Source organism: Salvia miltiorrhiza, unplaced genomic scaffold (assembly GCF_028751815.1).
Source record: "Salvia miltiorrhiza cultivar Shanhuang (shh) unplaced genomic scaffold, IMPLAD_Smil_shh original_scaffold_190, whole genome shotgun sequence".
NCBI classification, from domain to species: Eukaryota; Viridiplantae; Streptophyta; class Magnoliopsida; order Lamiales; family Lamiaceae; genus Salvia; species Salvia miltiorrhiza.
In genome coordinates, this window is record NW_026651498.1 from 105,750 (window position 1) to 177,838 (window position 72,089).

A 72,089-nucleotide genomic window follows, 5' to 3' on the forward strand; every position below is an offset into this window, starting at 1 on the left:
ATCGGTTTCAGTTTCAATGTGAAAATAGCTTAGTCAGATGTCTTTAAAACTAAGAAGGGTACGTTTTGATTGTGGATACAAAAGTGCATCATTGATAATTAATTATGTACTCATAGGGAGTATCAGAGAACCTCTTGTGGAGCCGACAATAAGGATATTGTCATTTTCAATAAGAGTTTGGAAATATTTTCTATCAGTAAGTATAGTATGTGTTGTGGCACTATCCACTAGACACAATGTACTTTCATTCTCCATGAGTTGCATGTTTGAGTTTGACATTCTAAAAGCAAAGAAGTAGAATGTACATTAAGAAAATAACAAATAAAGATAGCAAATAGTTCACAATAATAATAAAAATTTTAAGTATTGCAAACACACAATAATAAACTAAAGTACTATCAGTTTGCAAATAAAACATATATTCTTCATCCAGGACCGTCGCTGTCACGTATAGAACTACCGGTGCTGGCGGAGCAATCCTCTCCCAGCAACTCTAGGATGGCTTCACCGACCAGATATACGCCCAAGATCTCTTCTAACTTCGACGCACCCCAGAAAACTTCGTCTGTTGTTACTCAACCTAAGGACCAGCATAGGGTTTCGACGAACTCGAAGTCCACACATCTGCCTGCCATTACTGCTGTTACCACTCTGGCCGAAGTTCCGGCCAAAACTGCTAACGTTTCTAACGCAAAAATTGTCACGAAACCAACCTATGCCGCTGTCATGGGTCCTCGGCCTGTATGTAAACCACACATCCCGACCCATCACTTCTCTGTTTGTACGTAAACCACATATCCTCGGCTTGTACGTAAAATCTGAAAAGAAAGGTGACGAGGTTGCGTTCAACATACCATCTTCCATCTATCAGAAACAGGTCACCGAGATTCAACATGCCCTCATTGGCCGTTTGCTCCTACACAAGGGAGATAAGCCCCGTCCCAATCTGGAGTTAAAAACAAGAATTAAATAAACTGTGGCACGTTAGCAATAACTGAAACCTCATCCCGATGGGCAAAGGATACTACACTCTGAAATTCTCTAGTGCCGATGATAAGCTCAAGGTTAGAAAGCATATGATATGGGATCTCTCGACAGGTACCATTCGTATTCGGGATTGGGTCAAGATGTTTGATCCTTACAAGGAGATATCTTCTTTATGCCATATTTGGGTCAGAATATTCTACTTGCCCGTCGAATGTTGGTATCCAGAGATTATTACCGGCATTGGACGACACATTGGCCTCCCCTTAAAGGTCGACTCTGCCTCTGCGCATGGTGAGCATTATGCACACATTTTAATTGAGGTCGATCTTTCTCTTCTGTTGCCAAAATCCCTTCTTGTTAACTGTGATGAAGGATCCTTTTATGTGGAATTTGGTTATGAACAGCTTCTTCAGTACTGCTCTAAATGCAAAATCACCGGGCATTCGCTCGCCAACTGTCGGAGAGGGGAGGCTGACTACAAACAAAAAGATAAACCAACTTAGGACAAATATGAAAAAGAGCCTGCTAAGGCAGGGAATAACCGAGGTAAGGCACAAATTGTAGACCTGCAATAGAAGCCTAAGGAAACAGAGGTTCATTATCATAACCTTAATAAATTTGCTTGCCTGTCGGGTAATGAGAAGCACAATGAGCAAGATAATCACTGCAGTCCTGATTTACTTGAGAAGATTTTGGTTAATAAATGCAATGAGGAAGAGCAGGATACTATGACGGTTGAGGAAACTACCAATCAGGAGGACACGTTTGTGGTTGTTGATACTTCCGATGAGGAGAGCTCCGAGGATGAGGTGATCTTCGATGAGCAGGAGCAAGAAAAGAGACAAGTGACAACTGGTGTTTAACGTAACCAACACCTAAATCTATAAAGGGAAAACATAAAATTCTACCTAGTCGAGAAGGCTGGAAAGAGTAAAAATAGCTGATCGGAAACCTTGCACGAGAAAGAAAACAACTATTGTATTCGAAAATATGAGAGAGCGTAAGTAACAGTACACGAGCTCGGGCCCTATTTATAGATTTACAAGCGGAGGGGTAAAATAGTAAAAACATCTGCGGTGCATGTGTCTTGCGTGGTGGAAGGGTACGTTGGTTATTTCGATAATACGCGGGAGACCTTCCCGCGCATTTAACAACTCCTCTGGTAAAAAATGTCTCCTCTGGCAAAAGCGTCTTCTCTGTCGATGTAATCTCTGGTGGAGATGACTCTTCTGACAAACACGTCGTCTCTGGCAAAGGCGTCTCCTCTGGCCATGGTGTCTTCTCTGGCTCGGATGATTCTTCTGACGAAGGTGGTTCCCCTGGTGAGGGTGACTTCTCTGAAGAACGCGATTCCTCTGGCAAGAGCCATTCCTCTGATGGATGAAATCCTTCTGGTAAGAATGATTCTTCTGACCCATATGGCTTCTCTGACGAAAGTGATTCCTCTGATTTGTACTCTCTCCCTACTCTGCACATATTACTCCTCATCAACAACTAAGATATCTGAGATATCGACTGAGAATATGGATGATCCTTCTTCTCTTTCGGCAGCTTTCATTCCTGACAATAGATAGGACGAGACCTTGCGTAATAACACAACGTGCAATATCACTGGAGATTAGGGAGACAAGCGGGATTCAGCGAAAATTCTGGAACACTATATGAAAGTGGATCGAGTTGTTGATATGATTACGTCAGGGAACACTAAGGGGAAAGAGACGCAAGTCAAGAAAAGAGGAAGGCCCCCAAAATCGAACCAATCTGCTCGAAAACCGGTACAAGATGACAACAATATAAAAGGCAGGTTGAAAAATCATACATTCCTGTTGGCTGCAACTCACGTCATGGTCCTTCTGCCCAAGAAGGAGATCGTGTCCTCTGCTGCGGATCTCCGCCCTATCGTGCTTTCTAATTTCTTTTTCAAAATTATCTCCAAAATTTTAGCTTCGAGGCTTTGTATTGTTGTTGCGATTTATGTCAGCCGAATCAATTTGGTTTCATAAGTGGGTGATCCATTCATGATTATATTGTGTTGGGTTCTGAGGGCATTAGTTGCATGAAGCGTTCTAGTGGGGGGCTCAACATGGCGTGCTAGATTGATATCAAGAAGGCTTTTGATACTCTTAGATGGGATTTTCTCCTTGCGGTCCTCAAAGTTCGAGGTTATGATGAGAAATTTATTAATTGGATAAAAGTTATCTTGGATTCGGCACGCCTCTCCATTCTTTATAATGGACGTTTGCATGGGTATTTTGCTTGCTCTCGCGGTGTCAGACAGGTCGACCCTCTCTCCCCTCTCCTTTCTGGAATTGCAGAAGACGTTCTTAGTGCGCTTTTCCAAATTTGTGTTGTTGCCGGAAACCTCAACCCTATGAACTTTTGCAGAGCTCAGATGTTCCCCACGCACCTTCTTTATGCCGATGACATCTTGGTTTTCTGTAAGGCTTCTCAGCAGAACGCTACGACTATTCGTAATATTCTCAACTTTTATGGCTCTATTTATGGTCAGTGGTACAGCCCTAATAAATCTCATCTTTACTTTTCGGATAAAGTGCCGACTGCCTTGAAGCGCGCTATTAAGCGTGTTATTGATTTCTCGCCAGGCTCCCTGCCATTCACTTACCTTGGGGTCCCCCTGTTTGTTGGTAGAGTTCAGGCGTCTTTTCTCTGTGCCATCCATGACTGTATTTTGCAGAAATTCTCTAGATGGCGCGGCAAACACTTATCTATGGCAGGCAGAGTATGTCTGGTTAAGTCTGTAATCCAGAGCTCCCTCACGCATTCTATGATGGTCTACCGTTGGCCTCGTTCTTTGCTGAAAACTCTTGATGCTAAGTGTCGTAAATTCATTTGGACTGGGAATACTGAAAAACGTGCAGCTTGCACTGTAGCCTGGGCTCGGGTTTGCGCTATCAAAGAGGAAGAAGGTCTTGGTATTCGTTCCTTCTCGCAAATGAATAGAAGTTTCCTCATGAAACGTGCTTGGAGTATCATTCGTGGAACTAACTTTGGTTTGGATATTATGAGGCATGGATATTTGAATGTTTTCGGCCAGGTGAAGTCCACCACCGCTTCATCTTCTGTTTGGCTCGGTCTTAGAGCTGAAGTTGCTCCTCTGATTAATGATTCTTATTGCTGCATTGGCAATGGTGAGTTCACTAATTCTTGGAACGACGATTGGATTGGTTACTTTATTGCTCGAAAGTGTGGGGTCTCACACTATATCCAGGAGTTTCTTCATTATTCTGTTGCAGAGTTTTTCTTTGACGGAATTTGGCACTTCACACAGGATTTTGTGGATGCCTTCCTTGTGACATTCTTTTACTTTCTATTGGTGAAAACACGGGACATCCGTTTCTGGAAGCCTTCCCTGCATGGTGATGGCACTGCTTCACTGGCGTTTGCTCATCACTGTCATCGTTTCCCTGCGGTCCGTTGGGGCAAGTGGATTTGGGAGAAGTATATCCCCACTCGCCGTTCTATGCTTTGTTGGAGACTTCTACACCGGCGCTTTCCCACCTTTGATACGCTCATTCATCAGGGCCTCATTATGCCCAACTACTGCCCCTTCTGCTTCAAGGATAATGAGATTATTAAACATCTTTTTTGGAGCTGTAGTAGTGTTCGTCCCATATGGCTGGATTTTATGACCTGGTTTAACAAAACTCATGAAATCAATAATTCCGACATCATGTCATGTTGGTGGCTGCTTGGGGTTATGATTTCAGCTCTCAACGGATGTGTTACTGGAAAGCTGGCATTATTACCATTATTTGGAGTTTATGGATGCAACAAAATAAGTGTATCTTTGAGGATGGAACTTTTGATGCTAAAATGATGATTCACTCAATCAAAGTGACTTTCCAAGAGTTGGAACAAAACTTTAGTCTCGGAGCGATGGCGAATACTTGGGAAGATATCTCGATTCTTACAAAGATTGGGATCAAGGGTAGAGCTACTCCTCCACCCAATTTCATAAACGTGTATTAGTGCCCCCTTTCACTAATTGGATTAAAGTCAATACACATGTATCTGCCATGGGAGCACGGGGAAGGATTGCTGCCGAGGGTGTTTTTAGAGATAATTTTAGTGTGGTGCACGGATGTTTTCACAAAAAATGAGGGGTTGGCTATGCTTTTGAGGGCGAACTCCTTGGGTTATCATGGCCATTCAGATAGCGCATGAAAAATAGTGGTATCATCTTTGGGTGGAATCTGATTCCACATATGTTGTCCGTTTGCTTCAAGAGCGCTCATTGACTGTTCTTTGGCGTTTCATGGCCTTGTGGAAAAGAATTATCACTCTTCTTAATAATTTCCATCTCCACATTCCACATATCTTCAGAGAAGGTAATAAAGTGGTCGATATCTTGGCTGCCGACAATATGGAGGAGGGATGGTGGTCTTTTGACATCTCTTCTCATATTTATGTTCGAATGGTGCGATAATCTCCCTTGTTGGGGTCGGTGGTTCACTCTCTTACGTTTGTGGGAGTCTCTCTTTCTTCTGCTAGTTTTTCTGGTTTTCTTCTCCTAGGCGGTTTTTTTATGTTTGTTCAGCTGGTACTTTCATCAAACACTTCATGGGTGTTCGGTTTTTGCAGCGTGTTGGACGATGTTTTGGGCACCCTTTCGGCTCTTTATCAGTTCCTGGGTGTGCTCAGAGTTGGGGTAGGAAGAAATGTGCTCTTGTGGTAGCTCAGCGATTAATTGCTTTATTTATCGGCCTCGAGTTTTTGGAACCGACAAGTTTTCGTCATTGATATGCCGCGTTCCGCTCCATATGCAACCTTTTTTTGCTTACTCGTCCTTTTTTCGAATGGTGGATAATTTGTGGGTTTTTAATTTGTTCGGCCGGGACTTTCGTCGAACACCTGATGAGGGTTCGGTTTATGCAGCTGTTTGGAGGGTTTGTTGGGCACCTTTTCGACTCTTTTACAGTTCCTGAGTGTGCTCGGAGCTGGGGTTGGAAGATATGTGCTCTTGTGGTTGCTCGGCGATTAAGTGTTTTATTTTTTGGCACCGAGTTTTTGGAACCGGCATGTTTTGGTCTTTGATATGTCGCATTCCGCTCTGTATGGAGCCTATTTGGAACTTCTTGCTCCATGGGTTTCGGAATGCTTGTGGTTTTTCAATGCATTATTTGTCCTTCTGCGTGTTCGTTTATTGACTAGCTGGTGAGCGAGGTACAATGTTGGATCGTAAGAGCTTTGGTCTAGGGACTTCCAGTTTCTGCTGGGCCAGCCTCGGGTTGGCTCAAAATCAGCGAGGTAGAGGCATGGTTGATGCTAGCTTCGTCGGTCGGTGGATGCAGTTCGAGATTTTGGTTGTGGATGTCTGGGATCAGTCTTTCTCTTTATGGCTTTCTTTTAGTTTCATGCACATCAATTTTTCTCTCTTTTTGATTTTATTTTTCATCATTAGTAAGTCGGGATTATTTAGGGGCGATGGTTCGGCCGGAGCTTTGGAAATAATCTCAACTAAGCTTACTAACTGATGAGAGGTAAAAGTATGTGAGCTCTCAGGATCAGGACACGTGGCTTGATTTGGCATATTAGAGTAACACTGAGGAGCAGACTGCATTGAGCCAGAATAGATTGCCCCAGCCACAAGCATCAGAGTCCGAGAAAGCTGCACGGATTGGGCAGAGGAAAAAACCTCGAGTAACTCTCCAGAGCAGACCAGCCGAGATGGGTTCGTCTGAAGAGGAGGAGTACCCGCAGACATTCAGAGACGAGAAGCAGAGGAAGGACTTACCGGCCAACTCTGTACCTCGAGACAAGGAGCCGACAGGGCACACCTCAATGATAGGCCTCGTTAGTTAGGTAGTTAGCGCACGAAATGAGTGACTCTATAAAATTGCTATTTTGCCCCCAATTGTAATGCCTATAAATACTCGTGACCTTGAAATGAAAAGGACACGCTCTCTCTCTCTCTCTCTCTTTCCAATACAACTATCTCTTTAGCTTTTTGAGAATCTGATAATCATGAGAACATAGGTAGATCATAAGAGAAATTCCACCGTAGGTCCGATAGGTTTAATTATAGTATAACCACTAACGTTTTAGCTCCGTAGACGAGTACTCTTTTTTCTCTTGAAGGCTTTTCCCTCGCGGGTTTTCCTTAATGAGGTTTTAATGAGGCTCGGCCCTTAGTCTGCTTTTTTGTGCTTTCAAGGGTTCTTTAGGTTTTCTTTTTTCTAATAAAATCTATTTTAATAAGTTTGCAAATAAAACATGAAACCATAAATAAAATCCTAAAATGTCTGAATAGTCCAACAAATCAAATTACTGTTGATCTCCATAATCTTCAAGATCAAGTGGCATTAAATCATCATCAGCAGCATTAAACTCCAAATCATTTTTTAATTATTTTAATTTTAATTTTAATTTCATTAATTTCAATTAATGAAATTTTATTTTCAATTTTGTAATGTATTATGTACTCAACAATTGTATACACTTTGGTATACTTCCCAGTGGATCACCCATCTTGATAGTGCTCTAGTACAAGCACGATTAACTTTAAAGTTTCTTTCGAGTAAATACCAGTTTAGAATAGGCAAACAATTGTAATAATAGTACTTATCAATTCATTTAAATTCACTTTCAATATACAATTTCATTTATCCATAACATTAAAATATGATATGTATAACTAAAATTTGTTAAGTTTTTTAATAATGATCGATTTCAAAATAACTATAAATTTTAAATTAATATTATTAAATTAAAATTATATTTTTAAATTAAAAAAACAAAAAATAAGAAAGAAATAAAAATAAATTATTTTAAAATTAAATAGAAAATAAAAAGTATTTTCAAAATAAAATTTATAAAAAATAATCTATTAATTAACAACGGATTGACGACGGAAATAATAAAAATATATATTATTTAAACTTAAAATAAACTTAAAAATAATTATATAATTAAAAATTTATAGAAAAATTATTAGCGTCAAGAATAATAAAAATAAATTAATTTTAAATTAGGAGTGTTAAGAGAAAATAAAAATACAAGTGATCAAATTAGTATTGTTTTCTTTCCTATCACTTACACACACGTGCACAACTCCTCACAAACAAAAGCACAAAAGATAAACAAAAGAAGAAGATTTCAAAGCAACTTTTAAAATGCAAGTAAGCTCAAAAGATAAAGAAGAACGTCCGAGCAATGGTCGTGAACAATTCTGGAGAGGACGTGGCCAAGGACAAGATCGAGGTAGAGGCTGAGGCCGTGGACATGGTCGAGGACGAGGTGGTTTCGTCAACAACACTGAAAGAAATGGGTATACAAGTGTCGGGGGAGGAGCAACCCGCAGTTGAGGTACGATAAATCTTCAGTAAATGTTACAATTGTCATAAGTTTGGGCACTATGCTTTTGAGTGCAGAGATGCGAAATCAAAAGTTGATGAGAAAGCTAATTATGCCGAGAATACTAGCGAAGCAAATGGCAGTGTGCTTCTGGCGTATAAAGAAGAAGCTGACACGTGGTACCTCGACACTAGTACAAGCAACTACATGTGCGGGAAAAGAAGCATGTTCGTGCAGCTCAATGAGTTGGTAAGTGGAAACGTCTCTTTTGGTGACGAATCTAAAATTCCGGTCAAATGGAAGGCAAGATTTTAATTCAACTAAAGAATGGAGATAACGAGTTTATTTCCAACGTTTATTATGTGGCCAATATGAAAAATAATATATTGAGTTTGGGACAACTCTTAGAAAAATATTATGATATTCACAAGAGAAATTATAACTTTTCAATAAGAGATGGCCAAAATAATCTTATTTCCAAGGTGTCAATGTCTAAAAATAGAATGTTCTTATTGAATATTCGAAATGATGTGAAAAAAATGCTTGAAAGTGTGTTACCAAGATACGTCTTGGTTATGGCACCTTCGGTTCGGGCACATGAATTTTGGTGGTTTGGAGTTGTTGTCAAAGAAAGAGATGGTGAGAGGTCTGCCATCCATCAAGCATCATGATCAACTCTACGAAGGTTGTCTACTCGGGAATCAGTTCAGAAAGCCATTTCCAAAGGTGTCAAGCTCAAGAGCCCCAAAACCCCTGGAGTTGATTCATGCTGATGTGTGTGGGCCAATAAATTCAAGCTCCCTCGGTAAAAATAATTATTTTTTGCTCTTCATTGATGAATTTTCTAGAAAAACGTGGGTATATTTCTTGAAGCAAAAGTCAGAAGTATTCGAAGCATTCAAGAAATTCAAAGCTGCAGTCGAGAATGAGAGCAGACGATAAATTAAAGCCATGAGGTCCGATCGAGGTGGAGAATTCACATCTAAGGAGTTTCTAGAATTTTGTGAAGCATGGAATTCGGCAGCCTCTAACAGTTCCGAGACCCCCCCCCCAACAAAATGGAGTGGCAGAAAGAAAAAATAGGACAATCATGGAGATGGCAAGGAGCATGCTAAATACGAAAAATCTACCTAATGAGTTATGGGCAGAAGTAGTGGCCTGCGCAGTGTACCTGCCCAATCGATCTCCAACAAGAAGTGTTTGGGGAAAGATTCCACAAGAAGCCTGGAGCGGGAGAAAGCCAAGAATTTCCCACCTAAAGGTATTTGGAGTAAAGCCTATGTGCATGTACCAGACGAGAGAAGGAAGAAGGTCGATGACAAAAGTGAAGCTTTCATCTTTATTGGGTACGACTCTAACTCTAAAGGCTACAAGTTATATAGTCCAAATACCAAGAAAACAGTGATAAGCCGAGATGTGGAGTTCGACGAAGAAGGAGTATGGGATATCAGTCCCAGTGGTGACTTCACCTTTATCCCACAATTCGATGATGAAAGGACAGTCGGGCAAGGCGGAGAAGTCCAACAAGAACCAGTAACTCCACCAGCTTCACCTGTACCAGCTACTGAAGACTCGCCACCATCCTTCTTAAATGAAAGAGCCACACCACAATTAAGGAGTTTGGGTGAGATATATGAGGATGCTGAAAGGTTGGAAGATCTTACCTTATTCTGTCTATTTGCTGATTGTGAACCTGTTAGCTTTGAAAAAGCAACAAATAGTGAAAATTGGTGAGTCGCGATGGATGAAAAATCAAAGCTATAAGGAAGAATGATACGTGGGATCTCGTGACACTGCCGAAAGGGCCCGGAGCCATTAGAGTCAAGTGGGTGTATAATGTTGGGAACTTAATGAAATATCTTGATCCTAGTTTTGATGATAAAAAAATCCTTAGATTTTATTTGTAATAGACTAGAACTGTTCGAACTCAACTGTTGGAGTTCTTTATCTAGTTTAGATGATGTTCTGATGACTGAAGACTGATGACTGAAGACATCGACTGCTGTAGCTTACAAAGGCAGAAGTCAAATACTGATATTTGACTTATCAGCCCAAGAATAAGTTACGATTGATTATGCAATGCGAGCCACGTGGAGTCAGCAAACTGATATTAAAGTTAAGTATCAGTTATCTTCTTTCCTAAGACTGAACTTCCAGAGATCAAAGGAAGCCACACACTTCCAAGTACAGCCGCATTAAATGCAGATTTAAAGGATTGTCCTTTGTCTGAATAGCCCTTCCTTTTTGGTGATTAACCTTTTCAGAGATGTCCAATCTCCTGCTCTAAAGTAGCCGTTTCTCACCAAATAAGGAACCTCGAAGATTGATGCCTCAGCATTATTCAAATTTATCTTCAACGGACGAATTCTTGAAGACCATCTCCGCCAACGGATCTATTCAAGACCTCTCCTGTAAATAGAGCTCGAGGAACACTTCAATCTTCGCCGATTCAACTACACAAGCTGAAACGCTACCAAAATTAAAGCTCTGCTAATCAACATCTCCCAAAGTTTGAATCAAAGAAGAGAATTACAATGCCAAAAACCAGTCACTGCTGATTACATACATTCTCTTAGAACTTAGGCAAATATTGTATATCCAAAGCCTAGGTATAACTGATTACAAAGAACTTGTTCTTTGTAATCTAGTTGACAAGTTTTCGAACCTCCTTTCAACTGACCGAATTGAGAGTTTGTGCCGAGAAGGAGTTCAGACCAGTGTTCTGTCTCCGTGAGATCTTAGTGCCCAGTGTGCGCTAGGAGTGAGAAATCCAACCCAGTGTGTTGGTACTGAAGATAGGCTCTTCGGTTGTTTCGGTTTGCTGTGCACCCGTAAGCACATGCCCAGTGAAGTTGTCAGTGTGATCAACTGACCGTGGATGTAGGAAGTGTTTTTCGAACCACGTAAAAATCTCTTTGTTGTTTATCGCTTTCAGTATTTACCTTCTATCTGTGCTCAATCTTTCTCAAACTGAAACTGACTAACTGCAAAGTGAAACATAAGCGTTGACAACTTGCTCAATCACTAAGGCTATTTCGAAAGAAAAGTTTTCCGCTGCCAAGTGTTGTTAGACTAACTGATAAATCTTCGGATAGTCAGTAAGCTCTAGAACACTTCTCTATTTTACAAACTCGACTGAAGCCTTACGTGTATCAGTCAAAGTCTCTGACTTAACTGATAACTTCTTACTGAAGAGTATTCAGTATCAGTCGACAACCTGAGTTTTTGTTTAAACACTCTTAACTGAAAAGGTTGTATTTGCTTGTTATTTCGTTTTTCGAAAAATAGTCTATAGGTGTATTCTCCCCCCCCATACACCTATTCTAGACCTTCCAGGACCCAACAAGGCGGCGGCGCGTGTGGCGGCTAGGCCGCTGATCGTAGGCGCAGGGCCGTCGGGGCTGGTCGCGGCGGCGTGCGTGAAGGAAATCGACGAAGTTGAATCAACAACAGCAGCAACTATTATGCTGGAGATTGGCAACGAGGTTGAAGCGCAGCTAGTCGTGGAGGAGGATCAGATTGGCAGTGGTCCGACGGAAAGATTAACGGACATGGAAGACCTTCATTGTTGACTATAGCGAGAGGAGAGAGAGAGAGAGAGAGAGAGAGAGAGAGTATCGATCTGGAGAGAGGATAGAGAGAAAAAAAGAGAAGAGAGAGAAAGAGGGGAGAGAGAAGAGAATGGCACTAGAGAGAGAGAGCGAGAATTGCCTATATTTAAGGAGGGGCATTTTAGTCTTTTCGTGCAAAAAGTGGGTAAAATTTTATATTTTTATTCTAGTGGGTAAAGTTTATTTTTGTTATATGAAAGTGGGTATTTTTATATATTGACACTATAAACATATGTCTTGTTATGCGTTATATATGTTTAGCTTCATACAAACAAACAGACGGCCAAATTACGCGGTTATGGAAGCTAACAGTCGACCATTTCTAGTTAACTAACTAACTATAATAAAAAAAAAAAATGCGATAAAAGACGGCAAATTTGCATTTTTTTTCCCCTGCAAATAAATAAATTCAAGTTTGGTGTTTTTTTGGACAAAATAACAATGAAAACAACGTAACTGGTTTTCTTGATACTGCCACCACTGATATTTTATGACTTTTTCCTTAATAAATACTACGCAAAATCAGAATTAACCATGCATGTCCTTAATTTGAATCGTAATTTAAATGAATATATTACTTTCCTAGCTAATAAGTGAAACAAACAATTAAAGAAGAAAATCAAATGTTGAAATAGCTAGCTAGCCAGAATTGGTGAAGCTTAAATTCTAGGTTGTTATAAATTTAGCTGGATTGATTTAATTCCAGCTCAAATCAGTGACGAGTCTAGGATTTTCACAAATAAAATTATGCACAATATTTGACACAGTTATTAAAGAAAAAATTAATGAGGATAAAAGTGATAGGAATTGACGAAACCCATAATATTTTTGTGAGAATGTGGTCTTTTTTTTTTTTTTGAAATAGGTCATTATCAATGAGATAGACGAGTCATGAGTCATTATTAATTGGACAAAAGAAATTATTATATATCGATTTCTCTTACATCATTATTTTATTACGTTAAGTATATCAATTTCTTTAAATGCAATTAAAAAAAAAAAATCTGAGAAAATGAGTAAGAAGGCTCTACGTATATATTTCAAGTTGAAAGTTTTGGAGGCTTCAACTTCAAATATATACATATAATCAATTAAATAATTCATTGGGTTCTTGTATGAGATCATAAATGGAAAACCAACGGGATAATATATGATAGATATAATGAAGGAAATTTATAATGAGCGATGTGTGTTTGTGCAGATTAATTTATTTATATACGATATAGTAATTAATTTTGATATTAAGATATCGTATATTTCTACGAGAATTTATTTTTGTTTGTTTGTGTGTAATTCCTCTAGCCAGCTATAGCATGTCAAGAACATTTACTATTTTCGTTTCATTTTTAGCCGATTAAACAATTCTTCCATTAATATAGCTAATAATAATAATGACAACGAATTGCAACTTAGTTGACAAGACATTTTTCTCCAAGTAATAAGATAAGAGTTATATGCTTAGAGAAAATGTAAAATTATTATTGATTCACCTAAAAAAATTAAGAATTATTTTAATTTATAACCAACGAAATTTATTTTGTTACAAGGATCCAGCTCATGTCATAACAAGCGCTTTATTTTGATGCAATGAATATGGCTTTACCTAAATAATCGACCCATTTGGAGGTCACATGATATTTTTTTCTCATTTTATCACTGCTTCATTGGAAATGACATCATTTTATTTATTGAACAGGTATATATATATAATTAATGTGGTGGCTTCTAACTGGAGGCATTCATGTCTTAATTTATTTTAAACTATCCATTCTTTTCTACTTCTTTTTGAGATACAGCTATCCATTCATATTAGTCAAATGATAACTTTGAGAGTGGAACTCAATTTTCTTTTAGCTATCATGCAATAGCTATTTATAAATTCATTTTGGATCCCTCCAAAATGAGTTCAATTTGGATCGGTTGACATGGAATTGATTGCAAATTAATCATATTTATCATATTAATTTAATTATAGGCATTCAAATTGAATCAAAGTGGTAAATCCGGTGATAGAATCTTGTCTTATGATAATGCTTTCTTTATATAATTATGTATCGAGTTCTTCCCTTTAGCTTACCCTCCTTTGCTACATTCTACTCTCTCGGTGCACAAAAATTAGTCTCTTTTCATTTTCAAAAACTATCTCATATGGTGAGTCGTATTTCTCAACTCACAATACAATTAATTATCATTATTAACACTATCTTTTAAGTGAGACCGTTTCTCTACTCAAAATTAATTAAATTATTTACATTAAAATTAACTAAATTATTTTTATTAAAATACGTGTTATTTTCTTGTAGGACTATTTTTTATGGATGAAGGGAGTAATTTTTATGCAAACCACACACATTCGTGAATGGTGATAGATTTCGGTTGTGGGTAAAATTGTGCATGCGAATAAAGTACACCCAAATTCCTCTCTTAGCCCAAGGAGTATTTGGGCTGAGCGATGGCAGGTGGCCCATTAAGAATTTATACGTGACAATTATCCCGTCAAACAAGAAGAGAAGATAAATGACAATATTTTAATTTCTTTTGAACTAGCTAATGGCAATATTATATATAAAAAAAATTCATTAAATACTTTAAACAAGTATTAATCAATAAGAACAACTGATTCCTTATCTCATGTTTAGGAGATCTATTACATGGTAAGTGACTTGATTAAACTATAAGGGCTAATGGTAATAATTTTAATTTTTGTCATGAAAGAATGAAAGAAAGTTAATTAGAAAAAACATTGCGAACTTTGACGCCTTTAGAAATTTCATTAAAACTTTTAAATTTTGTGATTTCTTTTTATATATGAGTTACTTTAATTTAATCGATTGATTTTGGTTTTCTTCGATAAAAGTCAAACTAAACTGAAATGAAATTTTATTAAATTTAACTTGAATATCACATCAATTTTCTCAAGCCTTAGACGAGGTGAATCTCAGAACTTAGTTATGGTCTTTCAAACTTCAAACAAGATGATTCTCACGAATCAGTTTTATTCTTTCAAACTCCAAACGAAATGATGCTTGAAACTCAGTTATGATATTTTAAGCTCTAAATAAGATGATGCACAAATGGTGATTTTTTAAGCTCTATACAAGATGATGTTTAGAAGTTAGTTATAATATCACAAGCTTCAGATTATATAATCTCACAAGTCAGCCTTGGTCTTTCAAACTCATAATAAAAATGATGTTTAGAAGTGAATTATGATATTTAAAGCATCAGATAGTGATGTTCAAACGATTGACGCATTAAGTCAGGCATAGTATTTAAGGGTTTAGATGAGATAATGCTCAAAAGTCAGATATCGACTTTCGAGTTCTTGATGATCATGAGATGAGATGATGCTTAGATGAAAAATGAGATCTTAAATTAATTCTTATCCATCATTATATTAAAAATGTACAAAAATTATATAAACGAGTATTTTTACTATTCTAACAAAAAGTTAACATTAATTGACGAATATAATAAGATTAGTACAATGTAAATTCTATTACATCAAACTAAATTAATTAAAAAATTAATTATATTATACAAAAATAATATAAATAATTTAAATTATAAATTAAAATCTCGTCGAATTTCGACGGGTTACTCACTAGCATTTTTTCATAATATATAAGATATTGATACCTTATATATTGTGAACGGCCCTCATATCATACTCACTCAGTCCCATTATAAATGTCTCATAATGAGATATTTGTAATGAAACATCTCATTATGAAAAATGAGACATTGGACGGATAAAGTATTATTTATATTGTTCTAATATTTGCCATAGGCAATGCTCACGTGAGCTGCATTTTTCAAACAATTTATATTAAAATGAATGTTCGTACTAAAATCAAATATTACAAATAATATAAAGACTAAGTATCTAATAAATTAGGAAGCTAGTTGAACCATATACATGTCCATGTATAAAGTAACCATCATCAAATATGAAATGACCTGAGTGTAGTGGCTAAAATTGATTTAACATTTAGGTTTTATGTGAATAGAGAGATTTAGGGTTCACACACACCGCTCGTCTTCTCAAAATTTAAAAAATAAAAAATAAAAAAATCAATGTATTATGCATGACTATTGTGTAGTCATTATATGCGCATATACTTAGAAAACCACTAGATATACATGTAATTACTCCCTTCATTTATAAACAAGTGGCTCCATTAATCAAAAAACGTATAGAAGAAATTAAATTTACATTTGTAACCTTATTCATTGTTCTATTCATATATTACAAAAGTTTTGAAGAGGAATATGTCTTCAATGAAAATTTTGGATTGGCCAAAAATTATTTGAATCTAAATAATTATGTCTCAATTCGATCCAAAATATACATTTAGACCTGATCGAATCAAAATTTTATTGAATCTAAATTAATGCTCAACTATAATAAATGAACATGGATACCCTTATATGCATCGATCGCTTGTAATTGAAATACAAGTACCCACCCTTATCCTCCACTTCATCTAACCTATTACTATACATTGATAATCTAGCTAATCATTCATAATAACGTAATTAATTAATAGGCTTCGTGTTCAGTGTAGATTCTACACCCTTAGAGCATCTCCAGCGAGGCTCGCGAAGCGGGTGCTCGCCCAGCTAGCACGGGCCAACGCCATTGCTGCGCCCTACCGATGTAAGGCAAACTCACAATTGTGTGCATGGTGCACTAGAGAAATAGAGAAAGTGCGTGTGATATATGCATCAATAATAAAAAATTATTATTTTCACAATCAGGGGCATACACATGATTCTTTTAAAGGTGCCTTACTATTGTAGGACAGGGCGATGCTTGCATGAATGAGAGAGAAAAGTGAAGTAAGAAGAATGTATACCATATGAATTAGTACCATAATGCTATTACCATTTTTTTTTAAATCTATATTACCATTAAAATTTTATATCATATTAGTTTTAACATTTTGAGGAATAATATTTTTAAAGATTTAATAATTGGTATAAAACCGTTGTTTATGTTTATCTAAAGACAAACATTTTAGGGTGTGTTCTCTTTGATGGAAAATGGTGGAATACATATATTTTTCTCATTTTTTCACTCTTTTCACATGTTCTCTATGTTGGAAAATTTTCATCGGGCAGAAGGAAAAAAATTTCTAGGCATCCCCTTTTCCCATCTTTTCGCTCCAATTCATGATAATATTATCACAAGTTATATGTGTGATAATATTTTTCCATATGGTATATTTTTATGATCTTTCAATTTTACCATCAAAATTTAACTCATTTTTCTATATTTCTCCTTCTCTCTTCATTTTCTCTCTCCCAACTTTATCTTTGACGAGCCCAACTTTTATGCTTTTTTTTTCTTGTGGTGTCTAGGTCTAGATATAGTCCTTGCATGTTTTTTGTGTGTTTTGTGTCTGGGAGGACACTTTTCAAGTTAGGGACTCGTGGAGGGCCGAATTGGGCTGTCACACCCCAATTCTTGAAGGAATAAATACAATCGAGGTGCAACCAAATCATAGAAATAACACAAGGGAAAATTCTTGTCGAAACCCGAATAATGAGATAACAAGTCGGGCTAGGCCCCTTTGGATCACAAGTTTTGTTTCATGCTTCTGATAACCAGTATTCATTAGCATAAAACTAAAGAGTTAAGTGTTTAAGCTAGATTAGAGATGTCATTCTAAAACTAACATGAAAGTCTTAAGTTGAGGAAACAAAAGACACATAAGAGTTATTGCTACAGCGGAAGACTAAATGATTAGTGCCCGATGTCATTCTAAAACACATCCGGACGAGAACCCTTATACGCCTCATACATGATTAGTACCCGATGGAGATCAACCTACCGAAACAAGTAACAAATGTACACAATTCTCAAATAACGTGTTAGGCCTTAAGAGAACCTCGATCGATCCATGAATTGCTAGCCTTAAATGGAGCAGAGTGCACAAAATATTTTATTGGATAAACAGTTTGCATTTCATTAAATAAACAATTTGCATTTTATTGAAACATTTAGAGCTTAATAACTCAATCATACTTTATACATTTGGCAAGTAAGCCCACCTGATTAGGCAAAGCCTGAAGATCATAAACATAGAAACCTGTCTTGGGAAAGCAGCGCTAAACCCCTTGGTCCACAAAGCCTACAAGAAATCTATTATCTTAATAGGTCTCCTAAATCTAATCTTAAGTCATGATGAAGTGCTTAACATTCTATGATTCATCACGCCAGATTTTCAAAATTTAATGATGAAGATTGAAAACAAATTCTTGAGCTAAGGACACCAACAATATCCTTACTTTTATTTTCTTTGGTAATTGAGTTTAGTGAAAGATCAATTTAAATCACAAATGCTTTTATTCCAAAATACAAATGCAAATTTCATTTCATGCTTAACTTATATAATAAGTAATTACACTTAATATGCACATAATAATAATATTAACATTATTATGCATCACCTTTAAAATAATTAATCAAATTAATATATAGTCTAATTAATTAAAAATTATCCACTACCCAAAGTAATTAAATCAATGCATTTTGCAGCCCATAATACAAGGAGAGGGCAGGCCCAAACTTAAATAAATGACAGCCCAAGTTAATAAATCAATAACAGCCCAATTTGAATAAGTTAAGGGCCCAAATAAAAAAAGTGCAGCCCAAACCAAATTCCTCTCCCTTTTCTTCTTCTCCTACAGCCGCTCCCCTCCCCCCTTAGTCTCGTCTCTCTCTGTTCTCACAATACACACACACAGCACGCAGGCGCCGGCGACACCGCCGTCGCCCCTCCGGCCTCGTCTCTTCCTCCACCGCCTGACACCCCCACATCTCCCTCGACCTTTCTTTCTATTCTCCTCTCGCAAATCGGCTTCCTCTCTCTCTTGGTTGTCACAACCGACGGCGCCCCTTGCGCCGTCCCTTCCTTGGAAACGGCGATTGTCGCCGGTCACTAATCATCTGGTCTCCCTCATCGCACAACACAAAGCTCGACTCTCACACAACGCACAAGACTCAACACACATAAAAGCAGCTCTCTCTTCCTCTCTAGGCTCTGCTGCGACAAGGCCCCCGCCTCGCCGCTCGCAACAAGCGACAACGCCGCCCCTAATTTCCCAAGCCCTAGATTTCCATCCAAAGTGTAGTATGCGTTTCAGACATTTTCACACTACCATCTTACGCTCGTCGCGAATTAATGCAACGCCGCCGCGCCGGAATACTAGCCACTTTTTCGAACCACCGCCCAGCAGGGAACCGGTGAGGCCCAGAAGCAACAGATTTACGGACTCCGACATAGTGAAATACAACGTCGCTATCACAAACTACTTGCGCAATGGCCAATGCGACGCCGCCTTGCGCCTCTTCAACTCCATGCCTCGCAAATCCACGGTCTCCTACAACACTATGATATCCGGTTACTTGTCTAATGGCGAATTCAAACTTGCCCAACACCTGTTCGATGAAATGCCAGTTAAGGATTTGATCACTCGGAATATAATGATAAGTGGGAATGTTAAGAACAAGAATCTCGGAGCTGCACGCCGACTGTTCGACGAAATGCCTGTGAGGGATGTTGTTTCGTGGAACGCCATGTTGTCCGGGTATGCGCAGAACGGGTTCTTGGATGAGGCCAGGAGGCTCTTTGACGCGATGCCAGAGAGGAATGAGATATCATGGAATGCAATTCTTGCGGCGTATGTTCAAAATGGGAAGATTGAGGAGGCGAGGAGGTTGTTTGACAGTAAAGAGCGTTGGGCGCTGGTTTCTTGGAACTGTTTGATGGGAGGCTACTTGAAGAAAAAGAGGTTGGTTGAAGCGAGGCAGGTTTTCAAACATATGCCTGTTAGAGACGAGGTTTCGTGGAATACAATGGTTACATGTTATGCACAGAATGGGGATATGAAAGAAGCAAGGAAATTGTTTCAAGAATGTCCGAGCCGTGGTGTGTTCACATGGACGGCAATGGTGTCCGGTTACATACAAAATGGGCAATTGGATGAAGCTAGGAGGGTTTTTGATGAGATGCCGGAGAAGGGTGTCGTGTCGTGGAATGCAATGACTGCAGGGTATGTGCAAAGCAAGAATATGGATTTGGCGGGAAAGCTGTTTGAAGCAATGCCATGTAAGAATATTAGTTCTTGGAACACTATGATAACTGGTTATGCTCAAAACAATGCTATTGCCAAAGCTAGGGATTTATTTGATAGGATGCCATATAGGGATTGTATCTCGTGGTCGGCAATCATAGCTGCGTACGTTCACAATGGTGATAGTGAGGAGGCATTGCGGATTTTCATTGACGCGATGAGGGATGGAGAAAGGTTGAACCGGTCTGCATTTGTTGGTGCTTTAACTACTTGTGCGGATATTGCTGCTTTTGAGCTTGGTAAGCAAATACACGGGCGTGTTGCTAAAGCAGGATTTGACTTTGGCTGTTATGTTGGAAATGCTCTTCTCTCCATGTACTGTAGGTGTGGAAGCATCAATGAGGCGTATGAAGTTTTTGAGAGAATTGAGGATAAGGATGTGATCTCTTGGAATACAATCATTACTGGTTATGCAAGACATGGCTTTGGCCAAGAAGCTCTCCAGCATTTCAAATCAATGAAACAAGCCTCTATCCAACCTGATGAAGTTACAATGGTAAATTTTAATAGTTTTTTTTTTCTTTATTTTTTTCTCGTTTTTAAAACACAAAGGTTACGTGATATCTACTTGTCTTTTTGATTGCTAATATTATACAGAGCTATATGAAATCCTTAAGGGAGCATTTACTTTTGCGGATTAAACTTGATAGAAAAAATAGTAAGGGCAAATGGCTAATCTCTTGTTTACTTAGATAGATTGAAACTTTGGGATATCCCTAGACCCTCTGGGCCCGTTTGGTTTTCAGTATTGGATTAATCAGGATATAACCTATCCTGATAATTTAGTGTGGATTAGTCATGATTTCTAATCTCATATGGGTGTTTGATATAATTGGTAATTAATCCCAAAAAGTGTTTGGTATCCATTGGAATAGGTTGGATTAACATATCAAATACCTAAATTATCCTCACATATTTTACCAAAAGACATTCGTGTCCTCAAATCTGAAAATAAGATGGAGGCATTGGTATCCTCACAGCATTGTTTGGCGTGAAAAGGGTATCAATTTTCGATTTTAACATCTCGGTATTAAATTTATCCCATGGGGAGGGTGGTATAATTAGTGTGGGTTAATCACACAAAATAAGCTAGGGTCTTGGGATAAACGTGGAGTTGACCATATTAGTAGCACATAATACCAAACACTGCATAAATCCATATTAATTTAACTTATCCTGCTTTTAAACCCATATCAAAGGGCCCTCTGTAGATACTTAGTGTCAGTGGTCATTGATGGAATGTTGTTAATGTGAGAAATTCTTCTCCATCTATTGATCAATTGTTTTGATTTAGGTTGGTGTTCTGTCGGCTTGTAGTCATACCGGCTTGGTAGACAAGGGAAAACATTATTTCTATTCCATGAACAAAGATCACGGCATAGTGCCAAATCCAAAGCACTATACCTGCCTGATTGATCTCCTAGGTCGAGCTGGGCGCCTTGATGAAGCTCAAAAGGTAATGAAAAATATGCCTTTTGAGGCGGATGGAGCAACGTGGGGAGCTCTCCTAGGTGCTAGCAGGATTCATGGAAATACAGAATTGGGAGAAAAGGCTGCCGAAATGATCTTTGCTTTGGAACCGTGGAACTCTGGGATGTATGTTCTTCTCTCAAACTTATATGCAGCTTCGGGCAGATGGGAAGATGTTAATAAGATACGATTAAGAATGATGAATACGAATGTCAGAAAAACTCCGGGATATAGCTGGGTTGAAGTTCTAAACAAGATTCACACGTTTTCTGTTGGAGACTGGACCCATCCTGATAGCGGAAGCATCCATGCATTCTTGGAAGAGTTGGATTTGCGGATGAAAGAGGAGGGATATGTTTCGGCCACGAGACTAGTGCTGCATGATGTGGAGGAAGAAGAAAAGCAACTTATGCTCAAGTATCACAGTGAAAGATTAGCTGTTGCTTATGGGATTATGAAAACACCGAGTGGGAGACCTGTTTGCGTTTACAAGAACTTGCGCGTTTGTGAGGACTGCCACACCGCGATTAAGCTCATAGCCAAGATCGTCGGGAGATTGATCATCTTACGTGATTCTAATCGTTTTCATCACTTCAAGGGAGGATCATGTAACTGTGGTGACTATTGGTGAATAACTTACAAGTTTCTTCACTTCTTCAGCTGTTGGTAAATGTAGAAAATAGATTATTCAAAAACATTGCAATTATAAGATCAAATTTTTGCAATTACAATATTTCTAATCCTTTTAGCAAGTGTTTGTTGAATGTATACCTTGAAATGATTTTTTTTTTTAATTTAATCGCAAAATCTTAAAATCATATGAAAATACAAATTTGAATGAATGTTATGTTATTTCTAGATATTGACAATAATAATAAATAAGAGAAATATTAACAACCTCTCTCGCCTATTTGGTTGATGTCACTGAGTTTTTTTTTTTATTGTATGAAGGCTTTAGTGTTTGAGATATAGTCAACATCTCCAGACTCCAAATTACAGTTTTAATCCAGAATTAATTAGTTCATTATTTACTATTTATGTTAGTGTTTTTTTTATATGATTATTTATGTTAGTGTTGGAGTCGTGTCTTACTATTGCTTTAAGAAAAATTATTGAAAATTTGGTCCAAGACGTAAATCGACAAGATCAAATTTAAAATTTTAATTTACTTTTAAGGAAACATGTTAAGTTAGTAAAGATTACTTCCAAGTTATGCTCAACATTAAAATAAGTTGACATTTTTATGTCGTAACTATTAGGGACAAGGCACCCCAGAAATTAATTTCACCCCTTTGAGTTTTTGGATTTTATATACTTTTTTTTTATAAGAAAAAAGGAATTTATAAAAAAAACCATGGGTACCAGCAGTACCAAGATCACATTACAGAGTCACAAGAGATGAAGCATCTGCTAACCATCCCTCTAAGTTCGAATCTAAATCAAGAAAATCGAAAATCTTACCCCAACTCCACATCCTCACCTTAATCTCCGAAACCACTTTGTGTATGTCCCATCCTTTGTTTTCGAATCTGCTCACATTTCTACATCTCCAGACGACCCAGTTAACACAGCACCACAGCGCAAGTAAGAATTTTCTACTCCTTTTCCGATTTCCCAGATTAGTAAACGAAAGGAAGTGTGACACCACGTTAGGTGGTCTCACAAAACACATACCAAGCCAGCGAAGAATATCGTCCCAAACTTTTTCCGTCTTCGGGCAATGTAAAAGAAAATGGTTAATCGTCTCCTCGTTATGAAAGCATGCACAGCCGAGATCCACTTCGTCCACCAGAATATTTCTTCTTCTAAGATTGTCACACGTGGGAAGTCTATCTCTTAGCGTCCGCCATGCTGTGACCCTAACTTTATGCGGAACTGGGCTTTTCCAGACCTTCGAGAGGATGTCGTTGATCGCTTCCGATGCTGGCCTCTCCTGTCTTGTCTTGTAAATGACTTCGTATGCCGATCTAGTGGAATAGAAACCATCCTTAGCAGCAGTCCAAGACCAATCATCAGCATCACCTGCAACAAGCTTAGCACCAGAGACGAAAGAAAACAGAGCTTCAACCCCCCTCAAATCTCTTTCAAAAAGCTCTCGTCTCCAGCTCAGTTCCCACTTCCAGACCCCATTCTCTTTTGGATTTTATATACTAATTAGAACTTAATTTTATTTTAGGATGATAAAAAGGTTGGTTAGAGCGCTATGTCTGATACTTGAATGACAAGTCACAGTACTTGAAATTACTTTATATTCAAATTGAAATTTTATTTTCTGTTACCTTTATCAAAATGTACCGTGTAAATTATTTATGAATTATTATACATCTTACTGTATTTAAATCAAATGGGTGATTCAACTTTAAACCGTTTTCTATATTGCAAAATAATGTATTGCAAAAATATTGATTATAACAATAAATTTTCTAATTCTATATTGTTTTTCTACCTATAATTTCTACAATTCTTCAATCAATTTCACCAGCACTTCACATTGTCTATGCTCACTCATTCGGACATTTGCAATTAAAAGAGTATTTTCAATATTGTATATGTTGTATTTTCTTCATTCAGACTTTCCAACCAACCAATGAAGTATATATTTTCCTTTATTTTCGACTTTTCAATATGTATTTTCACTCTATTGGATTTACATTTATCGTTGAAGAAATATATTATGAATGTTTTTTATTAACCTTGTGCTTTCATGTATAGTTAGATATTGTTGGTACGTAGTAGTAATAAGAAGTTGTGTTACTTGTGTATGTCAGTATATATACTGGATGATGTACTATAATAATTCATATTCAATAAAAAAATTAATTAGAATATAATACACCAAGTAACTACTGGGAAACTAATTAAAATAATAGACTAAGTAACTACTTAGAATTACATTAAGAAACTGGAATATTATAGGGATAAGGAAACAAATTACTATTAGAAAACTAATTAAAATATAAATTAAGTAACTAATTTAAAAAAAAATTATCTATATATTAAATTTTTTAATTATACAAAATAAGATATATTTTTTGAAACCAAAGTGAATACACTACTACATCCATCCTCAATTCTAGGTGGCATCTTCTCCATTGTCCATCCTTAGCTATTTTAAAACCTTTATCCCACATCGAAAACATATTAAACTTTAACAATTCATAACCTAAATAAAATGACATTCATCATTCCTATATTAGGCATTTGTTATTCCCGTATATATTGATCATCTATTAAACTTTATCATGGATTTTTTTTATTATTATAAAATATAAATTTTTGTATCCACCAAATGACTTAAAATTGTATGTTTGTTGCTTAACTATAACTTTCATTATTTGTTCGAAAAAAAAAAACTCTATAACTTTCCTTATTAGTACATCAATTCTATGAGCAAATAAATTAAATTACTACAAAATACAAATTTAATAACTAAAGATGATACATTTATAATTTATATAATAAAAAAGGCTATTGCAAAAAATAGTAATCGCTATATTACGTTACAATGAATTTCATAGTTTATTTATTTTTATTCATAAAAAACTTTCACTCCCACATCAAACTTTTCATAGACTTAATCATTTAAATAACTTAACAAAGTAACGATGAGATCCAACTTCAATTTCACAATAGAATATATTTGTTTAAAATACTCCCTCCGTTCCATCTAGCTTGATCAATTTCTTTTTTGCACGAAATTTAAAAAGTTAGTGTTTAGTGTTTAAAGTATATTTGGTGATAAAGTGAATAGAGTGAATGAAGTGGAAAAAGTCATTCCATATAAGAAAAATGATCAAGTTAGTTGGGACAACACAAAAAGGAATACTGATCAAGTTAAATGGGACGGAGGGAGTACTTTGTACTAGAAATTGCAATTTTTATAAATCAATATAAAAAATCAAATAATTTTTTTAAAAGGTAACGAACAATAAAAATTTCTATTTTAAAACTTATTAGTATATGCATTCAAGAATTTATAGTATCATGTTAGTTGAGTATTTCTATTTGAATGTTTTATTATTTTAATTCTTTGTTATTTATACATTAATAATTAATATCTATTTTGTATTGTTTGGATTTCGGTTGAGACGTATAATCAACTAATTTAACAAAGTATATTTGATTATTTAGCTATTTTATAAAATTAAATAATTTCAAGTAATAATGGGTACTATAAATTGATATGAAATTAATTAAAATGTATAGTAAAATACTTTTTTTATTAATTCTCAAATTATTACGGGTATGAATTTGAAATTCTAAATGAGTTTCATTAATTGTATAATATCCAAATATATACTTTGAATTTGATTGTTTATATTTTCTTATTTATATTATGGGTTAAGTACTAAATTCCCCCCTATCGATGACGTCCTTATCGCGTACAGGACCCTATAGTCAGGATAAGCGCTGTTTGCTAGCTTAATGTGGCAAAATCGAACCAATTTGATCATGATGATGATGTAATTACGTTATTATTATTATTATGATGATGATGATGATGATGATGATGATGTAATTACGTTCACCTACTTGGGTCAAGTACAAAGGGTGAAAAATATAAATAAGAGCAAAGAATCAGCCGTGACAACATAGCCTAGGCAGACCACCGTTGGTAGTTCACCCGTGGAAACGCCACCTGTAACAGCTATGTCAACCTACACCCGTGGCAGCCATGTCAACGTCACCCGTGGCGATTCCAGCTATGCTAACCTCCATTTGTGGCAGTCATGTCAACGCCACCTTTGGCGTCTCCAACTATGTCAATGCCACCCTTGGGACCTCCTGCCATGTCAACAATTTAGGCCTAATTGCACTGTTTAATGGGCTCTAGGGCTAGGTAGGACTCTTATGTATAGAATTAGGAGCTGATTCATTATAATTATTCAACTCTATAATTGTATAACTCCACAAATAGTCAATTTTCTCGGATTTCTCTCCGTGGACGTAGATCTTAACGATAAAACCACGTTAAATACTTGTGTTATTTTTATATTTTTATATTATTTATGTTGAGATTAATTCCACACTCATCAATAATAATAATAATAATAATAATAATAATAATTATTATTATTATTATTATTATTATTATTATTGCACCCATATTTGTAATAGTATAATTAAAAAATAAATTATTTGCTTAATTAAAGGTTATGTGTTTTTTTTCAATATAACACAATAATTTTTATTTATTATTTTAACACAATACAATATTAATTAATATATAATTAATTAACATTATTAAAAAAGACTACAACAATTTACCCCGTGCATATGCACGGGTGGAATACTAGTTCTCTTAAAAACAGTTACTTATCATAATTCCTAAGATGGGTCAAAATGTGGATTGAAATTCATATGGAGTATTTAATAACATATATATTTTTAATTTTATTAATGTTTTCTTTTTGTTTGAGTTCAAATCTTAAACCAACTTAAAAATTTTAACACATGATATATTCTAATTACACAAGACTCAATAGACAACATTTAAATACAAACTAATTTAAGGTTAAATAGAAATATTTATAAATTTGCGATTGAATATAAATTTTGATTCGAAACTTAACCCGCATCACCGCGATAAGTCCCGCTCAAATTTTTATGCCAAACATCTCATTATATTATTTATATGCATATGGATACATGACTCTCAGATATTTTTTTGAATTCGTCAAAAAATGAATAATTAGTTAGAATGCACGAATTCAATTCAATTATAATCGGTACAGTAGGTACAATACCAACCCTAGGGCTGAGCATTCGGGCGGTTCGGGTTGAAACCAAACCGAAATGGAGAAACCCGAACCCAAGCCGCCCTAAAAATTTCAAACCAAATCAAACCGTTTCACCTGCCAAAATCGAACCAAACCGAACCGTAAATTCTCGGTTCGGTTTGGCCTAAACCATTTTTTTTTTTTTTTTTAAATTCTAAAACCTGGTAGCTTATGTTTGGCAGCCCAAAAAATGCATAAATTTACCAAAATTCATACTTAAAAGTCCATAAATGCATACCTAAAAGATTTAATGTTCACCACAAATATAATCCACATACATGTACAACTACAAGTCCACAACAAAATAAAAGGCAAAATGTATCAAATGACAATTACAAAACAAATATAGCAAAATAACTCCATAAGCGAGATAACAAGAATAGAAGACTAGAAGTTAGGTTTGAAATTTGAAATAAAACTAATAATGTTTATAATAGTTTAATTAATATTATTATTTATAAAATACATAATATATTATAATAATTCGGGCGGGTGGGTTCGGTTTATAAATTGAACCATTTTTTCCAAACCGAACCCGAATCAAAAATTGGCGGTTTGCAAATTTCAAACCAAACCGCACCGTTTACTCTACAAAAACCGAACCAAACCGTCCAGTTTGGTTTGATTCGATTCGGTTTCGAAAAAACGTTTCAATTTTGCTCAGTCCTAACCAACCCCAATGACCGAAAACTCTCTCACACTCTCTCTCTCTCTCTCTAAGTTGCATGAGCTTGGTCGTGCGAAACCTGAAATATTTTGGATAAGCCACACGCCTACGCGACCTTAATAATTAGCTTTAAAATACTTTTTTATTTGCTTCCTTTTTTTCCACTGAAATCATCTCTTTCTCATGATGTAATTGATATATAATAGTTTTGGATTTAATATCGGGGATCACACAATATTTGTAGAAAGTATAATAGAAAGAGCCGTATAATTATCAGCAAAATAGGTGTTAGTTTAGTCCAAACCTGTTAATCAAATATTTTATTTGGGACAAAGATAGGATCTCATAAATAGTTAGTGACAGATCAACATACATTTCATTGATCTATTATTTTGATGACTCAATAATTTAGAGGGGAAACGTTAAATGATTAATGAGCTGAGTCAATATGCAATTTGTATCAGGTAGATATATTGTATTTAGATGAAACTTAAGTGAATGCATGGACATGGTTGATCTTTTATTATAGGGTTAATATAGTTTATGGCATATTTTTAGCTCGAAAAGTAAAACATAGTTTGATCTTTAAAATATTACTCCATAAAAATATTCACATCTTTCGGATGAGCGTGGGTTGCAAATATAACGTGGAAGACCCAAATTCGATACAAATATATTCTGATTTACTCTGTAGATTATATGAAAAATATATTTTTCACTTGACCATCTTAATGACGTCATTTTGATGCCTGAAAATATATTTATTGAAATTCATTCCTCCTAGGCATGCAAAACCTTTTGATATTTCTTTTCTTAATACTTTTTGCGATATGTACGTAGGTTTAAGCTCAGGTGAGTATATAATGGTCTTTTTAAATGAGAACTAAGAACATTACAAAAAAAAAAAAAAAAAATCTTACTTCCTATTTAAACGTGATTTCATCATGCAATTGGTAGTATATACTTAAATTTTTAAAATTAATGTTAAACACAAAAAAGGCACCCGGCTAAATACAAACATGCATATGTAAATTCAAAAAAAATACAATTTTCTGTAACTTATCTCTTCCTATTTTAGCAAGATTAATTTTATCATGCGGTCAAAGTATATCCGTATTCTTTATGCTTAATGTTAAACACAAAACAAAAATGAACAAAATAAGTTCACGAAGTATGTACTTTTATGATAATACCCCGTCAAATTTACAAAGAAAAAAAAATTGAAAAGTGACATTCGCATGAAATATCACTTGGTTCGTCCAAATTTTCACTATCAATGATCAAGTTTGAGTATTAAGTACTATGTAAACCCAATCATATATCGATATACATTCGTTTATGAGCTATAAATCTTAATTAAATGAATGTAAATAATTAATTCTCATATACAATATGATATTTTGTATTGTTATGATAATATATAATAATACTAAAATTCATATACGCTTTGATATAATAAGTGATCAAGCAATTCAGATCAGGTCATCATATAAAAGACTTCCTTTAGTTCAAAATTTAATATGTGGACGTTTGCACAGTGCGCACTCACACAAAAATTTTAATAGAAGAGCTCACGTACAAAGTCTTCGATATGGAGATTCGCACACACGTTAATAGGACACTCACGAGTATCCTACTAGATTTTGTGTGCTTATCTACATCATGTGGACGTCTGGATAAAATCATCCACAACGTCCTACTCGATCTCCCCTATTCGAAGGACGAGATCGAGTAGGGCGATGCAGCCCCCTACTCGAGTGCTACCCGATAAAACGGGTAAGCACGATACGCCTTAAAATCAGGCGCGTGTTTTTACACGCGCCTGCAAAAAAAAATAATAATAATAAATAAATAAGTCAAAAAATTGAGGCCAAATGGCTCTTTTAGCCGTTACTTTTTTCTTTCTTTCTTTTAATTGACAACGGCAATTTAGCCGTTTAAATTTTTTTTTTTTTTTTAAATCTATCTATAAATACCCCTAAACTCCTTCTTCATTCACACAACAACAATTCTTCTCCTTCAATCTTCCAATATTTTCTTCTTTTTCTTCAAAAAATGGCGGAACCGTTGCACGATTCTTTGTCTGATTCATCCGACGGTGTAGCTCAAGCGATCATGGACGAAATAGAGTTGCACAAACAATTGATGTCTCAAATCTACTCCCAATTGGCGCCGGCGCCGGAACGTGTTAGACGTCCCCGGTCTTACGTCCACCGTGATCGCGAGGATGCTCATTTACGTCTTATGCAAGACTACTTCAACGGCTATCCGGCGTACGGGCCTACATTTTTCCGATGTCGTTTTCGAATGCAGAAGGAGTTGTTCTTGCACATCGTGGAAGCTGTTCAAGGTGTCGGTAGTTACTTCCAGATGAGCAGTGATGCAATAGGTCGGGACTCTCTCACGCCTTTGCAGAAATGCACGGCGGCTATCCGCCAATTAGCCACCAGCGTCAGTGCGGATACTTTTGACGAGTATCTCAAGGTCGCCGACACGACGGGGCGTCTATGCCTCAAAAGATTCTGCAAGGCTGTCCTCCGCGCTTACAGAGACAAGTATCTTCGATGTCCAATGCCGGAGTATGTCCAACGCCTTCTTCAGATGCACGAGGCGCGACACTGATTCCCCGGGATGCTCGGGAGTCTTGATTGTATGCATTGGGCGTGGAAGAATTGCCCAAAGGTGTGGCGCGGCGCATATACACACGGTGATCAAGGAGAGTCCACCTTGATCTTGGAGGCCGTTGCATCCCACGATCTGTAGATTTGGCACGCCTTCTTCAGTGTCGTTGAACAACGACATCAACATTCTAAACCAATCATCTCTCTTCTCCGACATATTGGATGGAACGGCGGCGTTGATGATCTTTGAGGTCAATCGGCTCTTACTTGTACGACGGCATATATCCGGAGTGGCGTTACTTCGTCAAGAGTCCACCGATGGCGACCAATCCAAAGGAGGCAAGGTTCAAGAAGATGCAAGAATCGGCACGAAAGGATGTCGAACGTGCCTTTGGAGTCCCTAAAGCTCAGTGGGGAATCATTCGAAGCCCGTCGTGTAATTGGTACGTGGAGCATCTCAAGGACATCATGATGTGTTGCATCATTCTCCACAACATGATTGTGGAGCACGAAGGTGAAGCGGCTACCAATTGGAGAGATGACGACGCAGGACACAGGGCGTCTAGCAGTGACTCGACGGAGAGTGCTCGAGCAACCCCGGTTTTCTTCGAGGAATACATGTAAAGAGATACACTTCTCCGAGATAGGCAGACACATGCTCAACTCCGAGATACACTTCTCCGAGCACGTTTAGGCACATTTCGGACCTCTAGGGCCGGAATAGTTATTTTAGGAATTGTTTTATTTTATTAAGTTTTATGTAATTTTTAGGATTTTAAAATTAATGTAATTTAAATTTGAATTAAATTGTGTTATTTAAATTTGAGCAATTAAATTTAAATAAAAAGCATAAAAATCAAAAACTAAAAAAATCAAGTAAGCTATCAAGTAACCGCAGTGTGGCATCCTTTACTCAATGCGGTCCCCTACTATTAAGTAGGCTATCAAGTAAGCTCACTGTAGATGCTCTAAAAATCTTCTTTTTTACTCTTTTAGAAAAACACACAATTCGAATAAATAAATTTAATGATCGCACCACGGTGAATTCAAATATAAGATCTTTGACTAGGGACATTAATTATTAATTATTCTACAAAGATATTTGGAACAAAGAAAAGAAGATTGCAGAGATCAAGTCGAGGCTTTGGGAATGAAAGTCGGCTTACAAGATTCCGATATTGTGCTCTGACTTCAGACTTTGGTTTAATGGTGTAAAACTTCTTGACTGAGTTTGGATTCTGTTTTCGGGAATTTAATTATTTCATCTGATACTGCCTCTCATTGTATCTCTCCTTTTTCATCTAGTACCTCTGATGCATAATTTAATGAAATCCCTTTTTCTGATAAAAAATAATAATAATTATTATTATTTTACCGCATAGCAAACACAAACACCTCAAGAAAATCTTTTGTAAAATGTTATTATGTGTCTCAACTGAAATTGATACTATAATACGATATCTAATTTGCTAGTTATTTTTGGGAAAGATCTTTGTTCTGAATCTTTTGTGCTGAACATGCCATTTCTTAATTGAACTTCTAAGAGCACTCCCAGCAGATCACTTAAATGCATCACTAACTCTAAATTTAGGCTAAAATAATTGAAAATGAGATAAAAATGTATCCAGCAGATCCCCTAAATTAGATGGGGCCCACAAAAAAATTTACACCTACCTAAATTCAATCTTAAATTTCCACTCATCCTAAATTTATTTTAAGCTTATAATTAGTATGGCCCACGCATAATTATTGTTTTTATGTAGAAAATAGGAGATCTGGTGTATGCATTTATAAAATTGAAATCTTAAAATTAAATAGGGAAGCTTTAGGGAGGAATATAGGAGCATAATTTTGGGATTTCTGCTGGGAGTGCTCTAAGGCCCTTTAACTTTTGTTTGTTTTTTGCTTCTTCACCACGTCTAATTTTCTTCCTTTTTCTTATTACTTTTTGTGGACATTCAAAATTCTGTGTACTTGCCTCTTTTGGTTATTAATGCCTAAGGTCAAAGGTCTTGGATTCAAGTCCCCTGCAGTACGGCCTTTAAATTTATTTATTTAATACAGTTAAATTATCGAAAAAATTGGAGAGATGCAAATGCAAAACTTTTCCACTGTTATTTTTTTATATATATAATTAATTCTCTTTTTATTATAAATTTATTATAAAAAAAAATAATTTCTTTCATTGATAATGACTCACCTTTCTTTTTTCGTGAGTCACAGTGATAATGATCACCTATTCCAAAAATGAGCTAACTGTTAAAATAGGACTGTAACTTTCAGTGTTTTAAAAAATATGACTATATATTACCGAATTTGAAAATGAGGACTATATATATATTACGAAATTTGAAAATAATGACATATATTAGTGTAAATATAAAAAATGGAAGCTATAGTCCTCATTTTCAAATTCCGTAACATACAGTACTCATTTTCAAATCTCGTAACATATAGTACTATTTTTTTAAAACACAGAAAGTTACGGTCTTGTTTTTAAAATTTAGCTCACCAAAAATAGCATTTAATTTAAAGGGTTAATTGTCTATAAATTCAAAAGGTTTTGAAATTTTTGCGACTTTTCCATGACCTTTTAGACACCGGAATGTTCAGCGTGGCTATGTCGGTTGGTTAGAGAAACGATGTCGTTTTGTTTTAACATATACGACGTCGTTTTGATTTCCAATTACAATAAAAAAAATCAAGGGAATTGGGTGATAAGGCGGAGAAGGCAGGGTTGGGGCGGCGGTGCTTGACCTTGACCTTAGATCTGTGGCGCAGTGGTAGAAAGCCACCCACCGCCGCTCCACGCGGCGTGGCCTCCCTCTTCAACGTCGTCGTGCCCTAGACCCCAAATCGTGGCCTCCCTTGTTTTCCGGCTTCCCTTTGCATATCAGACAACCATCGCCTCTCTCCCTCAAAATCAGACACCACTGACCGTCCCCAGTGACAGCAATAGCCACTGCCTTTCTCATTTTTTCGATTTGGGCGCCGCTTCACGCGGCGTGGCCTCCCTCTTCGCCTCCTCGCCGCCGTCTTGCCTTAGGCCCCAAAACGCAGCCTTCCTCGTTTTCCGGCCTCCCTCCTTCCCTCTGCAAATCAGACAGTCGCCACCAAATCGCACATGGCTTTGGGAGGTGGTGGATCGGGGGGTGGCGTCGGGGGTTTGGGAGGTGGTGGTCGGGGGGTTTCGGGGTGTTTGAGGAAGGGGGCAGGTTTGGGGGTGTTTGGGGAGGGGATATAGGTTTTTTTTAATTTTTTTTTGTAAATTATTATATTTTATTTATAATAAGAGTATAAAAAAAATAAGAAAATGACATGTCATAGCTTATTGCCATGTAATTGACGCGTCATCAGTGTTTGCCAACTAATGTCACCGGATTTTCTAATTTTGGGAACACTAAGAAAAAATTTCCGTTTATGTATTCCTATATCAAATTGAAAGGTCGTGAGAAAGTCGCGAAAATTCCGAAACCTTTTGAACTTATAGGCAGTTAACCTTAATTTAAACTATGAACTTGGTTCATACTTATTTTACACTTTAAACAATTCTCCCTTAATTCTGATGCCTAGATAAAATGAGTCATTATCAATATAACGAAGGGAGTATTAAATAAAAAAAAATTAAAAATTATCATATTTTAATGGTCTCTATCTTTTTTATCTCATGCTTGTGAAAAATATTATGACATTAATACCTTATTATAATATTATCAAGTGGAAATTAGTCAAAATAAGCTACTCAGATTTTTTTTCCATCACGCAGGGAAAAAATTTATTCTCCCTAAAAATTTATGATGGGATCTATCTGGTCCGAGTTTTAGCAATTTTATCAATTCTATCACAACTTTGAAATTTGTCGATTTTGTCCCAATCTTTTCAAATTACCAATCCATTAATCCAATCTTTCCAACTTGTAGCAATTTTATTAATCATTCTTTAGATATATTTCTAAAAGATATAAATTTAAGTGAAATATTAATATCCTCCCATACAACTTATTTTTTAGAGTAAAATAATATATAGATCACCATCCGGCATATCATGTCACGATTCAATTGTTCAAGTGAACTTGTAATGATAAAATTGATACAACTTGAAAAGGTTGTGACATAATTGATAAGTTTCAAATTTCGAAATATAATTGATGTGATCGCTAAATGTTGAAATATAATTGATAAATTTCAAAGATTAAATAGAATTGATAAAAAATTATTAAAGATAAGCTTTTCTAAAACAACCTTATTAATTAGTTTAGAAAATTTTCAAATACAAATCATTATTTGTAAACTATTTATGATTCCAATACTTTGAATCGTATGTAGAATGAATCAAACACATTATAAGAAGTGATGGGAAAATAAGAAAGTTTCAAAGGAGAAGAGAAGACCATGTCAAGGCAACAATACTTATGGAAAACAAAATTGTCTGAATTGTAATAATTGTGTGCAGTTTTACCAGATCAGACAAGCAGTACAACTGTACAAATATTTGCATTGCCAGGCCTAACTGTCACTCAATTTTTTCTTGCAGGGCTAACTTGTTTTTTTTTTTTTTTTTTTTCCTTTTGGTATAATCTTTTGTCACCTAACTTCAACCACATCCCTTTAAAAAGTTGAAATCAAATTCCAAAAAATAGGGGAAAAAGTGCCTTCGGAAAGAAAACCTTCCTCCAGTATTCTTATCCGAGAACATCAAAATTATTCTCTAAACTAGGCATTAAATTAAAGTGTGAATAGGTAAAAATGTCCATTTTATCAAGCGTAAAATTAAAAATGCTCACTCCTTATAAATAATTGATTTTATGTCTAAATTAAAGTGAAGAGCCGAAATTATTCTTGGATGTTGATAATTTTGCATCAACTTTTGTATAAAATCTTACACTTTTCTGACACAAATACAAATATATAAAAAAAAAATGCAAGAAAAAATAGCTGTTGTCCGAAAGTAGGTTGCCACCCGGACGACAACCTACTTAGTGAGGTTGCCGCATGGGTGGCAAGCTACATTTGAGGCCGACAAGCTACTTTTTTTTATTGAAATTTTCAATTTGCTACAAGATAAAAGTAGGTTGTCGGCCAAAAAAGTAGGTTTTCGCCGCCGTCCAGGCGACAACCTACTTTTCTAACAGCTGACTATTTTTATCTTGCAAGTACATTGATTGAGACATGAAGGGTAACTTAGGAATTTTGGGCATATGATTAAGTTTTTATAATAAGTGAACATTTTTAATTTTTAATGGGCATAAAAAATTTCACTTCTAAATTAAAGGATAATTATAATTTATAATTTTTCTACGCGAGTTGCAAATATGGTCTGAGTGCATTTTTCAGACTGTAAATTTTGAACGTAAAAAATTTGAATGTTATTATGATTCATTTTGTAAATTACGTTGAAATTTATTTTTCACTTGAAACCTAAAAACGACATCATTTTTGTGCTCGAAAAATATGAAAATAGTGTCGAAAGGATGTTTAAGTGGAAAATACATTTCCACAAACTTTACAAAATAAATCAAAATATTCACATCAAATTCGGACATTCCGTGTCATAATTTGCAGCCCAAAAATGTTCGGGCAATATTTGCAAATTGCAACTCACACCAAAAAGCTTTCATGTTTATTGAATTGGATCTCTACACTTTTACTTGTCAAAATTAAATGCTTATGTTAAAATTAGGCCTTATGTAAAATCTAATTAGTGTACTATCTATAATGAATTTTGGTTCGTGTATTATTACCCCCTAAAGACAAAGCTATATCCTTTTTGGCGTTAACAGAGATCTAATTGCTATATATATAATTGAGTTATTATACAAATCAGGTTTATTGTGTAGAATACATCTCAATATAATGAAACATTATAAATTTGTTATGAAACATTAGCAAATTAATGTAAAAAATTACCACTAATTCATTAACCAAAGTGATGAATCCACCACCTTTTATTCTCAATTATATATTGTTTTATAAAATTTGATTGGTCTATTATACCATACTCCTATATATATATTTAAGTTAAGGATAATAGTGTAATATATAATACTATATGTATACTATTTATCTATTTTTTTAGGGTAAAGCAACGGAATATATTAGCTTAAATCCCGATGAATCAAGTCAAAGAGTCACTTCGGAAAATCAGAATTATTAGCTTAATTTAGTAATATATATACTCAATATATTTACTAGGGGTGGGTATTTTTCATAGACATATTATGGGGTGGGTACTTTCCCCTATTAACACTATATATATATTATGTATTTGATCCGGATACTAGGGGTGAGCAAAACCGAACCGGATCCAAATAACCGAACCGAACCATTGGTATTTGGTCGGTTTGGTTCGGTTTTGAATTATTTTGATTTTGGATCGGTTCTAATTTTAGAAAAATCAAATTTTTTTTGGTCGGATCGGTTTTGTGTTTAAAAAATTTGGATGAAACCGAACCGACCGAAGTTTTTTAATTTAATAAGTTATAATATATATATATATATATATATATATGTATGTATGTATATAATTACAATTTTATCATAATTGAAATTGGTCAATGGATAGGTAAATTTTATATTTATGGTTAATATTTGAGTTAAGGTTGGTTTAACTTATTTTGTTACAAAATTCTCATTGACATTTTTTAAAAGTTTAAGTATGGTTTGGATCGGATTGGTTGGAAGGAGAATTTTGGTTCGGATCGGTTGACATTTTTTAAAAATTTGGATGATTTGGTTTTAGGAGTTCGGATCGGTTTTCAACCAAACCGACCGATTGCTCACCCCTGCCAGATACGAATCCTTATATATCTAGAATGCTTTAAAGTTATGATATGATTTATTTCACATATATTTATCATTTAAATTCAATATTTTCAAGTGCGTAGCGCGTAACTTCCTACTAGTATGTATATATATATATATATATATATATATATATAGAGAGAGAGAGAGAGAGAGAGAGTGAGAGAAAGATTAAACAGAGAATGATAAATATGTAGAGAATAGAGAATTAATCTGGAGCATCCAAATCTGTCAATCCAAGGGTTCAAATTTTATGCTGATTTTATTCCATAATTATAGCGAAAATGATATATTTGTAATTGGATAATTATATTAATATTGTGAATTAAGATGAGCATATCCTAAATTATCTCTTTAATTTTTGGTAACATCATGTACTGCCATATCTTCTTATTTTTCTTTTAATTTTGTCTATATATGATATTTTCAATATATCATTCACGCTAATCTCTGCAAATTATATTAAACTTTCACATTTCTTTCTCTCTCCAATCTATTCAGCCCCCTCCCCCATTCGAACATTTAATTAATGTGTTTGTAATTGTTTTCGGCCTGTTCATAAAGTTCAAATGTTAAATATTTTATATCAGTAAAAAAAATTCGAATATTTTTGTTTAGATGTTCGTAATTTTATTAAGCTTGTCCGAAATGCTTTATTTTAAATATTTTATGTTAGTAAGAGAAATTCAAATAGTTTATTTAGGTGTTCGTAATTGTTTAAAGCGTGCTCAAAATGTTTTATGTTAAAAAAATAAAAAATAAAAATCAGATTTCACAGTAGAAACAAAAATAAAAGTTTCGTCGAAAACATAAATGAACATAACACAATATATAAATTAACAGAATACAATTTATAATTGAACAAAACAGAATTTCTAAATGAACAGATATATTCAGATATAATGATCATTCAATTTGTCGAAAAGAAAATAATAGTGCTGATGCCACCAAATATGGAAGGGGATGGCGGCGCAGCGATGGCCTGCGACCGCAACACCTTATATCAGCCGCTCACACCGTCGTGCTATTCTCCGATCTCACGCCACGTGAGTTTCGATTTTGGAAACAGATTCTGGCGACCGAAGACGATCCAGTTGCAGGGTGTTGTTGGCAGAGTATGCAAACGGTGCATAGGGACGTGGTGGATCGGGGTCAACAGCATCAGCCATTCATCTGCCTCAAGGGGAGATCTCGCAATAACATGTCTATCAAATAATAATTTCACAAAAAAAAAATTTGAACAATATGTATAATAAATTGAACAATCAAAGAAATATTTCGAACATGTGGCAGAAAAATAAATAAGATGTTTATCAAATAATAATTTCGCAATCATGAACCAAGATTTGAGAGAATTTTGGAAAAAAAAAAATCGCTGAATATTCGAAATAATTGAGAAAAAGAATGTACCCTCACTAGAATGCACTCTGCCGCAGCACCCGGCCTGCCGCCGTCTGAGGGCAGTTTCCCATCTCGCACAGTCCCACTACGGTAGCGCTGCCACTGTAAACTTCAAGATCTCGCCGCCGTCTGTGAACAACCGCCCCCACCTCTCCCGGATCGTGGTGGCGAACGCCACCGACACCACGCCCATCTCCGCCGCGCAGAGCAGTGCCGTCGATTGAAGCGATGTGCCCCTTCCTGTGGACAGCCGCCGCGAACAGAGAACAGAAGGTGGGGGATGTAGTGTAGGGTTTCATGAATGATGATAATTGATGTTGGTGGGGGAAGTAGAATCCTTAATTGTTGGAGTAAAAAGCGACACAGTAGTTTATGTAAAATAAGAAATACAATTCTACCCTCAAACCATTTAGAAATCAATACAAGATTAATATTGATAATTTTTTAAAACAAAATCGCCTACTAATCTAACCGTCCGATTTAACTTAATTGATGGTTATGATTTATTCTCTATTCTCTATACATAGGGTTATTCTTTGTTTAACTTGACCATATATATATATATATATATATATATATATATATATATATATATATATATATATATATATATATATATAGGAGCCCAATTAAAAAAGAATAAAAAAAAACTTGAAAGAATAAGACACAAATATTGTTGACTCCATCTTCTTTATAATAGGAATAGGACTTAGCCTACGTGGCATATTTAGAATCTCACCATTTAAAAATTTACCATATATAATCTTTATCATTTATTAATTAATTAACTATTACATTCTATATAAAGATTCGTTAATCATAATAAATATACTCCCTCCGTCCGCCAAGATTATGTCACTTTCATGTACAATTTGTACATGAAAGTGACATAATCTTGGCGGACGGAGGGAGTAACTAATAATAAATGTATATATATAATAATATTAACATTACATATAATCTAAATTAATAAATCTTATTATTTATTTTTTCTAGATAAAAATTAGATTTACATATCTGATAAGAAAAAAATTATAATCTATATACGATAAATGATCTTAATTGAATGTTAGTTATTAGATGTATATTTGTTATTAATTTTATATTTCTCAAAAGCGTACATATTATATGTATATGTTGCAATATATATATATATATATATATATATATATATATATATATATATATACTAGTCGGTAACCCGTCGAAAATCGACGGAAATATATTAAAACATATAAATATTTGTAATTAGTCAATACATTTTCTATTTGATGAATTTTTTTCACTAAAATATAGCATTAAATAAATTTGTTTTAAAGTAAAAGATATTATCTAAATACATTTTTACTAATATTTATTTAGTCAAACAATCCTCTCAACTCAGAAGCAAATTGTAAAGCTAATTGTAAGAAACTATTTCTTAGACACTTCCACCAATCCAATCCGATTATGATGATTTTAGAATTTTTTGATTCCTAAAAGTCAACTTCTATCCCCCTCCCCCCACCAAAAAAAAGAGAAGAAAGAAAACTCCCAAGTCCCTAGCCGAAACAAATTAACTAATACAACATGATAGAGTAAAAGATGAAATATATCAATCCTCATATAACATATTTTGCCTATGAACAATAAAAAAAAATTAAAAGAACCACAGAGCAAATATAAATGCGGTATGAACATATATGATGGGATTTATTGCATCTTTCTTCCCTCCAAGCAGAAGCCGCACACACATATCAAATCAGCCTAGCAAAATATAAGAAAATTAATATCGTTAATGACTTAAATTTTTAAAGATTGAATAAAATATTAAATTTGCAATTACCTCATAATCTATCGAAAATTTCATCATACTCAACGTTAGTTGTTGTGTCATGCGTATGACCACTCTCATCACATACTAAAATCTTTATATCTCTTTTTCCAGTGACTCTTGATATTGCCACGTAGAGTTGTCCATGACTAAAAACTGATTTCGTTAGGTATAATCCTACATTTAAAAGAGATTGTCCCTGACTTTTATTTATTATCATAGCAAAACAAACACTCATAGGGAATTGTCTTATCTGAAACCGGATTGGAAATTTAGCGAAATCTGATGGACTCATAATCATTCTAGCTATGGGAAACTTCTTGCCCGCATTTTTTCCTGAAATGAGTTTGCCTTCAATTACGCGTTCCCCAAGTTGAGTTACTATAAGCCTAGTGTCATTGCAAAGCTCATTAGAAGGATCAATATTTATGAGAAGCATTATTATTATGCATCCTTCTTTCAATTTAATTTCATGACTCGACAATCCTGAACACTTGATTGTGTTGAGATATTCAACCGAGAATACCTGTTCATCGAGGCCCACTTGTCCATCTTCTTTGCAAATAATGTTTGAACTTAGGTAAACCCTTTCCTTGGTAGACATTAGAGACATGACGTAATCATTGATCGTATCAACCATCTCATTGGTGGGGGCCAAGATAACTCTATTCTTTAACATTTCTGGATCAAATGCATTATTCATGACGTCATTGTATGTGTTTTCCACTATAGCTGCAATAGGATTTGTTGCGTCGCGTATAAGGATATCTTCTGATAATGCCACAACAGATTCTCCATCATCAAGACTATGTCCGGCTGTACCGTCACCTATTTTAAGTATCCACTCTGCAAATTCTTTGATTTCTTATGCATCCGAACCATAATCATTTGCCTAAAATAAAAATGTACTTTTATCAAATGTTTACTCATTTATTGTTAACACTACTCCTATTATAAACCACCATTTTAATCCAATCACGATATATTAAATTAGCCATGTGTTTAAAATTTGAAAAATTCTCTCTTATTCGAATTATCACAAAAATATCCATTATTTTTATAAGCCTTACTGCCTTCCCTATAAATGCGTTGTTTCTCAATTTTCATGCAAAAACACTTTCATCTAATTGAAAAGGGCAATATAAATAAATTGAAAAAATTATTCTTGACTCAAAAAAGTATTATAGACTTTTCATGAAAATTTCCTAACTATACATAATTACATTTAAATGTTCACAAAATCAATCAAGATCAGCCATTTAACCTTATTGTGTCGTATTGTTAAATAAATTAGAAAAGGGGAGAAATTAAATAAACAATGCAAGATAAAATCATTAACATAAATACATAGATACACACAATTAGTAATTTTTATATTTTATGATTTTTATATTTGAATTAAAATAATATTAATAAATTATGCATGGTAATATAATTTTTTTAAATTATATATTGAGATTAAGATTAAAATACTTGTAATCTCATATTCTTAGTTAACTTGAGAACTTGACACGAATTCCAAAGTTGAGATGAACTTATATAGGCATGCACGATGTCATGCCGACTTCCTTTAGGGATCACTGGAAGTATCTGTCGAAAGTCGCCTCCTAAAACAACCTCCAAAAGGTTTTCCAGACCTATCGGGATATCTCATAATATCCCTTAGGCTTCTATCAAGCGCTTTAAAACAGTATCTGTGCGTTATTGGTGCCTCATCCCAAATAATAAGCTTTGTTTTCTCGAGTAGTCCAGTTAAATCGTTATCTGGGTTTACTATTGTTTATATTTTTTGGGTGATGGATGTGATCTATATAAGATAATTAATGATGAGATTCGAACTTAAGTAGAGTCCACATTTTGTAATCCAATAAATTTGTTGAGAACTAATTAATTATTATAATTTCTTAAGCAGAATATTTTTTGCGTCAAAAAATTGTTGAGAACTAATTCATTATTATAATTTCTTAAGCAGAATATTTTTTACGTCAAAAATTTATTTGGTAAATTGAATTATAGAAATTTGTTTGTTGATGATAAAAATAATAGGAGTATATTAATTATTAGATATTGATTGGTTTAGAATTTGTGGTGATCTCGAAATTATATCAAATTCTATTACTATTATATATCGAAATTAGATATAGAAATTTGTTTGTTGATGATAGGTTCGAAATTCGATATATAGAAATTTGTTGATTAAAAATTTAGAAAAAGTAATAATGAATGAGAATTAAGGAAAATTAGAATAGAGTGATTATACGACGCCACATAGGATAGACTTTATTTTGCTTTTATATATATATATATATATATATATATATATATATATATATATATATATATACACACACACACATATATATATATAATATTTATCTTCTTAACTTTCAATAAAATTAATTTTAAATTGAGTTTGAATTGAGACATGCACGTATGTGTAAATTATAAACGAGTCCGGTCATTGATTTACATGTTTGCATAATAAGGCACAAATTCTATAAACTGATTACTTTAAAACAAAATATTATTTTACGTATATAAAAATAATTAAAATTTTATTTTTATTTTTTATAAAATAAATTCGTACATTTTATTTATATAGGGAAGAAAAATATATTTTTCATTTCTACAAACTTTATTTGTTTCAGTTTGTCCATAATAATAATAATAATAATAATAATAAATTATGCAATTAGTAATGCATAAATGAAGAATTTAGATAAAGAATAATAGAGGATATGATGTTAAAATATATTAGAAATCTTTAATCATGTATCAAATTCATAATAATCTCAATCGAGTGAAGAATTCATATAAATCACCTAATTTCACATTGAGTTTTTTTTTTTTATAAGATTTCACCAAAATAGAACTTATACAAGAAGAAGCTCTTGCTTAAAAATCGACATTTAATTGGCGGAATGATTCAGACTAATACAATTTGAATTGTTTTGTCAATTTAATTTGACCAAATTTATTTAATTAAATACATGGTCTTATTAATTTAATTTGAAAAAATAAATTGGTTTGATTAAGTAAATTATTTCTTCAATTTAATTTGATTATAAAATAATATATTTTGTATAAAATTTTAAAAATAAAATTTGGATTCAACATAGATTTTTTTATGAAAATTTATCGATTAAATTACTAAATAAATTAATACAATTTGAATCTCGTATCAACTTTCTTAAGCTACACACAAGATTATTTTCAGAACTTAGTTATGGTCTTTCAAACTTTAACGAGATAATGTTCACGAGTCAATTTTATTCTTTCAATTTTCAAATGGAATGATGCTCGAAACTCAAGATTTGAAGATAATGTTCGCGAGTCAATTTTATTCTTTCAAATTTCAAACAGAATGATGCTCGAAACTCAATTATGATATTTCAAGCTCCACATGCAATAATACACAAAAATTTGTCAAGATTTTTCAAACTGCATACAAGATGATGTTTAGAAGTTAGTTATGATCTTACAAGCTCAAGATGATAATGATCTTTAAAGCTACACAATAGATCATTTTTGTAACTTAATTGTGATCATTCAAAGTTCAAATGAGATGATACTCACAAGTTAAATTTATTTTTTTAAACTCCAAACGAGATGATTCTTCGAACACAATTATAATATTTGGAACTAATAATGCATAAAAATTTGTCAAGATTTTTTCAAGTTTCATACAAAATGATGTTTACAAGTTGGTTATAATGTTAGAAGCTCCAAATCATACAATCTCACAAGTCAACTTTGATTTTTAAAGCTTCAGATAGTGATGTTAAAAAAATTTAATGCGTAAAAATTTATTTTTTGTATTTTAGGGTCTAGACGGATGATACTCAAAAGTCTGATGTTCAAACGTTAGTTGTCGTCTTTCGGGCTTTAGATGATGATATGATCCTACAAGGTTTAGACGGGATGATGCTCAGATAAAATAAAATCTTCAATATCGATACATTTTCCAAAATCATTATTAAATAAAAATTTATATAAAAAGAATATTTATTATTTTAACAAAATGTTAACATTTAATTGAGGAATATGATTCAAATTAATATAATTTCAACTATATTATTTTAAATTAAATAAATTAAAAAATAATTTATATGTAAATAATTACTTATAAATAAATAATATCATATAATTTAAAATAATTTTTCGTCGAATTTCGACGGGTTATGCAGTAGTTTATAATGAAATTGAAAATGCATTACGAATTTATAATGATGTGGTTTAAAGATCCTCCGTGGTGGTTTCTATATATAAAAGCGGCACACACACACTCACTCCTCAAAAGCGATACACTTGAAACATCAGTACTTCATTCTCATTTTTGATTCCTTCCATTCCATGCTCTCTCTCTCTCTCTCCCCCTCAAAATCCACATGCCTTTTCGCTCTCGCACCCTTTCCTTTCTCTCTCTACCTCTCCCTAAAAGTTTCCTTTCTCTCTGATTTTTCTTCCCTTTTCCACCTTCTGTTTCCTTCCGATTCAACCAAACCCTAACCGTCTCCACCTATTTACTTGTTATCATGGAATCCCCCTCCAAAATGTTCGATAACGTCAAGTTCGAGAAGGAGAAGGCCATTGCGCGCTTCAATCGCGTGCGCAGAGTCATGAGGCTGTTGCAGATTATTCAAGTCGCCGGCGTCTTCGCCGCCGTCTCGTGGTGCTCGGTGCGCGCGCCGGCGGTTGCTATGTCTGCCGGCGCGTCTTTGCTCGAGTTCTCCACGTACCTCTTCAACCACCACGTCGCGTTCCTAATCGGAAATGCGATCATCGTGTTGCTGTTCATGCTCTGCCGCCAGAGCGACGGCGGCGCCTCCGCCTCCTCCCGCCGCGATCTCTACGATGATTATGCCAAATACAGCGACGCCGCTCGCTCTCTGCCTCAGCCGGAGCAGAGAGAGGAAGTGGCGGCGCCGCCTGCGGAATTCGGCGGCGGTAACAAGCAGATTGTTGCGGTGATTGCGGATGAGGCGAGTGCGAGTTCCCAATGTGATGACGTGGCGGCGGCGATTGAGAAAGCGGCGAGGCAGATTAAGAAGTTCCAGAGGAACCGATCGGAGATGATGCTGAGGCGCGAGATTGCGGTGCGGCCGGAGCTCCGGAGATCGGAGACGGAGAATCACCGGAAACTGGTGAGTTCGGGGTCGGCGGAGATTGAGAATCTGAGCAACGAAGAATTCCGGCGAAGAGTTGATGCATTCATCGATAAGCATTGGATCAAAACGACAGCGAAACTGGAAGGACACCAAAATCATGGATGGTAGTATGGCAAAATGATTTCGAGGGTTAAATTTGTCTTTTAAATGTTTAGCTGCCTCGGGCTTTTTGTTCAAGTACAGGATTAACAATTCTCTGTTTTCTTTTTTCCATTAGAATAGAATCAGTGCAAAAAATTAATTGGAATCAAATATTATAAGTCCTAATGAGTTCTTTTCAGAATTTTATTTCCATTTTCTTAATTTTTGGTTAGTCGTTTTCATGGGCAATTCCGGAATTTCTTGGAAGCGTGTCGCGATGGAAATATTATTTTGACATATGACGATCTTGTTGTAAATCGCTTTTAGTTATTTTATATCTTAATTTACAATTCATAATTTATGAGGAATTTACATTAGTAGAAGATGTGATTCTCAAGATTGAAAGGGATTCCAATTTTCGGCAGAAGTAGGTAGAGTTTTATATGCTAATCTTAGGTATGTGAAATTTGAATTTTCGTAAAGTTGTAACTTTATCTATATCTATACTTGTATGAAACGATATTTTTTTATAAAATTTTATTGTTCTATTATATATTGCACTGTTAATTTTATTTTTTTTGAGGAAAATTATTGCACTGTTAATTACTATATCTTAAAATATCAAAAATGTCTTAAAATTATTAACTATCGATTTTGTATTAATGCCGCAATGTATTTATAGTTAATATTCTTTAAAAAAAAACTTACATGGCAAAATGATGTCGTTTTCTGAGCTACTAATTAAAAAAAATCACTTTTGCAATATGGAACAAGGATTGTGTATTGTTTTGTATTTTTCAAAAATTAGTAAAGCACAAAATGACATCATTTTGTGCCACGTAAGTTAAGAAAATAATAATTCTAAATACATCATAATATCCGACGAGTTACGTCAAATTTTTTCAGAGCCGAAAAAGGGTCGAAGGGTACAATGGATACAATAGATAGTTTGTGATTTAAAAAAAATAATAATTGATAATTAGGATATGTTTTGATAGTACAAAAATAGTTTTGATTTAAAGAGATATTTATCCTTAATTTTAATTTACAGACAATAGTGTAATATTATTTTTATAATTTAATATGTAATAAGTTTTATATATTTGATATAAAATATGAGATCTATTTTTTTTTATCTTAAATTCACGAAAATTTGATATGATTATTTTTCATTTTTTTAATTCAGTATTTCAAGCACATGAAATGTACCATCCTAATAATTAATTCCACTCTCCAAAAATAATCATATGAATAGTTTTAATAAAGATTATTTGAGTGTATTTTAAACAAAAAAAGTCTCACCTTAAAGATAATGTTAATAATTAAGTGTATTTAAACGGAAAAATGAGCTTATCATATGGTAAAATAGGTAAATAAATTGACATATTAAGGGTAATATGTTATGGGTAGTGTGCACAAATGAAAAGAGATTATTTTTTGTGACATATCAAAATGACAAAAATTGACTATTTTTTGGGAACAAAGCAAGTACAAGAAAATCTGATATTAGATTTTATTGGACTGACTAGTGTATTTAATGAAGTATAAAAGTTTAAATTTATAATGAGTCATATTAATTGTATATATAACTTATCTAAAAAAATGTTCTAATTTCTTTTATGAGTAAAAATATTCTAATTGAGACAATACAATTATTTATTGTTCGGCATTATTACTATTTTTTTTTCTTTACTTGGAGAGGAGAGAGATAGGGTTCAAATATTTAGACATCTTTATTTATAAAGAAATCTCATTGTTTGAATGTATTATAAGGAACACTATTTTTATGATGAAACATTATGTGATTATTGGACGTCAATAGTATTTCTATATATTTTCAGTACAAGAGTAGGATGCAGCATTTAAGTGAGACCAATCCATGCTCATAACTTGAACCATCCATTGGAGTAATTAATGATATATTACGTAAATTTATGCATTACCAATTTAGGTATTCCACTCATAAATAAGTAAATAATACGTGGTTGTGCTCATGCACCCCATTCTTCACTTCTTCAGTGCAATTTGCTCATGCCTCATCATACGTGGCCTGAAATTTACCAAAGCGTACACTAATGATAATTCACACTTCACAGTTTGAAAATCCAAATCCAAAAAAATTGGGGAAAGTGATAAATGCAAATAACAGGTACTTGAATGAGTTATGTTGTACTTGTAGGAAAATGGCTAGTTTCGTCGACTTGATGCGAGGGCCCCACCATAAAATTAAGTTCCTTACGAATACTCCTAAATTTTGAATTTTAAGCTACAAATTTATATCACGAGAAACGTTACTTCGTTGATACACAAATTATGGTTGTAATATGGTCGTGGCGACTAATAAAATTCATATTAGGTTAAGTTCCAAATTTCTCACAATCCATGATGTCAGTGTCGCGTATAGGACATTATAATCAGGGTCAAAGCTGTTTACTATCTTAACATGGTAAAATTGCACTAAATATCCTCGGTATTTTAACAAAAGTTAACACCGTTAGAAAAAATAGTTTTTTTTTTTTTTTTTTTTTTTTTTAATTATGCTCTCTCCTTGAACCTCCACCACTTTGACCTCCCCCTTTCATCCACTCTGGCCCACTGTCGCTGCGTAATACCGCCCCCTAAACCTCAACACGTCATTTTCGACCACGTACACCAGCACTCACACCCACACCCAGCCACCTATATATATATATATATATATATATATATATATATATATATATATATTGTTGGAAATATGGTTTTATGCCATATCTGAAAATTATTATTTAATTAAATATTTATTATTTAATTAAAATAATTATTGGATGTTAATCTACATCTCGAGTAGATCAACGTGATATACTTGAAGTCTCAAAACCGATTTCCGATGAGTGAGATATTGTATGTCAAAGTTTGGATGTTGAAGAGGAAAAATAACATTTGTTATGTTATCCCACATTGGAAAACATAGAGATATTTTTCATGTATAAGAATAGCAAAGCACATGGAGTTAATAAATTGACTTGTGGGCTTGCTAGTGGGCTTGATCTAAGTACTAGCCTCGCGCGCACACACGCGCGCCGCCGCCGACGATCGATCGGACGGACGACGACATCGCCGCCGCCGCCGGACGGGCGGGTCGGGTACGGGCCGCGGCCAAGGACTTGGATCTTGGCAATTGGTGCTTTGGGGTGGTGTTTGGGGCCCAAACTATTTTTTGGACCAACTCCACTGGGCTTTTTATTTATTGGCCCAACAGAATTTATTCTTGGCCCAATGATTGTTTTTTATTCCCAAGCCCACAGCAACAGTCACAGCAGCAGCAGAAGCACGCCAGCTTCGACTTCTGCATGGCGTCTTCAATTTTGCAACTAAGTTTCTTCAATGACTGCGCCCACCGGCCAACTCTTCAACCTTTACGGCTTCCAGCCGTCGGAGTAGAATTCAAGGTTATGAATTCATACTTACCACATGTCTATAAATAGACTTGTGGAGAGCATGCAGAAATGACGAACAACACCAACAAATTTCTGTATTCTGCCATTTACACTCACACTCTCTGCAAACACTTGTGCTCAGTTCTTGATCCTATTAAGTTCGCCGGAGCTCGCCGGATTGTGGTGCTACATCCAACGAGACGAAGTCGTTTTACCTTTGGGGAAGATACGCCAAACCGAAGAGCACTACCGGGGCGATAATCTTCTTGCGGGAAGAGATTTATCTCGACTCGACTTAGTTTATACTTATAATTTATTTATACAGTATATTTCAGTTGTATACAATTATTTGAGTTGTAATTTCTCAAATTATTTACTTTGTAATATTTTCAATTATTTTGAGTCGTAATTTCTCAAAATAAATATTTTGTAATATCTCGATCGTGTACCCGGTTATAACATATATATCTCAATCCGCCACTCCCTCTCTCAAGTTCTGCCACCGCGGCTCCTCCATCTTCCTCATTCCGACTCAATAAAATCACACCCAATCCGACGGCGAAGCAGTGGTGAGAACCACCACCTCTGCCTAATCTTTCTCGATTTTCATTGGACTCCGACGACACACTAGCAACCAGTCGCCGCTCGTGGGTCAAGTGGCGGCGGCGTCGGTCACCCTACACCCGTCTCCCTCGACTCTACCCCTGAAACCAGACACGCGCAGACGCCATCCGCCGCCGCCTAACCTCCCTCAGCCCCTATCCTCTCAGATCTGGACATCGACGCCGCTCCACTCCGACGAACGAGCCCTCGCGCCACGTTAAAAAGTTGGCAGCCGCAGCAATAAGCCACTGTCATCGCTCTGCCTCGCCCCCAGATACCCACACTCGGCCTCAATTTGTGAGGGATGTTCCTTAACTGCCCATTTTTCATGGGGAAGAAACCCATCGGGAATGAGGGGGGACGATAAGCGTCTGGGTTCAAGGAGAGAGCATAATTTAAAAAAAATGTTCTAACGATGTTAACCCCCGTTAAAATGCGGGAGGGGGGTATTTGGTGCGATTTTGCCACGTTGAGATAGTAAACAACTTTGAACTCTGACTATAGGGTCATGTACGAGATAGGGACGCCATCGATATAGGGGAATTAAGTACTTAACCCTTCATATTATTAGTAAATGTTTAGTCATATTATTAGTACATGTTTAGTCGCAAATTTGAGATCAAATGTTTAGGTCGGTCTCAATATTTGGCTCTTAAACTGCATAGTTTTGGGTTTAAAAAGGAGTGATAAACAACCACATTGTAGCCATCCATAAATTAATTAAATAAAAAAATTATTTAACATATTTTTAAAAATAAAATAAAATATAATTAATGTTTGGAAATTAATGAAATATCCTTGCCCTAGTTTTGATGATACCAAAAATCTTAGTTTTTCTTTTCTAAAGTAGATCCTTTTGAACTCAAGTGTTAGAGTTCAGTTAACTAGTTAGACTGAAGATCTGAAGACTGAAGATCGATGGACTGAAGTTTCAAGACTGAAGACTGCTTGATTGAAGATTGCAACTGAAATGGCTAAAGACAAATACTGAAGTATTTAATGGACGAAGTCTTCACTGAAGATTCAGTTATAGCTGAATAACTAATGTTGGTCACGTGGATATAGCGGACTGATACATAAGTCAAGTATCAGTAAACATTCTTCATCAGATTGAAGTTTTAAGTTGAAAGGAAAGCCACGTACACATCAAGTACAGCCGCATTAATTGCAGAGATATGAAGATCGTCCTTTCTTGAGCAGAGCTTTCCTAATTCATGCTAACTTTTCAGAAGAACCATACATCTACTGCTAGAGACTCTCATTCCTCAACAAATTAGGAGTCTCGAAGATTGAAGCCTTAGCCGAAAATTTAAATCTATCTCACAACGGTCAAATTCTTGAAGACCATATTGCCAACGGATCTATTCAAGACTTTGCCTATAAATAGAGTTCGAGGATCATCTTCAATTTTCACTGATTCAAACACTTAAGCTGAACCTCTGCCGAAATTGTGACTCAGCCTACTCATTGCTTTCCAAAATTTAAATCGAAGAAGAGAATATCCAAAGTTCAAATCGGTTAACTGATTACCCAAATTCTCTTACATCCTTAGGCAATTTCCTTGTAAAATCCCTAGCCTAAGTTTTGATTACAGAGAGTCTGTTCTATGTAATCATGTTGGTATTTCGAACCCCTTTTCAACTGAGCGAAAAGAGAGTTTGAGAGAGAGAGAGAGAGAGAGAGTTCTAGACAATTGTCTGAACTCAAGAGTTCTTAGCCCCCTCAAGCAAGGCGAGTGTAGTCATTGCAACTGCGAGCTGAGAATGAGACGAGAAGTCCAATCCAGTGTATTGCCACTAAAACTTTGTTTCAGTTCAAGGTTTGTTGTGCACCCGTAAGCACTAGCCCAGAGTGATTGTTAGTCTGATCAACTGACAGTGGACGTAGGATCGTGTTTCCGAACCACGTAAAAATCTCGTGTTGATTATCGCTTTCATTTTTACTTTTCCTCTCTTGTGCACAAATTCCTCACTTAACTGAAACTGATAATGGAATGTCTCACTTTTCATAATGGAATGTCTCATTCCTTTTTAGCAATATATTCTCTCTTATTTGGGATGTCTCACTTTTCATAATGGAATGAGATATTTGTATGTTGTCTTTTGATTTGTTTTCATTATCATACAAAAATATCATATTTGGGTATAATTTTACGTGTTTGATCAATTTTGAATGTTTTGTGACAGCTAAAGCACAATAAGATACTTGAAAGTTGAGAATAAGATAAAATGTGCCAAAGAATAAGGAAATTGAGCTTGATACGACTAAAGTTCGAAACAATATTAATTAATTCATAGATGAAAATGAATCAAGAATCAATCCACAAACGAAGAAGAAACGGTTGAAATAAAGGACGAGTCACTAAGACATGTAAAATTGACAATCTGAGTAGCCACACATTGACATATAAATTAGCAATTAACAATAAAAAAATATAATAAATCGTCCAATAATAAAACTTGTAAAGCTATGATGAATCTTCAATTGCTTCCAATCTTCAAGTATGTCGTCTCTTTAAGTTCTCCAAATGTAAATATGAACAAAGGTAAAATCTAGGTGTTGGGAAATTAATGAAATATCATTGTCCTAGTTTTGATGATACCAAAACCATTTCAAAAGCTTCTCTTGTTTTTAATTCTCTTATGGACTAAAGTGTTTTAGTCCTCACAAGCCTTGACTGAAGCTGCAAAGACTGAAGATCGAAAACAGCAAAACTGAAGCATACTAAGCTGGACAAACAGTAGGACGCATCTTGACTGAAGTCACAAGTCACCAGCCACTAGTCGAAGATTCTCATGTAAAGCAACACCAACATTGAACTGAAGCTTGAATCAAGCATCAGTCGACTTTCTGCTTCTAACTGAAGTAAAGAGTACCAGACACACCACATTAAATGCTCAAGTACAACAGCATTAAATGCCGAAGATTTGAAGATCGTTATTGCAAGTACCAGAGCTTCCCTTTGCGTGTAAAGATGCAGAAACACCATACTCCAAGGATAAGACAATTAAAATTTATGTCAAATGGAGTATCCGAAGATTGCCACCTCAGCCCAAGAAGCGACATCCTCTCACAACGACAGAAATCCTGAAGACCATCTCTCCAATGGATCTATTTAAGACTTCGCTTATAAATAGAGCTTGAGAAACAACTGCAATCTTCACTGATTCGAAGACATACGTTGAAACTCTGTCAATTTAAAGAGTCAACACTTTCATAGATAGATAAATTTCGAATTAAAGAATAGAGTGAAAAATCATTGTAAAATCAGTCTAGCTGATTACCTAAACTCTCTTAGTAGACTAGGCACTTCTTGCTTTATCTTAAGCCTAGAATGGATTACTCGAAAGCCTGTTCTCAGTAGGTCCTAGTTGGAAGTGTCCAAACCTCTTTTTAAACAAGAGAAAAGTGTGTTTGAGTGGTTGTTTAGTACCAAGAAACTAAACAGATAGTTCTTTGGCACTAGTTAAGCCAAGTGGTTGTTGTTTAGTACCAGCAAACTAAACAGTTCGGTCCCTTGGCACCTGGTAAGACCAAGTGGTTGTTGTTTAGTATCAGAAAACTAAACAAGACGGTTACCTTGGCACCAGTTAAGTCAAGAGGGAGTTCAGATTAAAGGTTCTGTCTCCAAAGACCTTAACATTGCTGATTGGACACGACAGTGTCAGGGCGTGCTAAGTGTTAAATCCAATTCAGAGTGGATTGATAGGTTTGTTGTGCACCTTTAAGCATAAACCCAGAGTGTTTGTCAGACAAATAATCTGGCCGTGGAAGTAGGAAAGTTGTTTCCAAACCACATAAAAATCCTTGTGTTCTTTATCTATTTTCAGTTATTTCCTTACTTGTGTCAAACTATTTTAAACTGAACTGGATTAACTGAAAAGTGTAACTAAGGATTTTACAAGTGACAAACCTTTTCTAAAGGCCATTCGCATTAAGTTTAAATTCTGCTGCTGAGTTATTAATCCTACTGACGACTCAACAGATAGTCAGAGAGATTAATAACTCTACTCTATTTTACAAACTAGACTGAAGCTTTACTTGGATATCAGTTAAGCCCAGTGCTCGACTGATGTCAAATTACTGAAGTATTTTCAATATCAGTCTACAACCTATTTCGAACTGAAAAATTTGGTTAAGTTTGTTTTATTTGCGAAAAATAGCCCACATGTGTATTCCTCCCCCTCATACACCTGTCAGTCAACCTTCCGGGACCCCAACACTAGGGTCTTTTCTTGAAGCTCTCAAGCTGTATTTAAAGGTCATGGTGTCAAATACAATACATAACTCGAAAATACTAATAAAAACGCATCTGGGACAATATTTTAGAACTTTTCCATCTTTTTCCCGGGGTCAAGGGTCGCGGCCGTGGGTCCTCCAGTTTTTTTGTTTCGGTCATATTTCTCTCATCCGAACTTCGATTTGCCCCCATTCTTCCAAATTTTACAACAAGGAAATGATCTACAACTTTTATTTCAAACCATTCTTCCAAATTCTGCTTCAATATTTCTGAAAATTCAGTCAAACAACAAGGAAATAGCAAGTTTTTGATAATAAATCAATATACACTCACATAAATCATTAAACACACAAAATTTTCATAACTAAACATCGAATATGACACATCAAGAAGCAAAAATACATGTTTATCAAGCATTAGCCACATTATCGCTAGGCCAACGTACGTACACACTATTTTTCCTCTTTTCTTAATCAATGAAGTGATCTCAACTTACGACTAGTCTCATCTTGCGGTTGGCCCCATCTTCTTTTAATTTAATTAACTAATTTAATTTTATTAATTACTTTTTCTAATTGATAATTAATAAATTTAATTACAAAATAATATATTTTTTAACTAAATCTAATCAGTGCATATATTTTTTTAATTAAATTTAATCAGTGAAGATGAACAGTATATTTGAATGAAAGTAATTTTCCATCTAAAATGAAATAGGGCCATCGACATTCCACGATTTGAATTCCATTGGATATAATATCGGTCTTCGTGTTGAGTTTGGTGGTGACAACTTCTTGAATATAATAATAACATTTTAAATTACTTAGTTAGTAATAATGGATATGCTTTCATGCCCACCAGCCAAACTTTATCTATAAAAAAATAAAAAATAAAATAATAATAAAAAAAAATCAATATTCTCGAATAAAAATTGTAAAAGTCCATTTCTTGTAGTGGAAATAGAACTAGTTATTTTAAAATATAAACATATAATTAAGTACTTTGTTGGATACAGCAAACAACTTAATTAATTGGTCGACTTCAATGTTAAAGAAATTAAAACAAACAATCTAACATATATATTATATAATGTTGTCGTACGTGAGGATAAAAGGATAAAAATTGTTCTCCAGTCTCTCAGCAGACATAAAAAATTTGTTCATATTTCAATTTATTATGTGTAATAGTAGGTATAAAGGCTTATATCCAAAGTGAGTAAAATACAAAACCAAATTAAAATGTTAAATTAATAAAATGAGATATCAAAGTGCCATTTAACGTCAAAAACCTTAGTACTTTTGCATAAAAAATTCTCATCAAATGGATAAGTTCCAGCTGCTAGATTGTTCTTGTTGTTATTTTTTAGCTTTGTGTGATATGATAACAATTTTAATTAAAACATGGGTGATGCTACTTGGATCCATTTGATCCGAATTAAATGCAATAGATATTTTCTAATATAAAAAGATATTTTTACTCTTTGTATATTTTTTATTTTATAATTTTAATACTCCCTCCGTCCACAAAAAATAGTCATTTTTTGTTATTCTCGGATGTCCACAAAAATTAATCATTTTCTATTTTTGAAAACTATCTATCACACGGTGAGCCTCATTCTTCACTCACAATACAATTAATTATCATTATAAAGACTCTTTTTAAGTGGACCTCTTGCTCCACTCACAATACAATAACTATTTTTATTAAAATTCATGTCGTCCACCTTTAGGACTATTTTTGGTGAACGGGGGGAAAAGTGAGAATCAATAACTCAGTATATAGTATTGAATAACGATATTAAAAAAAATAGTAAAATTTTTGCTCCCTGTAGAATTTGAACCCAGTAAATTTTTCCCCACTTCATGTAAATATCAGTCATATGATATATTAAATCAACACCTACAAATCAATCTAAGATCTCACCGTATATGAGGAATCTCATTTGAACCATTCTCTATTGGAAACAAAAAAAAAATCATTAAATGTTTGTATTTTCAATAAAAATTCTGATTGGTTTTTTCTTATATATTTATACATACATATATATATATATATATAGGGGAAAGTTCTATTGAGAAAGACAAATATTTAAAGAAGTGAGAAACAATCTCATCTATTGATCATAATTCATTAAACGGTCCAGAATTAACAATAAATCTCGTGTCCAAATTTTGATGAATATATCAATAATTGTGATGAACATGTCAGCAATTTTTTATGAACGCACGTATTTCTTGAAAATATATATTTGTTTAAAATTTCGCACTCCAGGATTCGATCCTCAAACGTCCCCAAACGTTCAATAAAATTATTGTTATGTTCATCAAAAACTATTGACATGTTCAACGTTCCTAACTTTCAGAAAAAAAAAAAAATCAATTTCTCCATAGAATCTAACCCTATATATATATATATATATATATATATATATATGTGTGTGTGTGTGTGTGTATTAATTGAATAATAATTCATCATTAAATTTTCTTTAAAAATCAACATTAAGTGGTTATGTTTATTTTTAAAAATTGATAATTTATTTTAATTAAAATATATATTTGTCATTCCATTTTCAGAAACATGTTAAAATATTTAAATAAAATTATAGTATATATAATTCAGATTTTAAACTTAATTCAACATATAGTATATAAAATTGGTAAACTTTTACTAGGGATATTTATGGTAAAACATATTTTTATTTTTAATATTATGACTGTTTTATCCTCATTGATCACAATCAATTTGATCCAAATAGATTTACCCTTAAAATATATATCTAGTCAACAACTTATCAGTATCAATCCTAAGAATTAATTGATTAATTAATGCATAATTTATGCTCGCCTTTGAAGAGATTTATCTGAAAATCATAAAATATTTGGATCTCCAACACTCAACTTTGAAATTTCCTCCACGGTCGCTGTTTTTTCGAGCTCATCTGTAACAAAATGATATTAATTTCATTTTTAACATAAAAAATGGATGATATTTTGAGATATTTGACGTACACTATTTTAAACAATATTTACAATAAAGGAGGAGGTGGGGTTGGCCTAAATATTTTTACCTTTTAGTAGGCCATGATGAAATTGTTAGCTACCCAAATGGTGGTACAACAATTATTGTATTTTGAAGACAAATGAGTGTTGGGATATAAATCATAAAACTATACACAGTCCATTGACACCTAAAACACAACAAGCTCTATATATTTAGATACAAAAATGATTAGTTAATAATGATTCCTTCCCACCATCTTTCTTTACTTAACCACCGTGTCAAACTATTCCAATACTTATTTATGGATGACCAAAAAAATTCGCAGTTGATATTCGAGATAAATAAATTCTACTCTTATGTATTAATCATTTTTAATATATAAAATACATACATAAAACTAAATTTAGGAACTTTTTTTTTTTATCGATTTCCCCCAACTTAAATGATTTCGAAGATTTGTTTTTTTTTTTTTTCAAAAAGTTGAATAATTTGATTGACTTAATATATCAAATATTATTCTCAATCCTCACCATTCAAATGAAAACTTTCATTAAGTGATAGAAAGTTGATCAAAAACACATTAATATCACATTTTATTGTCATTTTCAAGAATTGGAACTCTCAAATTTTTCCCCCTTCATCTTTTGTGCTATGAAAGATTGACATTTGAATTCAAATTTATTTGTTGTCGTCATATTATTAACAGAAATCATAGCCAAACATCAAACTAGACCACCTAAGTAGGTGCAAAGTATATTAGAGGTAGACGTATAGTAGAGTAGTATCCCTTCTTCTCAAAGCACTCTGATTTTCATTGGTTGGATTTATTAAATAATATGGTTGAAAATATCACCTATTTATCTATGTATATACATAGGAATCAAATAACTTTTTCTCCTGTGTAAACTAAAAAAAAATATCTAATCATTGATCTTTATATAATCGATGGCTATCACAAGTAATATAATATGTCAATAGCATTAACATTAAAAAAATAATAATAATAATGTAGGTATAAAAAGGCATTGACATACACATATAATATAGTACTGTATTACTTAGTTAACACGTGCGTGGATGAATTTTTACTAGAGTTTTTTTTTTATCAAGATTGTGAATTTCCCCTAAATTGTAAATGATGTAACGATTAGGTGGCAGCCAGATGTGTGCACTATATTATTGGGGTCATGAAATAAAATAACGTAGCTTTATAAATATGATATAATCCCGGTAGCACGACAAGATTAATTCTGCCGCCGTCGCATTTGGTTGAGGGAGACTCCACATAATAATAATAATAAGCAAAATTCAAATTTTTTTATGTCAAGGAATTATTAACATTTTCTAGTAGAGAGATGGATAAGTATTAAAAATGTTTTTTTTTTCTACCAAACACGATTTAACAAAAGTTTTTGTATTTAATAAATAAAAAATTATGAATTCCCTATTCGCTATGTTTTCTTCTAAAGAAGCAATTCCAATTCCTTTTTATACAGAAAGGAATATTTAATTTTTTCTTGAGTTGCGCAAAAAAAATTACGAGCTATAAAAATTATGTCATTGATCCTGAAACAGCTCAATTCATTGGGGACATTGAGTATGTCCAACTTCTGAGGTGTATGGAAATTGAAAGAAACTTTATTATAATAACTAATAAATTTAATGGAAGTTCCTATATTTATTGTCACACAACGCTCCAAATTTATCAGTAAGGCTTGCTTCCCAACGAGTATAGTAGCAAATAGTAAAGCCATTAAATAAATGTTACAACAAAAAGCTTCAATATATTTTGGAGGAAATTATTATTTCAACGACCTGTAATCAGTTTTGATATGTATGCAGCATTTATATGTTCGATAATTAGTTACTCCTCTCACGAATCTTGACATATTTGGTTTCGACATGAGAATTAAGGAGTTATAGATTAGTGTTTTAAGTGTGTAGTTAATAAAGTATAAAAGTGATAAAATAGGAGAGAGAAGATAATAAAAGTGATAAAATAGGAGAGACAATGTAATAATTATTACCTTATTTAGAAATGTGTCAAGATTCTTGGGACGACCCAAAAAAGAATACGTATCAAGATTCGTATGGAACGGAGGGAGTATATCTTTCACTTAATCAACAATATTGCTTATAGAAACTATGACTTAATCGTTAATGTAATAAATACATTAAGGATTTCTAACCTACCAATATATACTCTACAAAAACAGGCAAAACAACAAACTGCTCGATACATTATATCTAAAAAGTCACGAAAGCTCACTTATCAAATAAATATTAGAAAATAAAATGCCATCTGTACTACAACATTTGATTTTTATTTTAATTTTTCACAAACGTACGCCCCATATATGCAAAATTATAAATTATTACTTATATTATCATTATTGTTAACTATTTCATCCTACATTTAAAATAGAGATCTATATAATATATAAAAGAGGAGTTTTCTCTCTCCATTTTTTCTCTCTCTTCGCCCATCAATTTTTTTACTATTTTTTTCTCTTTTTTTTTATAATTTTAATTCTTTTCTAAACATTGTCAAATTTAATTTATAAAACAATATTCGATGTGCATCTTAAGTTTAAGATTGTTAGAAGATCTTTAATATGATATAAAAATTATCAAAAATGAATTTAAAATTAATAAATTATTAAAATTTTAAAATATTTTATTTTCTTTTTCTTTGTTAAAATTTCATAGTAACTTTTTTATTTATATATGTGTATGAAAATATTTATTTATTATTATTATGTGAAATACTTTATAATGATAATGTGTAATATTAATTTCCATTTTTAAATAATTTAACAACTATAATTATCATACTCTTTATACATAATTGAAAATTACGTTTTTAAATTCGAAATTTTATTGAATAAAGATTAGTATTTTATTTCTAAATCATATTTTATATTTATTATATTTTATTTCTGTTTTATATTTATATTTATTTATTTAAATATATCATTTAATTTCAATTTCCCCGTGCATCGCACGGATGGTCGTACTAGTAAGAGTCTAAAAACAAAGCGTCACTCGGATATTCCGAGCGAGAAATGAAAGATTTGAGAGAAGAAATCTTAATTTAGAAGCCATAAACCTAAAGCTGCAGCTCTCCATTGCTTGGAGTGGAATGGAAGCAAATTATTCCAAGTCTCCACCAAGAGCAACTCGTAATGTTTACATCAACCTTCAACAAATCACAAGTAACCCAAACAAATAAAATGAGAAAACAGAAAATACAAATTTGATTGCATCCTCCACCTACATTACATCTCACCAAGCACTGACACAACCTTCTCACCAAAGAATAGGCACAACTCATTTGCAGAAACACTAAAAATTTTAAACAACTCGTTTGCAGAAACACCTAGATCTTTTTTTTGTTATTTTTTTTTCTTTTTCGAACGAGCAACATGACGACGAGACCAGATTTTGCACAGAAGCTGCTCAATGATCTTCGGCAGCGGAAGGAAAGGATGGCTGCCACACAGAATTCGAGTAGACAGTCGAGTCAAGCATCTAGAGGTGAAATTCTCCTTTCCTCTGCAAGAAAAGAATGTTTCTCATCTTAGCATGCATGTTCAGAGCCTGTAATATGATTTGACTCTTAAGAAATTGCATGATAAGATTTGGAGAATTCAGATATAAAGGATTAACATTTTCTTGAGGATAATATGCTGTTTCTCTCATATAGCTCGAGGCAACATTACGAACCAGAGCATTATGATAGCTATTTTACTTAGCAATGCAAGTCATAATTGTCTAAATAGTTGGTCCTATTCTTCTCTCTCTCAATCAAGATGCAAGAGGCAGCTGGCTCCTCTGGTTCCAATTGCATAGATCAAATGATTCTACTCAGATTGATTTCTGTAAAGTATGCTTCACCTTGAAGAAATCCAATATCATCTAGGCTATATTACTAAGAGGGAGTTTGGCGAGCTTATAAGTTGTTTAGGAGTTTATAATCTCTTTCAAAGTGTGCGGTAAAATAAGTTCTTCAACCACAACTTATTTTCTCGTTTTCTTGTTAGCAACAACCATTTTACAAAAAAAAAAAAAACTCAACTATGGTTTGTTATTTTCATCATATATATTTCCAATTTCATCTCTCGACAACTTTCTCTCTCTAACTAGGATTTTCTCTATCTACCTCACAATTCACTCTTTAACTTATAAGCTCAATTACCCAAACAATTTGACAACTTATAAGCTCTTGGCACATCTTATAAGTTCTTTAAAATAAGTTTAGCCAAACGCCCTCTAAATATTTTGATGATTCCATACTTGTTTCAAATATAGAAAACATGCTAGATATTCAGTTCGAACCACAACCTTCACTATAAAGTTCCAATATGTCTCAGACTCTTAATGGCCAAATCATATATCAAGAATCAGTTACCTAAAAGCACCAAAAAACAAGTGTATTAGTGATTGAAAAAAAGCATATAATCTGACCAAGAATGTTCTGCACTTATTCATGTATACTCTACTAGTACTAGGAATCATCTACCCCAAAGGATCAAACACGAATCACATGAATTTGCCCTCAAAAGTTGAGCCGCAAACACACAGTAAAATGCTTGTGATCTATGGTGATTTTGCATGTGGAATCCCTATAGTTGTTGACCTTTTACCTTTAACATCTCATGAATCTCTGAACCAACAGTTACACGTGGAAGTGCCGGGCAGACATCAAGAGGCGCACGACAAATGAATGTCCTAGATTCCGTAAGTGTTAATGGTCTTTTTTAAGTGATTGAGCAGAAACAAGTGTTCTGATAGCTATTCCTGCAGACTGGTTCTATGACAGGAAACACTAGCAGAAGGTCCACTGGAGGCAGCAGATCAGTCAATACGAAAGAAACTGCAAGCCAGCTCGTTCTCTACGAGGGCGGGCAAAGCTCAAGGCAAGTCAGGGATCTGTCCATGGCCATAGCTTTTGCCTTTGAGAATAGTGGAAATCTCAGTAGCATTGGCGGTTCCAGCAGTAATCCACTAGTAAATTTCTTCAACCGTTTTGGTCGAAGATCGCCAAACTCCAGGAAAATGGAGACTACCAGCTTCTACAATCACAGCTCAGCGGCTCAGTTTCCCACAGGCTCTCACATCCATGTCAATGAAATATCAAAAGGGGTTCACAAGCTAAACCAGATTCTAAGTGCCTGCTCCAACGGCCTTAACTTGGACAGAAACTCGATAGAAATTGGGAGAGAATTGTTGAAAGGTGCCATTGATTTGGAAGAGTCCCTGAGGATGCTCGTGAACTTACAGGACGCTTCAGAATACACGAACGGGTCACAGAGGAAAGGTCGTATAAAGTTACTGGAGGAGGATGAGGATGATGAAGATGACAATGAGAAAAGAGTCGAGCAGTGGAAACTGGATAGGCCTAGATTCTCCTTTGATAAAACCTCTGGGAACCCCCGAGCTGTCCAAGGTGCAACAAGACGGCAACAACTAGCCCTACCATATAAACATGAAACTTCGGAACAACCTATTATCAGCAACTCGCAGCTGGTTCCTCATAGGCGGTCTAATAGCTATGTCCAAGATTTCAGTCTCTCCCCACATAATAACCTAAGCTCATCAAAGTCCACTCAAGAGAAGGGAAGGATTTCAAATGTCATAGCTAAACTTATGGGGCTTGAAGAAATTCCTCTGAAGGAGGGCTTGATAGGCGGGAAAAATGATTCAAAGGGGAAGGGTTTGAAGCAAGGGAAAGTTTCAAGCGAAAGTGCTAAGCAGAAAAAACCTTTGACTAGAGAGAGTAGGAATGGATCTGATCTTAGCACCAACACGAAGTTGAATTCAACCAACAATTCCCTGCCAAGAAGAGAATCCAAGCAACAAATCAAACCTGAAAAGAGCCAGGAAACACTGGATGGCGGCTCTAAAATTGTAAACTCCGAGAGGAACCAGCCGCAGAAAGATTTGAAAATGCAAGCAGTTGGCATGGAGGCAGCGCCAGAGCTGAAACCAGCAAACATCGTGATGAAGAAACAACAAAATCACACGAATCATGTCAATGGACTCACAAGCTTTAAAGACAGCACGAGGAAACAAACTCATGGAGAGGATAAACAGAGCAAAGCCGTTGAGGGAGAAGGAAAAATGCTAGTCTTGAATACTGAGCTGCAGAAAAGGGCACAAAGCAGCATAATGCTCAAAGCAGAAAACAAAACAAGCAATAGGATTGAGCAAGAGTTCCGTGCAAATTCGCTAGAAAAGAGGAATGCAAACAACTATGTTGCACAAAATCAACAAAATGTCCAGGATCAACATGCAGTCCTTCAAGAACAGGTGCCTAAAAGACCTGATCGTTCTGTTGTAGACCATAAACCTCAGCAGCTTCAGAAACAGGCAAAAATCCATGAGGCCCAACAAGTGGAACACATAAATGCTCCAAAAATCAAGAGAACTACAGCCATGAATCTGCAGAAGAAGTTATCACGTGACAAATCCACTCCTGGTGATGGGAGATCCATTAAACTGATTGAAAAAGTTCCCTTGAGAGACCCAGTAAACAGACGACATCAAGATGCTGCCCTCATAATTGATAACTTGCAGAAGACTGCAGTCTATCAACAAAGTCCCAGGTTAGAAAGACAAAGTCATGATTCATGCAAAACTGAAAGAGAGCTACAAATTGATATCACAAAAGGAAGTAGCAATCCACTGCTAGCAGAAGCAAAGCCAATAGAGATCTCAGCCACACAGAAGAGAACTGGTACCGGGAAAGTTCAGAGAAGAGAGATTCCTGAAAAGATAGAAGTACTGTTCACTAGAAGAAATGCCACTGGTAATCGCCTTACAAGATCCACAAAAAGACCAGACAACATGTTGAAAGGTCTGAAACAGCAGATGCAAAACAAAAACCGCGGATCCAGAAAAATGGAGGAACCCAGCAATTGTAAGGTCAAGGAAGGAAAAGAAGGCATCAGTGCATCTAATGCATCAGAAATGGTCACTGAACCAGTGACATTGGAAGTAAAGTTAGAAACTAAAGATGACAAGACAATCATATTAAACAGCACTCTTGCAGATGAATTCCAAAATCAGAACATGCAGAACAAACTCGATCTCAATAACAAAGTAAGCTCACATTATACTTTGAATGTATTAAATTAAAGTTTATCATCAGGAAAGCTTATGGAAAGCTTTACTGGCTATGCAGGGTGACTCTATAGTCTCCAACTCTATAGATGTATCAAATGATCTCCAGATGGAGGAACAGCTTGCTGCACTTAAGGATGAAGAAGAATTCAACAAAGGTGTTCAAAGATTAGGTGAGCTTTTAATTTATCAAGCTACAGTTTCCCATTGAATGTCAATATTTTCACATTAAGACCACATTCTTCTTACATCCTCCTTGTATCGTTTTCACAACATCATATAATTCTAGATCAAAGATGCGATGCAATGTTTGATAAATTTGGTATTAACTATTGGATATTGCAGACACTCGTAAAGAAAGCACTGAACTAGAGCTTCTTCAACATGGATACATGCAATTTCCAGCATTGAATAAACAAGAGCAACTGACAGAACCAGAGAAAAACCTCAAGGAGACAGTCATAAAAAGTCAGATGTTCCTAAGTACGGCAGAGGCTCTCTTCAAGCTCAATATACCTGTCAGTTTCCTTCATGCTGGCGATCATGAAAATGAAGTGTCAGGCAAGAAGCTTGTGTTAGACTCTGCAAATGAAGTAATGAAGAGAAAAGCAAGGCGGCACGAATTCACATATAATCCCTACATGAAGACTACAATAAGTAATATAAAACTAAGGTCCTTGGATGACTTGGTCAGGCAACTCTGCAAAAATTTGGAATTACTAAAGTCCTATGGCATGAATGGGAGTGATGAGTGCGATGTAGCAGCTGGACTACATAAAATGCTCAACAAAGACATTTACAATGAGGATCCTGATGTAAACTGCATGTGGGATTTTGAATGGAGCAGAATGATGTCCATATTTCCTGAAATGGAAGCTGTCGTAAAAGATGTAGAAAGACACATGCTGAATGGATTGCTTGACGAGATAACCAATGACCTTTTAGTTATAACTGTTTCCGCTTGATTGTTTGAGCCATAACTGATTTTGTAGCTATATGCAGATTCGTTGTGAATCTTGAAAACAGGGTTTTGAAAGTATATACACAGTTATTGCATCAATTTGTTGCCAACCTCTTTTGCATCACTCAGCAACAGAAAACTCAACAAGCCGTGATCTCATGTTATATGAGATTTCAGAAAATCTCAGGTTGTCAATGAAGAACTGTGTTGTAATTTGACAGCAAGATTTTTTTTTTTTTTTCTGGTAAAACTGATAAAAAAACAATAAAGAACAATGTATTACCTCAAGTGGATAACGACAGAAGTTTGTCATGCCCAACTTGGCAAGAAGAAACTGGAACTGATTCCTGTGAGGATTTTGGTGAATAAATCTGTAAGTTGCCGTCTGGACGCCATATATTCAGGAATCATAAGACCATGTATTTTCATGCATGAGGTGACAATCAATTTCAAGATGATTAGTGTGTTCGTGCAGAATTTGCAACTATAAGCAAGGTTGGGTCACCAAAGTTCATGAGAAGATGCAAAGGAATATAAAGATCCTATAACAGGTAGCTTGTTCACTAATAAAGCTTACAAACTGTTCCTCTAAGAACCCAATATTCAGCTTTGGCAAGAGAAAGAAAACCTTGACTGCTTCTTTGTTTTCTAGGAAATCAGAAAGTGCTCGAGATAAATGCAATTACCAGTAAAAAACACGTCATGCTATCGAGACATACTGCCTAATCTGCATCACCATAACCTTGAACTTTGAAATTTGGTTGAGAAGAATATGAAAGTCCTTAAGAAGGACCCTTTGAGATACTTTAAAACGTTAAACATGTGTGCAGTGTCCCTATATAGCCAAGTTAGAATCGAATAAAGAAGCCTGTGAACAAGTCTTCAATATTATCTGGATCAGTGAGAGGTGCGACCCTAGCAGTAAACTTAAAACCTTTACGAAGTGGAGTGATTTACAACCTATGAACCCACCAGCCCAACATCATTCAAGGTGTCCAAAACATATTTATGTTGATTAAATAAGCTTCAAGATTGAATTTTGACATCAATGATGCCTTTCGCACGAGCTCTTGTGACCAAGACCACCATCAACATAGACCAGTTCCTAGAAATGAGGAATTAAGACCTTACAGTTACAAGTAGGCAACAGTCATGATCTAATTGTTGAAAGACATTCCTAAGTAAAATTCCACTATATGTAAAATTCCATCTAATAAACTTCCCCTAGTTGTGCTTTTGTGTACCTCTAAAGTAGAACCATATATATACATCCTCTAAGTCATCGTTCATTTCTAACTTTTCTTAATGTCCATCCTTTCATAGCGCTAAAGTGAATATTCTTTCAATGACAGTGCAATCAACCTTCTTTTAATGATCCCTAGGTCGATGATGCATTAAGCATCCCAATTCTACGATTAATGAAAGCTAATTTTGATTCAGCTGCTGGCGCACTCTTCATCGATATACTCTAAGTTGACAAATTCGTACCTGTAAAGTTCGCCGATCCAGGATAGTCCATCCGTAAAGATTCTTATAATCATCAATTTGGTTCTGGATCTGAGATGTTTGCATTCGAAATTCCAACCTGATTTTGCAGTTCATCATCCGTTCGATTTCCCATCACGAGCTACTATTTCGTTATGTGCCAGTTTCCTCTCATTCTCACAATTTAGATCCATCGGAAAATCGCTCTGATACCATAAAAACTTAAGATTGTCAGTTAAGAATTGTGTATCGATTTGACAGAGAATTTTTTATGCACATTTATGTGTTCAGAAGAATCACACCAAAAAATTGTTCGCGCCCAAGCCCAACAGAAGGTGGTATTTATACAGCCCTTTGAGATATATACTAATAATAAAAAAATTTATTGTAAGCCGTCTTAGCTCAGCTGGTAGAGCGCATGGCTTTTAACCATGTGGTCGTGGGTTCGATTCCCACAGACGGCGTTTATTTCACTTCTACTTTTCTCATAAAATTAAAAAATTGGTATTTTGTGTGGTAGGTAGAAAAATGAAAATGTGAATAAAGAGTAAATTTTTTGTCATTTTTAAAAACAATTTTTTGTCATTTTTAAAAACGTGTCATGCTTGGTGGGACAGACCAAAGGGAGTATAAAAGAGGAGTTTTGGTATTTTGTGTGGTAGGTAGAAAAATGAAAATGTGAATAAAGGGTAAATTTTTTGTCATTTTTAAAAACGTGTCATGCTTGGTGGGACAAACCAAAGGGAGTATAAAAGAGGAGTTCTGGGACGGAGGGAGTATAAAAGAGGAGTATAACAGTAACTTTTTCCCACCAAAAAATTCATAATAAATTATTAGCTTGTAAAGTCATAAAATTATTATTTTTCTCTCACATCTATCATATTTCCTCTATCATTCCTCCCCTTTCTCATTTCTCCAAATACAACTTTACGTTTCTTATCTCTCATTCATGTTTATTCAAATAATCGTTGTCATGTTTATTTCAAAATTTGTATTTAAACAAAATGATCACACAAATATGATATAAATATACATTCAAAAAATATATTAAACTATATGCAAATAAATAGTTTTGTACATCTTAGAATATTACTCCAAAGATTATATGATACTCATTAATTATCATTTATAATTGCTTTTGATATTTGATTATATATATATATAGGGGTGAGCTAGAATAAAAACACATTTTTTGTATAAAATAGGAACCATTTTCAGCCCTTAGATCATTAAGATCTACGGTTAATTCATCACCTTGTTGGATGAATTCAGGTCCTGAATTCGAATCCCAAAGGTAGCAAAAAATTTATTTTTCGCAATTCATACCTTTATGCAATGAATTCATACGTGTTCAACATAAAATTCATACATTTTAATGCGTTTTTATTTTATACAAAAAATGTATTTTTATTCTAGCCTACCCCATATATATATTATATATATATATATACACACACACACACATCATCAATTAAAATTAATTAATTGGTATTTCAAAAATTGAAAATTCAAATATTTTCAAATTCGTGTTTTCTTTTTTTTTTATCGAAATTGTGTTGTGGATATTTTCTATTCTTTTAGATTCATGTTTGCATTAACTCATATTTAAATTATGTTTAATATGTAGTATATTTTAGTTATTTAAAATATCATTCAATTTTAATGTTGGTCGTGCATCGCACGATCGGGCGTACTAGTGAGAAGAAACATGACAGTATCCAACGTTAAATTTCATTTTTTTTTTCTCTTTTTTGCCCTTTATTTGCATAAATGTTTTCCCTATTTGTAACCTACTTTAAAATATTCTCCTATCATAATTATAGAAAAACGAATTATTTCTTTTAAAAATATTATTAATATTGTAAAATAGCCATTAATCTACCAATTTTAGAGCAAAAATAGTTCATCTAATCGGTGGATGTCATTCATTTTTTCATATTTTTCCTATACATTTATGATTGATAACTATCAAATCAATCAAATAACTTTTATAAAAAACTAAGTAAAACTATTAACATTAAAGGATAAAATAAATTATTCACTTAAGTTTGAGCATAAAACACTTAAATTTATAAAATATGGTATTTTTAATATATAATTTAAGGAATGTTACATTTTTACCTATCAGATGCAAGGAAAAATAAAAAACAATAGAGAATAAAGGAAAAAAAGACACACACTATTACTACTTGTAAACAAAAAAATATATATATATAATCATCACTTAGTGCAAGTATCGTAATTACTTTTGAGGTGAATTTGAAAGTATAACTACATATTCATTGATTCGACAATTTGGAGAATGAAGTTGAGAATAATTCGAGCAACAAACAAATACTAATAATGTTGAATGACTTTTTCGTTTATTTTTAAGCTGGTCAATCTCTTTGTAAATTATTTTTGGAATGTATATTGAGTTATTCACGGTAATCTAATTCCTCCACAACATCAATTAAATAGAAAGGAATGTCAACAAAATACATAGTCACAAATGTACCAATCCACAAACGTTGCTTCATCATAATTTCCAAGTCACATGTTCCACAACATGACTGAATCAAGTCAGAAAACCCAAAACCCATCATTCACCATAACCTATAAAATATTAGCTTGGCAAAGACGTGAAACACTCAAACTCCGGTAGATCCAAACCCGCCGGAGCCGCGAGCCGTGGAATCAAGATCATCAACCTCAGCCACCTCCGGCGTCACAATCTTCTGAATGATCAACTGCGCGATTCTATCTCCGGCCTTCACTTCGAAATCAACATCAGAATGGTTGAACAGGATCACACCGACCGGTCCCCGGTAGTCCGCGTCCACCACCCCCGCCCCAACATCAATCGAATGCTTCCACGCCAGCCCAGAACGCGGCGCTACAGTTGACAAAATCTCCTTACAGCTGTGCATTTATTCATCCAAAAAAAAAATGGACAATTTTGCAAAAAATTACCAATTCGACCATACGTTCCTTCGGGAACAGCGACGCTGAGATCCGTTGGCACCAGAGCTTTTCCTCTCGCCTGAACTTTCGTATCCACGGCGCTATTGAATTGAAGGAGAATATAAAATTCAGAAAATCAAAACAGGTGCAGGAAATGAAGTATATGTATATATATACCTTGAGAGATCGTAGCCGGCTGAAAGAGGGGAAGCCCTAGACGGCAAAACGGCTTTCTCTGAGAGCCTTTTCACCCGCAGAAACGGCACGATTGCAGTAGGCTTAGTGTCGGAAACGCCGTTGTGGTCGTGGATCTTCTGAATCTTGGGAGAGGGTTCTTGGATTTCGGGGGTGTAGTTGGGATTCTCCGCCGCCTGAGCCATTTCGAGTGAATTCGAAGAGATTTTGCGATTTGGGAGTAGGGAGAATTTGCAGATGAAGGTTGGAGTTAGAGCGGCGTGGGATTTAAATGGAGGAGCAATTCTTGGGAGTTGGAAAATGGGGGAAATGATTCCCGCCATTTCTCAATTCTGATTGCCAGCGCGCGGATTCTTGCCCTAATTTATTGAAACTGCTCCAAAAAACCTACCATCCGTTTATTTTGAAAATTTATCATTTGATGGATAAATCTATATCAATCTATATATAATAACGAAATCAGTAACCTCATATTTTTATTCTTTTAATTATTCCATTTATCAAAATCTATGATTATAATTTAAATAATTGTTTATACTTAATTTTTTATAATATATATAGTTAATTATTTTCCTTATATATTTAACCGTTACATTAATCAATAAATGTGCATTTATAAGAGATACATGTGTAGACAATTTAAATTGTCGTCGAATTAAATCGTGCCACGTGTAAATTCATTGAATTAAATATTCAATTATATTTTCTATTTTATTAAATGGGATTTTATTCCTAAATTAAATAGATATATAATTAATATTTAATATAAGTGAATTAATGGGCTTATGGACACCTAAAGCCCTAAGGCCCATGCATGAAGGCCCAAAGCCCATAAAGCCCATGAAGCCCATCTCTAAAATCTATAAATAGAGGTGTTGGGAACTCATAAATGACAACGTGAAGGAGTGGAAGATCGAAGAGCACAAAGAATTCTCTCTAGTATCACAAGTAGAAGAAGCGAAGAATTGGAGAGTTCAAGTATTCTTCCAAGTATTCAAGTATCTTGAAGAATTCTATCTAACGTTCAAGTTTCCTCCAAATTTTCAATCGTTTGAGTATTCAAATCTTCAAGTATCCTTCGAATCTTCAAGTACTTGAGCATTCAAATCTTCAAGTATCCTTCAAAATCTTCAAGTATTCAAGTATCTTCAAATCTTTGAGTATTTATTCAAATGTTCAAGTATTCTTGCGAATCTTTGAAATGATCTTCAAGTATCCAAAGAAATCAAGTTCAAAAGCTTCAAGGCAGTCTTACAAATTCTAAGAATGTTCTCAAATCAAATCAAGTTCAATGTTCAATCCAAAATCATGACTTAAGTCCTTTGGATTGGCGTCATCAAAACAAGTATTTCAAGAACCTTCGAGCTTGTTCAAGAATCAAATGGAAGAGAAGAATCAGAGGAACAACTAGAGATTGCAACCCGCATAAATCTATCTTCAAATCTATCAAATTATCTTTGTAACGCGTTTTGTATTTTATCAAATTGAAATACAAAAATTTGTGTTTACAAATTTTGGCACGCCCAGTGGGACCTCTCTACTTCTCATCTCTATTCTTCACCAAAAATCTTGAACGATGTCTACTCAATCAAATGCAGCTGCTCCAGCTTCATCCAAAGCTTCTTCGACAAGCGTTGGTATGATCACGCGAAGCAAATCGAAATCGATGCAAGGAGTGTCCAAGCCGATCTTCCATCTTTCATCTATCCATGAAGAAGATGACAACTTTGAGAGAAGCTTCACATTCCCTACTGAAAATTATCAACTCCATGCAAGTGTCATGATGACAAACACTTCCACCATGGAGGAACAACTCTTGAACTTGACAAAGATGGTTGAATCTCTAACCAAGCACATCCAAGAGCAAGATGCCCAGATTGCAAAGCTCAAAGGAGAAAAAGGAGATTCAAGCCACGCCAACAAAGATAAAGAAGGCGAAGAAAGCGAAGAAGATGGAGAGAATAACGATGAAGAAATCTCCAAAGACAAGCCAAAGAGTGATGGAAAAAGGCCTCCAGGAAATGATACTCTCTTTTCGTCTGGTGGCCTCATTCCCATCGACCAACTCAAAGAGTTCATCGAAGCAACAATGAAGAATAACTCTGGTGGAAACTCCAAATCATCGTTGACTTACTCCAAGCCATATACTCGGCGAATTGACAGTATGAGGATGCCTCTTGGCTATCAACCACCAAAATTTCAACAGTTTGATGGCAAAGGAAATCCAAGACAACATGTGGCTCACTTCATTGAGACGTGCAAC

At 34.5% G+C, this 72,089-nt stretch overlaps 5 protein-coding genes and 1 non-coding gene across 6 annotated transcripts; 4 read left to right on the plus strand and 2 right to left on the minus strand.

Annotated features, from left to right (window-relative positions):
- Positions 1–18,632: 18,632 nt before the first annotated feature.
- Positions 18,633–22,257, plus strand: LOC131003325 (pentatricopeptide repeat-containing protein At4g02750-like). Its single transcript, XM_057929847.1, has 2 exons — positions 18,633–20,550; positions 21,349–22,257. Exons 1-2 carry the CDS (start codon positions 19,054–19,056, stop codon positions 22,153–22,155), a joined length of 2,304 nt encoding a protein of 767 aa, XP_057785830.1. The 5' UTR covers positions 18,633–19,053; the 3' UTR covers positions 22,156–22,257.
- A 648-nt stretch (positions 22,258–22,905) lies between these two features.
- Positions 22,906–26,316, minus strand: LOC131003338 (uncharacterized). The gene is made up of 2 exons (XM_057929859.1): positions 26,238–26,316; positions 22,906–23,546 (listed from the first exon to the last, which is right to left on the minus strand). Exons 1-2 carry the CDS (start codon positions 26,314–26,316, stop codon positions 22,906–22,908), a joined length of 720 nt encoding a protein of 239 aa, XP_057785842.1.
- An 18,825-nt stretch (positions 26,317–45,141) lies between these two features.
- LOC131003339 (uncharacterized) lies at positions 45,142–45,882 on the plus strand. Its single transcript, XM_057929860.1, has one exon. The coding sequence runs from the start codon at positions 45,142–45,144 to the stop codon at positions 45,880–45,882; it is 741 nt and encodes a 246-aa protein (XP_057785843.1).
- Positions 45,883–60,335: 14,453 nt separating this feature from the next.
- LOC131003340 (uncharacterized) lies at positions 60,336–65,313 on the plus strand. The gene is made up of 5 exons (XM_057929862.1): positions 60,336–60,654; positions 61,796–61,857; positions 61,924–64,221; positions 64,304–64,415; positions 64,573–65,313. Exons 1-5 carry the CDS (start codon positions 60,543–60,545, stop codon positions 65,205–65,207), a joined length of 3,219 nt encoding a protein of 1,072 aa, XP_057785845.1. The 5' UTR covers positions 60,336–60,542; the 3' UTR covers positions 65,208–65,313.
- A 1,766-nt stretch (positions 65,314–67,079) lies between these two features.
- On the plus strand, positions 67,080–67,152 carry TRNAK-UUU (transfer RNA lysine (anticodon UUU)). The gene has a single exon. It is a non-coding gene; the product is annotated as a tRNA-Lys (tRNA).
- A 1,968-nt stretch (positions 67,153–69,120) lies between these two features.
- On the minus strand, positions 69,121–70,231 carry LOC131003301 (deoxyuridine 5'-triphosphate nucleotidohydrolase-like). The gene is made up of 3 exons (XM_057929806.1): positions 69,809–70,231; positions 69,641–69,732; positions 69,121–69,563 (listed from the first exon to the last, which is right to left on the minus strand). Exons 1-3 carry the CDS (start codon positions 70,147–70,149, stop codon positions 69,319–69,321), a joined length of 678 nt encoding a protein of 225 aa, XP_057785789.1. The 5' UTR covers positions 70,150–70,231; the 3' UTR covers positions 69,121–69,318.
- Positions 70,232–72,089: the final 1,858 nt, after the last annotated feature.

Excerpts from the sequence above, each read along its gene's own strand:
- LOC131003340 (XM_057929862.1), top strand. The coding sequence starts at position 60,543 with ATGACGACGAGACCAGATTTTGCACAGAAGCTGCTCAATGATCTTCGG. Across the intron at positions 60,655-61,795 it reads GTCGAGTCAAGCATCTAGAG|TTACACGTGGAAGTGCCGGG; the intron begins GTGAAATTCTCC and ends CTGAACCAACAG. Across the intron at positions 64,222-64,303 it reads AACTCGATCTCAATAACAAA|GGTGACTCTATAGTCTCCAA; the intron begins GTAAGCTCACAT and ends CTGGCTATGCAG.
- LOC131003301 (XM_057929806.1), bottom strand. The coding sequence starts at position 70,149 with ATGGCGGGAATCATTTCCCCCATTTTCCAACTCCCAAGAATTGCTCCT. Across the intron at positions 69,733-69,808 it reads GCCGGCTACGATCTCTCAAG|CGCCGTGGATACGAAAGTTC; the intron begins GTATATATATAC and ends TCAATTCAATAG. Across the intron at positions 69,564-69,640 it reads AGGAACGTATGGTCGAATTG|CGCCGCGTTCTGGGCTGGCG; the intron begins GTAATTTTTTGC and ends TGTCAACTGTAG.
- LOC131003325 (XM_057929847.1), top strand. The coding sequence starts at position 19,054 with ATGCGTTTCAGACATTTTCACACTACCATCTTACGCTCGTCGCGAATT. Across the intron at positions 20,551-21,348 it reads AACCTGATGAAGTTACAATG|GTTGGTGTTCTGTCGGCTTG; the intron begins GTAAATTTTAAT and ends GTTTTGATTTAG.
- LOC131003339 (XM_057929860.1), top strand. The coding sequence starts at position 45,142 with ATGGAATCCCCCTCCAAAATGTTCGATAACGTCAAGTTCGAGAAGGAG.
- LOC131003338 (XM_057929859.1), bottom strand. The coding sequence starts at position 26,316 with ATGGCAGGAGGTCCCAAGGGTGGCATTGACATAGTTGGAGACGCCAAA. Across the intron at positions 23,547-26,237 it reads CATGACTGCCACAAATGGAG|GTGATGCTGATGATTGGTCT; the intron begins GTTAGCATAGCT and ends AGCTTGTTGCAG.